This window comes from Talpa occidentalis, unplaced genomic scaffold (assembly GCF_014898055.3).
Source record: "Talpa occidentalis isolate TD23 unplaced genomic scaffold, MPIMG_talOcc4v2.1 talOcc4.2, whole genome shotgun sequence".
NCBI lineage: Eukaryota > Metazoa > Chordata > Mammalia > Eulipotyphla > Talpidae > Talpa > Talpa occidentalis.
Window position 1 is genome coordinate 143,337,987 of NW_023602073.1, and position 70,090 is coordinate 143,408,076.

The following is a 70,090-nucleotide window of genomic DNA, read 5'->3' on the forward strand; positions in this document are numbered from 1 at the left end:
AGCTCTGTCCCAGGGCATCCCTGTGTGCAGGTGTTCAGCAATCCATTGTTGCAAAACAACTTCATGTGAGAGAGGGGTGCATTTCTCCAATTCTAGCAAAAAGGCCACAAGGGCTAGAGTTAGCCCCTCTGGGGAGAGGGGGAGGGACTGAGTAGACATCTGGAAGTACAGCTTCAGAGGGGAGAACAGTGGAGTGTCAGAGTGTCAAGGCATAGGGGAGTGGTGAAGACGTGATAAAATATGTAGCAGATCAAGTGGACCGCATCTTCTGTGGGGCTCCTTTGGGGTACTGGTCAATTTATAGATGAGTATCTTTGGGGTCTGGTGATGACCCTCTTTCAAGTCATGAAACATCGAAGTCTTACGCATGGCTCTTCCTAGAGTCGTTTTTCCCAGAAGCTGAGGGTGGGATTGGCCTACAACACGCAACACACCAGTGAGTTTCTCTGGAACATCCTATGCCTGTGACCACAGCACACTGCAGTCCTTTAAGAGAAATGCCGTTCAATGCAGGATGTTCCTAAGCCAAGTGGTGGGGCTCTCCAGTCTGGAGTCAAGATGGACTTGTTGCTGAAAATGAAATGGAATCCTTCCTGTGCACAAGATGATCAGCAGCATGACCCCTCAAGGTCACTCCCATTTTCATAACCATAACTCCGTGAAAAACCACCAAATAAGGATAAATATATAGCAGGGCTCGAAATAGTAAATCTAATTCTACTGTAAGTTGGTCTATTTTGGGTCCGTAACTACACCAATTCAGAATGTGCTCTGGGGCCTGCATTTTTCTTCCTAATTGATTGGAATGAAGTAGATTATTCAAGACTATGTTGGCTTCCCACCCCCAACAAATAGCTCTTTCTTTTCTCTCTTAGAATGTCAAGACTAGCTCTAAGTGTGACATGGGAAAGTGAGATGTTATTTTTGGCTTAAGTAGAATTAAATCTTCGACCTCAAAGTGAAATCTAGTCTCGGATTCAGCCCAGCTATGGAGTGGAGACCATTTTTTGTTCTGACCGTGAGCTGCAAGTGGAAGGAACAGCATTGCTCTCCAGCCTCTGACTGGGTCGGCCTCATTTCTCCAAACTTAGCTAGACTTACAGCGTTTGGGACAGTAGAAAGAATCCTAGCAGTCACTAGTGGATATTTCTCAGACAACAGGCGGGCACACAGGTGTTCAACAATAGGCCCGGGGCCTTGGGGAGACTCACGCTGGCATGTCGGCCTCTAGATGCTTAGAAGCCCCTGGAGCACAGAAACCTGTTGTGTTTGTTTTGTCAAACTTATTTGATCACAAAGTTTCTTCCCCAGGATAACAGTGAGCAGCTTCTGGAAATGGCACACCAGGAAACACGCTTGGAAGACCTGAGGGAGTTTCGCCTCCCTCCTCTCACTGCAGAGGGAACCGAAGCCATGTTAAGAGGTGCAGGGACTGTCACCCCACATTCCTGGCAGGGTGGACGAGGCCATGTCTCCCACACAAGCAGTCGGGTTCTCTCTTTCACCTTGAAAGCGGCATCATGAGCAGCCATGCCCCCAGCACACTGTCTGGAGTTGGAGGGTGTATTTATTTATAGTGCGCTCGGCAGTGAGGCCATCAGATGCCTCGAATGGGTCCTGCACTGTTGACCTAAATAAAGCGCTATCTGCTAAATGGCATGTAATTTTCTCTATAGTAAAATATTTTATCATGCTATATATAATCATATTCTAAAAGGTTATTACTTTTATAGGCAGGAGTAAATCAAAGGGGTCAAAACTTTTAGTAAAACATGTTACTCAGATGGAAGTGTACTGCTCAGGCAGAGGCAACTGCAGGTGTTTTTCTTAAATGCTGAGCGCAATGGCTGGTGAGCTAAAACGATGGAAAATGGCTCAAAGGGCACTTGTATATTTTTTTCCCTCAAAACTAGCTAGTTGGAGCCTGCTGGCACTCTGCAGAAGCTATGTCTGACTTAGTCTCTGAATTCCAAATGTTCTTTGAATCTCTACACACACTTGGCACTTCTCTAACCATGCGATTGCTTCACAGACTCCAACCCTGGATACTTTGGAATCTGCCTCAAGACTTTTTTTCTGCCCTAATACACTGGAGGGAGGAGACCCACTCCTAGCAGCGGGATCTATTTCATTGATTTCTAGCTTTGGAATATTAAACTTCAAATATCCTGTTTCCAAAGCCAACTCTGGCCCATGTAGCAACTTTTTGTGAACCAGAAAATGTGCCTACCTCATGGGCAGCAGCAGTGCCACACCAGGGTTCAGGGCCTGATGAGCAGACACCAGCACAAACACACACACACACACACACACACACACACACACACACACACACACACACACACACACACTAGCTGCAACCATTTGGATGTGTGAATGAGCCCAACATGCTCATCTTTGGGATGTGGGGGACCTGGAGTCCCTGGAGAAAACTCCTACAGACATGGGGGTACATGCCAACCCCACACAGCAGCCCCAGCTGGTAGCGGTTGTTTTTTCTCATCAATGTTATAATGAAACATTAAACAGAAGGATGTTATTTGAGAACCTGCTGTAAAATAATAGTTGATATTCAGAGGAGTGGCCTAATGTGCTACAGATTTCATAAGCAAGAAATGAAAATATTGCTTTAGCCCTTGCTTTGCTTATTAGGACACAAAGCAAAAGAAGGATAGCTGGAAAAGATCTCATTTACAAAAATTGAAACAAAAAAAAAATCCTTTTGTGACATACTCAAAAAATTAAGAGTTATGAGACTATAAGCTCTACTGAACCAAGGTCTGTGGCTTTATTTCACCACAGAAAGGTTGTAAGGTCCTAATAGGTGCTCAGTGAACACTTGCTGAATGGATGAAACTAAAATCAGTCTAAACATAGTGTTTGATCAAGAAGGGTTTCATTATGTAGCCACTCTCTTATCATATATGTGATAGAACCTGTTTTTAAGTCATTTTTGTAATTTATAATTTTTAGCACATCAGAATAGGAAAAGATAAAATAAGCACAATACACATAATAAGCATTAACGACCCAAGTGGTTGATGTCACAGATCTTAATAGTAAATGTGAGGGAAGCGTAAAACTCTGGCAGAACAAGAATGTATAGATGGGAATTTATTTTATCGCTGGCAATGTTAAAACATTTTTCTATGACTGGGTGCACATAGGCTAAAAATAATGTGGCAGGCTACTTTACATTGGCAGGCTACTTGACAATTTATTGTATAAAATGCTCGAACATATGTGACCATATTTGATCCTTCCGTGGAGTTAGAGGAACACAGTGAAAGGAAGCTGTATGCATCCTCTCTTATAAGAAAATATCTAGTGGTTTATGAAATACAACAGCCTTCAAAAAGCTGTCTGATCTAACAGTAACAGTAACAATTAACAGTAACAATTCAACCCTCGCTGGAAAGAGATAAGAAAGACTCTCTACATTAAAGAAAAATGGGTAGGAAGGAACTTATCATGCAACCTTCATTTACTATGATGAAGACAGGCTTATATTAGTCAACCTGGGACAGTTATGGAACACATTTCTAGAGATAAGTGATGAGGCACCGGAAGTGGGTAATGAGACTCAACTTTGGTAGTCTCGCTTCAGCTCGCTCAAGAGGAATTATTACCACACTCACCATTTATATTACACTCTATTGATTGTAGCGCACTTCAAAGGAGCTATAACTCTGGGAATCCAGAGCAGACATTGGGAAGAATTCAAGCAGCTCTGATAGCAGCCCACTGGCAGGACACAAATACCTGTGGGCTGTCAGCCATCCCGGAGTCTGTCCTAAGGAATGAGTCTCTCGCTTTTTCTTCTTTGCTCACTTCCCAGGAGTCTTGTCGCTGAGTATCCTGCTGAAGACTTTGGTGACTTATTCTGGAAACCTACATAATATTTCTATTTCAACATAGAAACCCACCTTTTAAAGAAGGTGAGACATTTTGAAAGTATGTTTCTAGTTTTTCTTCCCTTTTTTTCTTTTCACAAAAATAATACAAATCCCTCATTTAAAAATTTTCAAATGTGATAGACATCTGTAGAAAAGGTTGCTTTGATCAACATTTTGCTTACTAAGCAGGAAGTAGAAAAAATACAGTTAACGGTTTTTACCTCCTCCTCCTTACAAGGCGATCTATGTCAATAATTCACTATAAAATCGGCAGATCATTTTCTCTACACACATTCTTAAGTAAGCAATAACTTTTAAAGACTTCTGCACCAAATTTTTGATAACTATCTTCAACAGTGAGAAGAATGTGAGAAGAATGGCCAATCGGTGACCCTTAACAGATTTTAAAAAGAATCCAACCTTCTATTTCCAACAGGGGGAAACTGATGCTCGGAAGACATATTTTTAAAATAGATGGGGTGAAAGCCTGTCAGTGTTTGGAACTAGCTAGAGCTAGGGCTACCCACATTCTGGGAACTGTAATACTAACAGGTTTCTAACTGTCAAAATGTGAAACAGAATCTACAGGAGCCAAAAGGTTTGAAATAAGTATGTAGTCGATGCATCACTGGTATGAACTTTCAGCTGACTAAAACAAATACCAAAATAGCAACAGTCTGTCTCAGATGAACTTCTTTCCCAGCAGCCTCTTTTGCTTCCAAGACATTTCTATTACATTTTCCTAAAAGGGAATGGTGCTTCCATCAGAACGCCAGTCCTGATCACTTTGCACAGAGCACCAAACTTCTGCTACTTTCTGGCCACTGGTTTCCATGCTTGCGAATGCTCCCTCTTACTGCTTCAGAATCAATGCTCTTGTCCGGAGACTGTGCTCCAAATGATTGCAACTCCTCTGTTGGGGCCTGGTCTCATGCATTACCATGGAAGCCAGTCTACATGTGATTTGGGGGTTCCCTGGCCACCGGCGAGGGTCCCACAAAAAAAATAGGTTTTTTCTTTAAGTATTCTACCTTGAGATACCTTGAATGGGGTTCTCTTTTCAGGGCCAGGGAGCCCCATCCTCACACAGTGCAGGTTTCTCGGACCCTGGAATCATTGTCGCCCAAGTTCTGGGACAGAGCAAAGGCCACAGAGGAATGAGGTTGTAATCCCCAAAATTCCCCTCCCCTCTCCCAACCAGTTCACCTGGCCCAAGAAGCTCTCCGTTCTCTTAGGTCCTCCTATTGTGAGTCTCTATCATGGATCTTCAAAACGCAAATTGCTCATCTAAGGCAAAGGCCACTCTCTGATTTGCTTTAAGTGTCTCTTCTGGCCTCTGTTTACTAGCGAGGTGACCTCACATGTGGGAGCGAGGAAAGCTGTCCTTTACTGTGGGAATTTAGAAAGAAGGTAGAGGATTGTGAGCCTCATCCTTAGCAATAAAAGCAGACAGGAGTCCACAGGATTTGTAGTTAGATCTCAAAAGGAAAACAGACTCTAGAGTGTTGGATATGGTGACTTGCCTAGTTTACTCTTTTGTTCCTTATTGAAAATAATAATATAATCCTTCAAATAAAAAAGTTCTGTGTTTATCTGGGTGGGGAGGGTTGCAAAGTCAGGGAGAGTTAAGGAATCGCACTTTTTCTCTCTAAGCGGTCTTGGATAGCAGACTTTGTTTTTAAAGTTTTTTTAAATTATATTCCCCATACAATTGCACCCCCCTTATTTTGACCCCAATCCCTCTTCTCCCCACCAGCCCCCATAGTGTGTCTCTGGTTTATAGTTGCTTGTTGATTTTGATTTTTTCTTTATTATAGTTATTCTTTTTCCTGGTCCCTTGTTTAGGTTTTCTAGATTCCTGCTATGAGTGAGACCATGCAGATAGTGGACTTCTAAGTGTCCTAGAGGATAGTGTGGATTTTGAGAGGAGTCCACTGTAAGAGTAAATGGAACCAGCTGCATCAGGGAACCTGGGAGACATGCACATTCTCAGGCCCAGCACAAGCCCCATGGAATCAAAAGCATCCTCCGGGGTAAGTCCAGTGAACAAGGCCAAGCATGAGAACCACTGGGCAATGGTGAGGGTTTAAACTGAGCTGCTTGAGATCCTGGGTCTGCCACAAGGCAGTCGTGGGAGTTGAGCAAGTTAGTCTGAGTTAGAGAAGATTACATGAGACCATGTATTTGAAACACTTAGCACAATGCCAGACATAAGAAAGCACTCAATAAATGTTAGCAGCTATTCTCAAAAAGAAGGAAAAGAGCTAAGTCCTAATGACATTCAACAAGTTAGTACAGCGTTTGCCCTTTCAAAGGACCTTATAGTCTTGGGCCTTTTACTTCCAGAGGATCCAAAGTGTAGGTCAATTCTGTGTGATTATCCACTCAGAAATTTGAACAGAGCAGCAGTTCTTAACCTGGTTGAGTTCTTAACCTTAACGAGCTATTGCTAAGTACCATGGAACTTGTAAACTGCCCTGCCTGGACATTCAGAGCCGTAATACTCAGTGATAGGCCCTGGACATCTATATCTTTCAAAATCTCCATAGGCAATGCTGCAAAACAACCCCTGGAAATGAAGGGGTAAGAACTAGAGCTAACGCATATGGAATGTGTATATTGCCAAGCACTATGCTAACCTCTTTATTGACATTGTTGTGCTTAATTCTCACCGCTACCCTATGAGGTAGATTCTATCCGTTTATTTTACAGAAAAGGAAACAGCTAGGGAGAGCCTAAATAATCCAAGCCCACTCTGAGGTCTAGGATCTCCACCTGGGTTTGAAATATTAATTGCATCTAACATATGTATTCATTTATGCATTTATCCAACATTTATTTATTTATTTATTTATTTTCTGAAGATTGATTTATTTATGCATACAAGAGCTGGGGTACAGGCCAGAGGTGTAGGGGGTGAGAGGATTCACCAGAGACAGAGTGGGGAGCAGAACAGGCAGATTGACTGAAATACACTGCTGAGGGGAGCAGTGGGCGAGTCAGGAGAGGTCTGCCGTGCCATGTGGGTAGCTCCCTGGCCGGCGGGGTGTGCAACTCGCACTGCGGAAGCTGGGGACAGCTTCATCGGTTGCATCTTAACCGCTTGCGCCACCAGGGAGGCCCCAACATTTATTTATTACGCATGGTCAGATAATACACTGAGAATCAGGGGCCTGAGGAAGAAGTGCAGCTCTCCGTCCTCATCCTTCGGAAGTCCGCAGCTTATTTTTCCTTCTTCAGAAAGAACAAACGGCAGAAGCCTTGCCTCGGGGTAAACGCTGACATGCGTCGGAGTCCACTGGCTGAAAAGCTGCTCTGCGACCACCAGCCTCCTCCTGTTCACCCGGTTTGCGAACTCGCCTCCCAGCCTGCGAAGACCAGGCGGAGCGCGGGCGCCAGCGCCCCCCGCAGGGGCCGCCCCGGGCCGCGCGCCCCCCCAGGCCGCGCCCCGCGCCCCCGCGCGCCGCCCCCGCTGCCCCGAGGCTCGGGGCCCGGCAGGAGGCGTCGCCGCGAGGGGGCTGCTCCCCTCCCGGGGTAAACCCTTTCACCCACAGGCACGGCTTTGGAGGCGCCCGGGGACGGCCAGGGACGACTCCGGGGTCGGCCTGTGGGGCCCGCGCTGCGATCCCGGGCCGCGGCTCCGGCGCCATCTGCGACGCCTCGGCGCCCCCTAGAGTCGAGGCTGACATCGTTTCGGATAAACAAAGCATTCAAGCGCAGCGATCAGCACCTCGGAGCAGAGAAAGGGCGCTCTGGGGGAGACAGTCTCCGAGGGCCGCGCCCCGGGGTGCGGCCGCGCCCGTCCCTGCGCGGCGGGCGGGGAGGAGACGGCGGCCGAGCGCCGGACCGATGATGCGGTGGCACAGCGGGCGGGGGCAGCGGAACCTTTCTGCTCTGCCTTGCTGTTGCTGCCACCCGGGCCCACTTGGCGCTGGACGCAGTGGAGCAGGTTTATAAAGATGGAGACGGCGGGCCCTGGCGCGGGGGAGCGGGCGCCGGGGCTGGAGCGCCCGGCGCCCGCCGAAGACCCCCTGTTCCTGGTCAAAGGTGCGGTGTGCTGAGCCGCGGCGGCCTGTCCGGGCGAGCCGGGCCGGGACCCTGCTTAGCCTCCTCCCCAAGCCCGCCCTTGACGACCCGAGCCGGGCGCGCGCGAGTGTGGCCCACGGGCGGGCGGCGGGCGGGGCTCCCCGGGCCTGAGCACCTCCTCGCCCCGTCCCGCCCGCGGTGCCCCGCGGGCCCTCCCGTCTCTGAAGCCCACGATCTCCTTTTTCCCGCCCGGGGGAAACTTCGCGCCTCCGAACGAGGGGATCGGGACGGGACACGGGTCCTCGCCCCGCCACTCGGGAGGCGCCTCTGCGCGACCTCGGAACCGTCGGGCCTGAGGCCGCGCAGGCTTCACAGCGTTACCCTTTGCCCTTGGCAAGAACTGCTAAAAATAATATAAGTGATTTTAGATGTAATTTGAATCGTGCGTGTCTGAAACTAGTCTACCTCTTTTTAATTTAAGGTTTTTGTTTTCTTCTCTTCAATCTCTCCCACCGTCCATGCGCTACCACCTCCCCCCCCCCCCCGAACTCTCGGCAGGTGGACTTTTCCTCGGTACCGTCGCTGCAGCGGGCATGCTGGCCGGATTTGGCACAACATTATCACTGGCTAAAAAGAAAAGCCCTGAATGGTTCAATAAGGTTTGTGACACCAAGTGTATACACAGCGTTGTTGTGGTTTACAAATGAATGGCAGCTGCTTAACATGGGAGAAGTGAAGCAACTGTTGAAGCCTTTTCATAGTAGTAAACCTGTACAAGCCTCATGCACATTAATGAGCAGCCTAAAAGAAGTACAGTAGTCCTCTCTTATCTGAGATTTTACTTGCAGTATTACCTGCAAGATTATTGTTAATCTCTTGTGCCTAATTTATAAATTGAACTTTATCATTGGTATGTATTTATAAGAAAAAATAGTACTAAATGAGAGAGAGAGAGTGCGACCTTGGGAGAGCTTGCCCCCATTAGTTTCATCCACTGAGGACTTGGGGCATATTCTCCTTTGGGGGAGGGGGAATGGAAGGGGACTACTGTAATTAATTACTTGCTTTCTTACACGTTAGCAGAACAAGACTAAAAGCTTGTCCAGTACACTTCTTACGCTCAGCGTGACTTCAAATCTAAATGTAGGTGATTCACTGGCAGTTGTAAAGAGCACCAATATTTTGTGTACTATTGGGAAACAGAAAAATGATACCTGTTAAACTCACTGATTGCAGGAGGCATTTTATCTCAGAGGTGTTAAAATGTTGAAGTCCCGGTGTGTCTTTGCATCCTAGTATCTCTGAAAAACAGGTCAGCTCCTTGAAAGCAGAGACCAGGTATGCTTGTACACACCCTAGAAAAGTGCCTGCCACATTGAATAAGAATAAATTTTGGTTAAATGTAAACTATTTAAGGCAGAAAATTCTTATTTCATGAGCATGAATGAGTAGGCTCTCTGCTTTAGTCACAGCTTCCTCGTGTTCCCAATTGATGGAAAATAGTCTTCACATTTACCTGTCCTCCCCACCCCATTTGGATTATTTAGCCATTAATTTAACAGAGGCTACCCTCAGTATGTTTTCTGTGTCACGCACTGTGCTAGCTAGGTGCAAAAGATCCAAAAAAGAATAGAACATATCTATCCCGCAGGAAGTTAGTGTCCAATGTGGAAGAGAAATATTAAATATTCATACAAATAGCTGTATAATTACAGTTTGTTTACTTTGGGAAAATAGTGTTCTATGAAAAATCAGAAACCTGTCAAATTCCCATTCCATTTATATTTATCTTTAATGATCTAATACTCATACTCAAGCATTATGAGTACTGGAATGGCAATAGATCACATTCGAAGTGCATCTGGAACCCCTTGGAATACTTAGGGCTTATATGGAATGTCCCAGGTCACTGTAGTAAGCCTGGTGGTCATTTTCCCCCTCTGTTATTTCAGGGTAGAAGTAGATGTTGTGGCAGAAATAAGTAAAATCTGGCTGATAGTCATGCTTTAACATGAAATATTTGAGCCCCAGTTACCGTGTCAACTTTTGGACCACAGATCTTTCTGAGAATCTGTTGAATGGCAGGGATTTTGTCTTGCAAAAAAGGCACATACCTAACTTTTCCATTCTGTCTTATGTTAGAAAATCAGACCACACATGCCTTGTATAGTGTTGGAGGGTGCTTTTTAAGGCATGGTGAAGGCAGGGTCACCACACTATACTGGCAGGCAGGACATTTCTTCATTGTGTAGCTTAAAAAAAAGCCATCATGCATAAGAAGGTTGAAGCAGTGAGATCATACCAACCTGAGAGACCCCACTGCTGATGTGTTCAGCTTTTATAGCCTGAAACCTTGAGCAAGTCTCTCTACATTAGTGTCCTCATAAGTAAAATGGGGGATAAATTCATAGGAGTAACATGCTTAGCATTTAGTAAGGGAGCATTAATAAAATCACTAACAGTGATACAGTATTTGGAAATACTGACTCCCGGGGAGATTGCAGTCCTGCAGTCTTACCTAAAAATAAGACTGGTGGCCACTTAGCAGTGAAGTAAGGAAACACTTGGCTTTGGTCCTCCTGATCAGACCATATAATTCATCACTGTAACTAGTCTGAATGCTGCTTGTGCAGCTTTATGCATTCAGCATCGATCTGAACAAGGAGCTCGCCATCTATAAGATATCAACATTCTTAAAAACATTACTTTGCCCCCTTTATACTTGTGAGACCCTTATTATTTGTTGTTTGCTTTTTTCAAAAAAAAGATTTATTTATTTATGCATACAAGAGCTGGGATACAGGCCAGAGGTGTGGGGGGTGAGAGGATTCACCAGAGACAGAGTGGGGAACAGAACAGGCGGATCTACTGCAATACACTGCTGAGGGGAGTAGCAGGCGAGTCAGGAGAGGTCTGCTGCGCCATGTGGGTAACTCCCTGGCCAGCCAGGGGATCAAACTCGTGCTGCATTGGCTGTGGACAGCTTCACAGGTTGTGTCTTAACCCCTTACGCCACCAGGGAGGCCCCAGTTGTTTGCTGTTGTTTGCTTTTTATGATGAGCTCCTCCTAACCTGAATGAGTAGACCCTAACCTGTCATCTAGTAAGCATTTGACCAGTGTTCGGGAGGAGTATCTTTAGTTTCCATTTCAGGGTTATATTTTTCAACGAAAATATGCTGCAGCTAACATTTTAAGTTTCCAAATAATAGACCCGGAAGAGATTAAAAATCTGGATCACTGTCCTTCCCAGTGTCTTTGTCTTTTTATTTTATTTTTTTAAAGATGTATTTATTTATATAAGCACTGGGGTACAGGCCAGAGGTGCGGGAGGGTGAGAGGATTCACCAGAGATAGCACAGGGAGCAGAACAGGCAGAAGGACCAAGGTACGCTGCTGAGGGGAGCAGCGGGTGAGACAGGAGAGGTCTGTTGAGCCATGTGGGAATCTTCCTGGCTGGCCTGGAATCAAACCGGTGCTGCAGAGGCTGCGTACAGTTTCACAGCGCTGCACTCAATCCGCTGCGCCACCGGAGAGGCCCTATCTTTGTTTTTTTAAAGCCCCTTCACCGTCCCCACCCATGTTTCCGTGATGGGGCGGTCACTCCTTTATGAAGGATACATTTCATTTTTAATTCTCTAGTCAGGTTCATATGCTGATAGTCAGAATGTTGTTCAATCATTATAAATGTTGATTGTTACCTTAATACTGTGCCTTGAAACGTGGATGGAGGGTCACTGTTCATCTGTTAGTTTCTCAGTAGCTGCCATAAGCTGACTTTCTTTGTGCCATTTTCATATATATTTCAAAGTCCTCACGATGACCTGTATGTGAGAAACCTGTCCTCACCTGTCCAAGTGCAAAGAGACTGGCAGAACAGCCAGAAGCAAGACTTGATTCAACATTCTTGCAAGAGTGGGCGCCAAAGCATAAGATAACCAGGCATCCCAAAACAAATTTCCATTTAGTTTTTATACCTACTATGTAAGTCCCTCCCCCTTGTTTTGTTTCACTGACTGTGGGGTTAACATTCTCCCCCGACATTGCCTAAATCCCTTTCCCCAGTTGGTAATACATTTAACCACCCTTTTTGTTTGTTCCTTTTGGGACCATCTGGCCTGTTTTGTTATCTCAGTGAACCTTAGCTTGATTTTAATATTTTCTTTCACTCATATTTCCAGGCTGCCATATTGGCAGTTCTCTGCTAGAGGGGTGGGAGCCCGTACTTTTCTATTGAACCAGCAGATAGAAGCTGACCAAGCAGCATTCTGTCACTGTATCATTCATCTTTTCTCAAATTTAGATTTCACTCGCCTCTTCTAGGAAGCCCTCTGTATTAAAACTCCCCTTCCTGCAACAGTCAGCAGCAGATCTAGTGGCCCCTTGCTCTGGTCCCAGGTCTGAGTAGACTCTGCCACCACAATTCCTGTTTGGATTATAACTCACTTGTAGGTCTGTCTGCCTCCCCTTCAGCACCCTCTCCCCCTTGCATCTTTGGTCAGGTGGAAGTTGCTCTGTTTACCTGTCTCTTGAGTCCCCAGCACAGCTTCTGTCACAGTGCCTTACATATTTGTCAGAGAAGGTGTGACCCAAGCATGAGTCATGCACACACTTGCAGCTGTGCACCTGCAAGCAGCAGGCTGGTTTCTGAGCTTGGGTAGCACTGACATCCCAAAGTCACGGGGCTCACAGTCACTTGTTTCAGACTGCCCAAATATTTTTTCTTACTCAGCTGATGATTTCTACCTGAACCTTTTTGTCTTCCTTGCAGGGAAGTATGGCCACAGCAGCCTTGCCGGAGAGTGGGTCTTCCCTTGCCCTGCGAGCCCTGGGTTGGGGCTCACTGTATGCCTGGTGTGGGGTTGGTGTGATCAGCTTTGCCATCTGGAAGGCTCTGGGAGTTCACAGTGTAAGTAAATTCAGTCCTGCAATTGATGTCTAGAATGTTCTACTTTTTGTAATCTAAATCTTCCTGCTTTTCAAATTAGCATATTTTATTTTCACCATCAGAAAGTGATGACAGAGAATGTGACTGGATTTATACTAATAACTAGGCTGCTTGTCATTACTGGTAAATCATATAATTTAAATAGGTGAAGGTGGTGAAACCTCAAATATAATTAACCACTAATTGATAGCAAATATTCATTCTCTATAAATTGGCTCTATAGCTGCCTGTTCAATAAAATTATTTAATTAGGAACAACTTTCTCTGCAGTTTAACATGAATGTATATATATATATATATATATATATATATAAACATCCTTGTAAAATACTTAAAGCATTTTGAAATTATTATTTAAATGATTAATGTGTTTATACATTATTGGGAAAAATCCTAAAAGCGTGTGTGTGTCCCTGAGCTACAAAGCAATACATTTGGAATGATTAGCTTTTATTTAAAAAAACTACTGTAGGAAGCTCTATGGGTCAGGCTTTTCCTATAGAGTTGGTGGTGGTTTAGATAAGGTGGCAGCAGTGGAGTTGATGAAAAGAGGTTCTGAACATATTTTTTAAGGTGGAGTCGACAAGGATTTGTCAGGGATTGGATGTGAAGGGTAAGAGAAAATGTCAGGAATCTCCAAGGCTTTGGCCTGAGTGACTGGAAAATGGTTGGAGGGGGTCCGTTAGGGACTGGAGAAGTCTCATATACAGTTGCAAAGTCAAGAAAATGGAGGGAGATGCAGAGCTGTGGAATTCAGGGGAGGCCTGTGAGGTGAGGATGTAAATTTGAGGCTCCTCACCAGTCTGTGGATCAGATTTAAAGCCAAGAGGCCAGGGTAGCTCACCAAGGCAGTGACTAGAGAGAGAAAAGGGAAGAGGTCCAAGTAGAGAGTGCTCAGGCACTGCCAAGGGTTAGAGGTTAGAGGAGAAAATAGCCAAGATTTCCCTACAAAGAGGCAGGGAGAAGCCAGAGAATGGTGACTTGGATGCCGGGTGAAAAAAAATGTGTCAAGGAGGTGTGCGCTGGTGATGGTCACATGAGATGAGAACTGACAGATGGCTGAGTCGCACCATGGTGGCCCTCAGTGGGGAAGGGCTGGTGGAGGGGACCCTACAGGAGTGCGGCAGTGAGCGTGGGGCGGTGTACACAGCCAAGTCTTGAGTTTTTCTGTAAACTGAAAAGACGTGGGGTCATGGCTGTAAGGGGGAGTGGGGTCAAGAGGATTTTTTAAGTAGGGAGAGCTAGCAGCTCGCGTGTATGCTTACGGGAGTGATAGGGGGCGCTGGTCTGCTACTGCGTTTCATTCATCACTAAAGAGAGGCACATGTACCTTCCACTCAGTCTACTGACAGACAAGCATGATGCTCTTCTCGTCAGACTCACCTTTATTTTAGAAACAACTGCTGGCTGATCGTTATTTATGATGACATTATTACTTGGAAATGTTAGGAAATCTTTGATTTTTTTTTTTGATGATTTTTATTGTTAACCTCAATTTTACTTTGACATATATAAAATCTCTTCTTCTATTTTAGGCACTGAACCAAACATTTTAGACAACAGATTGTTTAATCTTCACAATAACTGGAGGCAGGTATTAATAGCCTCTTTTTTTTTTTTTTTTAATGAGGAAATTTGGACTAAGGTTAAGTCACTTGCCCCAAGATCACAGTTTGTAATTGGTAAAGTCAAGATTTCAACCCAAGTCTGATTATCTTCAGAGTCTAGATTTTTTTCCAACTTTTCCTCCTGTAGCTAAGATGGGAAATGAAGGAGTAAGTGGAAGAGGCTAGGGTGAGTGAGAGAAGGTGGTAGATTTGGTTTTGACTGTGATGTGATCCCATAGATTTGACCTTTCTTTCTGGGTATCGCAGGTGGGCCTCATCTCCCCACTCCATGATTGTTGTGTCTGGTACAGGGCCAGCCATTCTTTCTCTCTTTAATGTACGGTGGTGGAGAGTGATGGGTACTTTGGTGGTGGGCATGGAGCAGTAACATACACCTGAAGAGGCGCAAGCCTCTTCTCTGTACTCCTAAGTTGTATGTAGTGTTGTAAACCAATATCTCAATTAAAAAAAATACAATTAAGGGCCTCCCCGGTGGCGCAGCGGTTGAGCGTTGGGTTGCGAAGCTGCCCGCGGCCTCTGCGGCGCCGGTTCGATCCCCGGCTGCTCCCCTGCCACCAGAGGAGGGTCCCACATGGCGCACAGACCTCTCCTGCCGCCCGCTGCTCCCCTCAGCAGTGTACTTTGGTCCTTCTGCCTGCTCTGCTCCCCGCTCTGGCTCTGGTGAATTCTCTCACCCTCCCGTGCTTCTGACTGTACCCAGTGCATGTATAAACAAAACAAACAAACAAACAAATAAATAAAAACATGCCTCTATTAAAAAAAATACAATTAAAAATAAATTAGTTAAAATACAAATGGGGGATGTGGGAGTAATAGCCATTCTTCTCGCCTACAGGAGAAACCTTTTAACCTGTCATCTGCAACAGAAAAGTTATTAGGGAATAATGTAAGTGCAGAACAAGGCTCATGCCTATGTATGATATAAGTTATTTGAAAGCAAGTAAAAGAAACTGGGAGAAAATATGTCTGGCAGAAATATGTGAATGAATTATGGGTATCTGAGTCAATTTTTTACTTAAATATGTATTCCTTCAACAACATTACTATCGCTAGATTTTACTTTTATTAATTTGTGCTATTTCTAGGAGTTCACAAAACTTCCTTAGCTACATATGAAGTCTACTCGGGGTGGCATGAAATACTTCATAATAAAGCTACTAAGCTTTCAGTTTCTATAAAAATGATGATCTGTAGCACATTACATTGACTGCATGGTACTAACAGGTGATGTTTCCAGAGGTTAGCAGTTAGTCACAGCTGAGTGGTGAAGTTTTCAGGTATTTGAAAGTATGAATACTCTGTGATGTGGAATGGGCATAATGAAATAAACCAAATTGTCATAGAACAACAAAATTAGATTCATTTAAATGAAATGATATCCTTGAGCATTTGGGGTTTTTTGGACCATTTCTAGAACACGGTTTCTTGAATGTGAACTTCTCATTTTATGCCACCCTGCAGAAGATTATTGCCTACATAGAACATCTGGGGGAGAAAAAGCTATTTTTCTAATTGGCACTGTTGAATATAAGGAATCTTAGAATCTTTTTATATTTCATCTTCATTTATTTAACTAAAAAGAGAATGCAAAATACACCCTCTCCCTCCCTACTGCTCATTAGGCATATCAGTTTGATGTCCACATTTGAGACGTCTCGCAGAGAAATGGCCCTCTCTCACATTTTCAGGGGCACATCTTTTCGAAAGCAGCCGTACTTCTTTCTGTATTCATTCAGAAGGCATTCGTGGGCCTACCCAAGCAGGACTCTATTGCCATGGAAAGGCTTAGGTTCAAAGCCTTATGTGTCGACCTTTTCAGCAAATTCATGTTATATGACTCTGCCCCGAGGCTTGTGGAAAGCAATGTGGTGTATTTTTAGCTCTGCATTTAGAGATCTGCAGCTCAGAGAGATTTGATGATAACTGAAGTTGTCCTGAGTCCAGTAATTAACTCGTATTACACTTTACTGCCTTTTCTTGGGAAATGTCATCTTTATCATTAGGGAAACATCAGAAAATGTTAAGTAGAAATATCCCAGGACTGTGCACTCAGTGAATAATTGAGATAGCCATTCTAATAAATACAGGGAAATCAAAATTAATTCCAGTGTCAAATTGTTGGGAACTACTTTGTATTGTATGAAATCTCCCATAAACCCAGTTCACAAACATAGGCGCCATCTAGCGGCTGAGCTGGAGCACTTGGCTTCCCTCCTTTAATTCACAGCTACATCTGCTGGCCTCAAAGGGAACTTGAGGCTAATGCTTACAGCCAAACTCTTTTTAGAAGTAGTTGGGATTACTCTTGGCTCAGTCATAATTATTATGGAATTTCGTTTCACATAGACTATTATAATACATCTAATATAAATATAAAATTGTATTTTATTTAGTGCCAAATCATTTAATTAGCATCTGAAAAGAAGAAATAGAGTGGAAGCTTCTTGTCAATGGACTGAAGCCAATGGAATCTACCCGCTTCTGCCCTCAGCCAGAATTTGGGATGGCACCCTCACCTTTCTATAGAACTCAGTGCCCCATGTTCCACCCTGCTGATCTGCCTGTGGGCCAGCAGACACGGCCTGATCGCTCAGTGTGGCTTCATCCGTTACTCTGAATCATGGTATTTTGTCATCTGACTGTGACTGAGGCAGCATTCATTTCATTACTATAACTTAATTGTGAAGCATGGACCTTGACTAGGTTTGTGGGCCCCTAATGCAGCTGTGCAAAGGGTCGTGTTCAGGGCAGGTAAGTGCCCGCGGTGGCAGTGTGGACAGAGGAAGCGGAAATGGTGCCTCTCAGCTGCCCATAGGGATCTCCAGGATAACCACCGCTAGTTCCCTAGTCATTGCTGACATGATACTGATGAGCAATGACTGGTTCACTTTTTTGTCTTTCATTATTTATAGTATATAAACTCTGTAAATACAGGCACATAGGTATAGGTATGGAAAGATTTCTAAGAGGTTGAGCATATTTATGGTTATCTTGTCCTTTTTTTCTCCCCTTAGAAGTAAAAATATTAGGTGTATAAATGTTTCCTGATTAGTATAGACGCTTTGCACCTTCCCATGCCTGTGGGTCTCTGCGCTATGTTTGTCTGAGGTGAGGGCACCATCTCCGAGCACCGGACGGGAGCGCCCATGGCGAGTGTTGCCCATGGCTTGTGTGTAAACGTGTTCATGAACCCGGTGTGGTCAGAATTTACAGACAATTTACAGCCGTTGCCCTCAACAGCAGCTAAAACCCAAGAGTAGTGAAAACATTCTCAGCTCCTGTGAAATACTTTAAGTTGCCCAGGGAGTCAGAAATCAACTTATAAATGGAGGTTTTTCATTGGTTTAGTTTCTTTTTTTTTTTTTTTGGCCCTTTTACTCTGGGATGTGAGGTGTTGCTTATATTTACATAGATTGACATTTGTTTTCAAAGAAAAATGTGTGTAACCTGTCTTTAACAAAGATGTCTCTGGTTCTGTTTTTATGTAAAAATATTGTTAAAACTTAGAAAAGTACAAAAAGAAATAAAAGTCACCAGAAATCCCTGGATCTGTAGTCACTGCCATAGAGAGCCCAGCAGGCCTGAGTTCACATAAAACTGCCTGACTCTGCTCCTCTGGCGCCTTTTGCCGAAGGGTCTTGAATGTCGCTGCACGTGGGTCTGGTGCATCCCCACTGCTCTGAGGAGGCCGCTGGTGTCATTTACTTGATCTGCCTCCTCCCAATGGCACTCGGACCGCCACTTTCCACCGTCAAGCACCATACGGAGTGCGTGCTCTGCAGGCACACGTCTTTTTGTAATTTTATTGGTCAAGAAATTTGTTCTAAAGACAGAAGATGTTATTATTGCATCAAAGGGCACCTTAAAAATGTTCTTGGTATCGGTTGCTGAACAGCCCTCCAGGAAAGGTCATACAGTTTAGGAGATACAGTGCCCAGCACGCTCGCCGCTGGGGACTTCTGGTGCCCTGACCCTCTGCCAGCCTGGAAGGCAGAGAACAGGCTGCCTCCCCTGTCGCTGTGTCCCTGCTGCAGCCAAGGCCTTTGTGGAAATAGCTTATAGTTGGGGTCATGGCGTGTCACCCGCTGATACGGGTTGCTGCTTTCTCAAACGTCCAGGCTTCTTTTTCTTCAAAACAAAACTAGAACATTTTAGAGATTTGTTTTTTTTTAATTGCCATTGGACATTCCTATTCTAGGAAAGATCCTTTATGAGAAGTAATGTCCCACTCTAGGACCATGTGGGATGTGCTCTGATAACATTTATTTTCTCAGGCTCTTTCTTGTAGCTGCTGCTAGGCCTATATTTTAATGTTAATATTTAGGCTCACTTCTTAATTACCTTGTGACCAGCTTGAGGGCTTTTGCTAGTTATAGTCAAATCTTCACTTTTTGTCAGTGTCAGCTTTGCTGACGTCCGGCAGGCCTTGTGTTAAGTGCGGCTATTCCCGCCCTGGTTTACCTCCTTGGCCCAGATGAAGCCGTGTTAGAGAGCGAAGGCTGCACCCCACGTGTAAAATGAAACCATGGAACAGCTTGGAAGTGTTTAACTTGTTAGTTATCTAAAAAGGAAATAGACTTCATGCTGTATTCTTTTCACTGGTGTAGATCAAAGATAAAAACAAATCTTGAGTGTCCTGGCAAATTGTTGAATGGTAGCCACTTCTGAGCTATCTGCAGGGGATGTCTGTGGAGCGGCTGAAACGTATTCCTTCTATGTCCTGGGCTAATCTAATTTCGGTGCTTCCAAAGATCTCTACCCGCTTCTGCCCTCAGGATGCAAGCTTCAATTTCTCGCTCCTGCATGGCAGTGGGCCCAGCCTGGCCCCCCTTTCCTGAAAGTACCACTAGAACGCCCAGGCCCAGAGTCGATGATCTGGCTGGGATAATTCCATCTGTCAAGCTCATGTGCCTTCAAAGGCCTATGCATTGAGGAATATTTTCCTAGAATCATTTTTAAATTAATTGGAAGTGGCACTGTGCATCAGAGATGCTCAGGTCTGAGGTGGCAAGAACGTCTCTGTCACTCTTCTGCCCATCGCACCAAGGCTTCTGGGTGGTGAGAGGCACCCATGTAGATGTGGAGGAGCAGCGTGGTGACAGAGATGCAAATCACAGGGTCTTGCCCAGTTTAGAAGGAAAGATAATGACCAGTGTACTTTTTTTTAAAGGGAGGGGGTGTCAGCTGTTCTGGCAGATTGCCAGGACACCTCTTTAAAATCCCACCAGTTTCCTTTTAGAAGTAAAATAAAGCCCCATGCGTTTTATAAAGTGGGACTGTGCAACAATTACTAGGAAAGCTCAGCGCTGCCAGAAAAGCCTTCATGTTCCCAGGTCTGACACAAATCAGCCTTCATCACCTCAGAAGGGCTCCCAGCCTCGCTGCGCTGGAGGAGCCCCAGTCCTGCTTTCACAGGGGGGTTCTTTGGCTTTGTTCTTATTTCTTAAACAGAGCATAGAAAATTGGGCTCAGATGAGCCGATCTCTCTAAATAAGCATGTGGGAGATGAGCTGAGAGTAAGCTTTCTCCTTCAGCTTTGTTTCAGAAGGTACCATGAAAGCTAAAACTCTGCAAGCATACACATGTTGATATATTTAGATATTTTTCATTTACCAGTATATCCAAAAATAAAGTGAGCTCTTAAACTGGATTTTCCTGACTGAAATGTTTCTAACAGTTCTAAGAAGAAATCTTTTTTTGAAAATGTGTGATGTATCTTCCCACAATGTAAATTGTGCTGAACATAATCTCACTTTTTCTTGATGACTGAGATCTATCAGTTATTGTTTGCTTCGTGTGCTAACAGATTCTGGGCTTGTAGAGTTCTTTATTCTTTTTGCAATTTTTTTTTTTTTAAAGATTTATTTATTTACACAAGCACTGGGTACAGTCAGAAGCGCGGGAGGGTGAGAGAATTCACCAGAGCCAGAGGGGAGAGCAGAGCAGGCAGACTGATGAAGCATACTGCTGAGGGAAGCAGCGGGCAGCAGGAGAGTTCTGCGCACCATGTGGGACCCTCGCCCGGTGGCCGGGGATTGAACCGGCGCTGCAAAGGCTGCGGGCAGCTTCGCAGCCCAGCGCTCAACCGCTGCGCCACCGGGAAGGCCCTCTTTTTGCAGTTTTTCTCGATTCTAATTTGGCTCTTTTCCTTTCCCACTCTCCCATCCTTCCCAAGTGCTGTGGCTTCATTTCCCACATAGTTCTGCTCCTTCCTCTGCCCTTAGTCTTGCATTTTCCCCTTCACAGAAGCCATCCACCTGGGTGGCTTCACCCACCTGCAGGCCACTGCCAGGTATGCATCTCCAGCCCACCCCAGCTGCTGGCTCACCTGGTGGTTGGCACAGATGTCTGGCACCTCAGCATCCTGTTCTTACCTGCACCATCGTTCACCCCCGCCTCACCCCCTGCACTCACAGTGAGCAGCGCCCACAAAGCTGCCTAAGAGAAAAGCAGCTTCTTTTCATCACCACACTCTCCTTCACTGTGTGTCTAAACAACCTCCAAATCTCGCTACTCTCTGACCCCCCACAGCTCTTACGGTTGGGAGCACCGGCCTGCCCCAAGATGAATCTGCCCTCCCTGCCTCGCCCACTCCTCCTTCCACCGTCCCACTCCTGCCCACTCCTGCTTCTCCCCGTCCTGCTGCAAATACGCACTCACCCACCTTCGTGTCATCATGGGTGACATGCTGCTACCAGAGGCACCCTCCTCGCCCCCATCTGTGCATTCACTCCCACCCCTGGTGTCTGCCAAGGACCTGGTGCCCTGATTGTTGTGGCCTTTGCTGACACCGGTCTCCTGTGCTGCCCGCTATAGAGACCTCGCCTTTAACGCCCCTACACATTCTCCGCAGCCCCCCTCCCCAGCTACCAGCCCATCTGCTTCCCTTCATGGAAAGCTTTCCGCAAAGTGTTGCCCACACATACTGTCCTTCTAGCTCACTGACTCGCCTCAGTCCAGCTTCAGAATTTCCCAGCATCCCCTGAAACTGCTGGTGTCAAGGTCCCAGTGCCCTCGTTGCTGTCAGGCCAGGACGCAGCGCTGTTCTTCTGTTACCTGACACAGCTGCCTCCACCCCCCCCGCCCCCCCCCCCCCCCCGCCCTGCTCCCCACCCCAGCAGCACTGCCTTCAGCATCTGAGTCACCTGCTCCCTGACTGGCCATTTGGACCATTTCCTTTGCTGACTCCTCCCCTGCAGGCCTGTCAGGATTGGGGCTTCCAGTGCTTCCTGTGCCCCTCTCCTGTTCTCGTCTGTCCTCCATCCCTCATGCTGTCATCCAGCCGGTGGCATTTCTAAAAGGCCTTTACAGTTGGATGATGGCTGAACACAGCTGCAGCCTGGCCTGGAGTCGCCCCACAGCTATGGGGTGCATCTGTGTGTGCCAGGCACATTCTAACTGGAACTCGGGTTCCTCCCGCCTTCTCTTCCATTTCAGTGAATGCCCTTGCATCCCCCAGTTGTTGGGCTGACTGTCACCTTTCCCTTCATTTCCCTCCGTTCCCTTTGTCAAATTGTTATAGGACAGGGAGAGGGGCAGCCCAAACCCCGCAAACCTGCCTATTCTAAACGGGTTCTGCCATCCGCCGCATCAACACAAAACATAGGAGACTTTAATGGGAAGGAACTTTAATAAAACTAGGAAACAATACAGGTAAGGCAAAGAGTCTAGTTTCTAAATGAAGCACCCAAAGTTACCCGTCCCCTCGTGGGTAAAAGTCCATCCAAATGGGATTGGCGCAGAGCAAGGCCCCAAAGCCTGCCACAAGTCTAAAGCATCTTCCAGTGGGGACCCACAGAAAAGGGTCAGAAACTACCAGACAAGCCCGGAAGGAAAAGAGCAAAATCAACATCAAAATAAAAGCTGCCATGGTCACCTCCCCACGGGTCTCACCCACATCTGTGTCACCCCGTCCACGACCAAAAGACAAGCGCAGTTTCTTCACGTGTCTCTAGGCTCCATGTGCCTCCTCCAGGTCTCCTGGCTCCATCCTGCTTCCTTCCTTCCTCAGTCTCTTCTTCTGCTTCTCCTCTTCCTGCTCAGCTCCACCCTCCCTTGGGTGGGGCAGGGAACCTCCCCCTTTCCTGGGACCACCCTGTTACAAAATCCCAGCTTCTTCACCCCGCCCCAGCTCCCTGCATGGCAGGCCTCGCCTACTGAAGTTGTTTCCCGTCTGGTTTCCCAGCTTCTCCTTTACTTCTGGAATGTTTTCTCCACACGGCAGCTGGAGGTATTTTTTAAAATGTAAGTCAGATTATATCATTCCTTCATTTAAAACTTTCAGTGGCTCTGGGTGGAGACATTTGACAGGATGTACCCCACCTGCCTCTCTGACCCCATTTTGAACCCCCACTGGGGCCCTGCCAGACTTCTTGTTCCCCTTTGCCTGCTTCGGGCCTCTCTGCTGCTGGGTCCCCAGGCTGCCAGTGCTCATGCTGTTGCCAGCCGGTTTTCTCCCACATTTCTTTCACCTCCTCAGAGAAGCCCAGGCCATTCTGCCTAAAATAAAGTGGCCTCTTCACTCCCACCACTCCCTTCCTCTGACACAGCATCCTGTTTTCCTTTCCCAGCAGCGCTGGTGCTTCTGCACATTCTGCAAAGTGAAATTACATTGGCCACATTCTTGTTTTGTCTGTCATCACCAAAAGGATGTAAATTCTGAGTAGAGGCCTCCTTTATCGTTCATTGTCGCCTTTGCACCTGTAACAGTGCCTAACAGAGGAGGTAAGGAGTTAACTCAATCTGTTGGATAAAAGCTAATCTCACAGCTCCTGCCATTTCAATGGCTTCCTCTTCCCTTGAGAATAAAGTCCAAGTTTCTTGAAATGGTTTCTGAGTCCCTGTGTGGTCTGACTACCCCTGTGTGGTCTGACCACTTCCCCACCCCCGCTTATTCTTTAATTCATTGGTCCCCACCCTTCCCCCAGAAGGATATTTGGGGTGTCTGGATACTTTGTTATCCTAACTGCAGGGGGCCTAATGGCTTCTAGTGGACAAATGCCAGGGCTGCTGCTGAACTACAGTGGTCCGGGCAACGCCCCTCCCCCAGGAAATGGTCTGGGCTGGAATGTCAGTAGTGGTGAGGCTGAGACTTGTGATTCTCCAAGCCTTTGTCCCACTCTGAGTCGTAGCCATGCTGAAAGGACACTTTCTTCCCAGCCTACCCACCTTGGATCTACTAATCCCCACCCTGAAAGATCCTTCCGCTTCCTGCTGTCCCCAGCTGCTGGCTCTGTGCCCTGCCTACACAGAGTTTTAGGCAAATTGATGCTTAGCCTTTTCCAGCATGGAGGTAATCCATTTTGGCAGTTGTGAATTTATAAAGGTAAATTTCTACCTCAAATTAAATGCTGTTAAATGTAATGTCTGTACAAACATTTCTTCATATCTTTTTAGATGACCAAAGCATTGTTAACTGAAGATTATGTGTTATTTTTGTCACTTAAGTACAGAGAATAAACAGCATGAATTACTAAAACAGCACCCTTGAAGTCAGAGCCTGTGACCATAGTTAAACTTTCTCAGTTCTTACATATGATTAGAGATGTCTAAACACAAATTAATAAATTCTAATTGCTTTGTCCTTCACAGCTTGTGCCACATTTAAATATTTCCCTTTTTCCCCTTTATAATGACTAAGACAAGTATCTTCTCTTTCACATTGCATGTAAATTCTATGTAAAATGATACTTTACAGAATGAAAATGAGATTTCAGCAGCTTAATAGAAGGGTGTGCCAATTACTTTTACAATATTTGAATATGATAAACATGAGTTGATGCCAAATGTGAGTTGCTTTTTTTTTATTTATTTTATTTATTTATTTATTTTTTTTTTAAAATAGAGGCATGTTTTATTTATTTATTTGTTTGTTTGTTTGTTTTGTTTATACATGCACTGGGTACAGTCAGAAGCGCGGGAGGGTGTGAGAATTCACCAGAGCCAGAGCGGGGAGCAGAGCAGGCAGAAGGACCGAAGTACACTGCTGAGGGGAGCAGCGGGCGGCAGGAGAGGTCTGCGCGCCATGTGGGACCCTCCTCTGGTGGCCGGGGAGCAGCCGGGGATTGAACTGGCGCCGCAGAGGCCGCGGGCAGCTTCGCAACCCAGCGCTCAACCACTGCACCACCGGGGAGGCCCTGAGTTGCTTTTTTGATTGACATTCTGCCTATGTGCTCAGGAGATAAACTCTGTGGCCCTGCTTTTGTCCTCCCCCAAGCTCCCCAGTATTGCTGACAAAGATAAGCATTTTGAGGTGCTGGAATTTGTAAAGACCCTCACATAAAGATTGCAAAATTATATAGATTTTAATAGTTATGGGCAATAAAATCACAACTCATTAGTTTGTTTTAAAACTAAAATTTGCATTTTAGGATTTTCATGTGACAAAGATTTCTTAAAATATTTGTGCCTATAACTATTCTTTTTGCATGCTGGTGAGTTTGTAGTCTATTTCAGAGCAACTTAAAATATATATTAACACTGCTTTTTTTCTGGCAAATGAAGGGTTTCATGCACTAATTATTTTTTAAAGTTTTCCAAAGAACAAGACATTTTAACTTTAAAGGATAGAAATATTCTCTGCCATTGCATATTTCTTTTACTGTGTTTCTAGCACTTTAGAATTTTTTTTTGTATGTTCTATCTTGCGAAAGATAGGTATTGGTTTTAAAAATAGTTAAATCTTTTTGTTTATCCATACCTTTAGCTTTATCTGAAATTTATTCAACCTACCTAAGAAACCCCCAAATGGGCACCTGCACATTTCACTTAACCCCTTTTCAGAACTCCAACACCCAGGTGGATTTTCCAGTCCTGCCTTTATTTCACTCTTTGGTGAAATAAGTAAGCCACTAGTCCTGCTTAACTCAGTTCTACAGCTATTTACTTATTCTTTTCTACCACAAACATTTACTGAATCCCTACTCATGCACCAACAAGCTCTGTTCTAGAGGACAGGACTAAATAAAAGGTAATTCCTTTGGGAATCACAAGTTCATAAGTATTTATGAATACTTATGTAATAATAAATGTAATACTTAGGTGTAATAAATCCTGTAGTGGAGAGAGAAACAAAGAATATTGGTGGCATAAGATTTTAAAATGTCAGTTCTGCTTCCGGGTTATAGAAGATTTAGGAGAAGATGAATATTTGAATTGGACTCATATATAGAGAAGGGAGAGGTGGTGGGGAGAGCCCAGGTGGAAGGTCTAAATTATTTAGTTGTAACCCTTTTTGGTCCAGAGACTTGCTGGTCATCTTTATTCCCTGTTTCCTCTTAAGTACTGTGATGAAGTATCATGGCAGAATCCTGCCATCAGCAATAATATTATGCTGCATTTTTAATAGATAACAGAGGTTTTCCATTCAAAAAGAATGAGTCACCTAAGGTAGAAAGTAGTTAGGGGGCTATCCAGTTCTATTTGACTTTCCACATCCCTGAGCGGACCTAAATCTGTTCCAGAGGTCATGTACATCTCTTCACCTTTCTTTCCTTTGTATCTTGAGACTTACTGTAAATAAAAAGCTGCTTTGTGTGAGTTATTTTTATTTTGGAGAGTGTTCTTTTTTCCCTCAAAATTGATTTAGTTGTGGCTAAGGGGAAAAACCTGAAGAGGCAGCTATCATAGAGATTGTATTTCTGAAGAGGTTCAAACTCTAGAAAGAAAATTACTATAGCAAGAAGCCATCTAGCTAAGAGTCTTTATGTCCTTGAATGTCATCCTGAAGAACACTTATCTTCGAAAATGACTTGACTGGTCAGAGGACTCATTATAGGAACAGGCATCAGGTGGGAACTTACATCAGGTCAGCCATTTCAAGTTATGACTGGGACGGAAGAAATGATAGCAATCAAAGATGGATCTTTTTAAAGGATCCCTCTGAAATGTTGACCACCATCAAATAGATGATCTTTTTTTTAATTTCTAGTTTTTCATTTGACAAATCTGGCCCTGGTGTGGAGCGATGTCGTGCATATGGTCCCTTTACCATTTTGTGTCATGGACTTGTGGCTCTGGGCCATCTAAACAGGTGTCTCGTCCTTGCTAGCAAGCCTGCGTGTCACACTGACATGGGATTGCAGGAGCTCCGCTAATTGCCATGCTTTTCCCACTCATCAACTCCTTTCATTATAGTTCCTTTCTGGTACTGCATTTCAGTGGCAGAAAGAATAAGAACAACTTTCAAGTCCTGAATGTAAAATAATTCATTTTAACAAAAATCGGCATTCTGAAATTGAAATCTTTTTTTGCTGATTGAGGGGGCTGCATGTACTGAGCCCCATTAGGGGAGAGCATTTTGTTCTCCTAGAACATGAGGAGGGCTGTGTGCAATCCTTATATAGTTAGACTTAAAGTGGGGACAGAGTGCCACATTTTTACTTGGACTTTTGTAGTAATTGTCGTTACTGGCTATATGTTTCTTAAGATGTAAGTTGACATCGCCTCCAAAATTTGAAGCTCCTAAGTCTGACCAGAAAAATGCAGTGCACTGTCGATGCTGTGCCGTCCTAGCTAGTATTTTATATTCCTGCTTTAATCAACAATCTAACGTGTGCGTTGGTTAATACGTGCCATCTTAGGGCGGTGTTAGCTGTAGCTCCATTTTAATAGACGGCTCTATCAGCCTTAGTTGGGGAGTCATTTTCAGCCAGGACTTGTCGCCAGCCTGCTTTGGCCTCTCTTCCAAGCACACAGCGCCACCCGCTGCCCCACGTCGTCCTGATGGCCCACTGGCGTGGGGCACAGCAGTGACTGACATACAGGCCATGGGGTTCTCTCCAAGTAGAAGTTTCTTTAGCTGGATCCAACAAAACAGGAGTCCCATTTCTGCCGCAACAGGGAAGTAGAGCTTAAGTCCATTGGGAGACAAAGCCAGAGCATCTCATTCTTCCTGCCATGGCTACCTTCAGGCCATGGTGCCTTACTTTCATTTATTTGTAATGGATGCATTTTTATTTGGCACACATATCTGTGGCAGCAGAAAGGGCCGCAAGGCAGGATCTCTGTGCTCGAGCAGATGGGGCGGGGGGGTGGGGGTTGTAAAGGAGGAATCCTGAAGCCCTCGGTGGCTTTTCAGGGTTTTATTCCGTGTAGCAGGTACATGGCAGGCAGGGGGCCGGGAGGCTGGCAGGCCTCCTAGCCCCCAGCGAGTCCTCACTCTCAGCACACTGGCATGTTCTCCTGGTCTCTGCTTCACTTTCGCTGTTCCTTGTTCTCCTTCTGATGCTCTTTTGCTCTTCCACGCCACCCTTATAAACCCAGTCTCAGCCCAGGTGTACCCACCTATGCAGGCCCACACCCCACTCCAGGTGCCCGCCCTCAGGCGTGCATTCAGGACCGCAGGGGTCCATCATCAGTCCTAATGGTAGGAGGGCAGAAAAACCTGACAGTTATTTCAGTTATTTACCCTACAATATCAAAATAGATGACTCGGGGCTCTGCACTGGCCTAGTGTGTACGTTAAAAACTGACGAGATTCATGTGTGTAAAACAGCGCCAGAAGTCCTGTGCCACTGTAGGGGAAGGAAGGACACAGTGCAGATTTTCTATAATCCAGCAGACTGGGTAAAGGAGGAGTCAGAATCCTGGAGCCCTCAGTGGCTTTTGCAGGCTTTTTATTGGGATTACCAGGTACACAGCAGGCAGGGGTGCTGGGGGGCCTGCAGGCTGGCAGTCCTCCCAGCCCCCAGCAACTCTCCAGTCTATCTGGGCTCTCCGGCCTTCTCTCGTGTTCTCTTTGCTCTCCTGTTTCTGTTCATTCTTGGCTTCTGTTGGCGTCCCTGTGGCGCCACCCTTATAAACTCAGTCTCTTAGCTCAGGTGTACCCACTCCAGGTGCCCGCCATCAGGCATGCACCCAGGACCACAGGGTTCCCTCATCTATCCTAAAGGCGGGAGGGCGGAAAAGCCTGATACTTTTTCCTTACCTACAGTCCACCCCCTCAGGGTTTTCTGCCATACAATCTACACAAGTCACATACATTTCTCTTGGCAATAGAACACTGCAGCCATGGCCCACAAAAACAAATCATATACATCACAATAGAACAACAAAATACATAAAATACAACGGAACACAAGTAATTCCAGGCAGAGCACCAACCTAGTGGCAAAAGACCATTATTGGCACCAGCAGATGAACCACCACATCTGCTGCCAAAGGCACTGCTCATACGAGGGAGGGGAACCACTCACGGCATCCTGTCACACACCAGGAGCTGTCAAGCTTCCTGGCCATCTCTGGCTGTAGTCTCAGCTACAAGCCACACACCGCATCCACCTCCAGGATGCATTCACTCTGGGATTGGCGATTCTATTCTACTGTTGGGGGTAATCGCCAACCCTCAGGGTTTCTGTCTGTGGTCGCTCCAACACTCAGCTTTCATAGCCACCAATGCGACTCGCAGACCCCTGCACTCAGGCCAACCCACTGCACAAGCACATGGGTCAGGGATCCAAACTCTACATCCAGCCTCTCTTGGTCCCCTCTTTGGCTTGGGCTTCAACCTAAGCCACATTCCCCACCCGTCCCCCAAGGATGGGTTCCTCAGCTCCTCACTCTCACTTAAGATTTTTTTTGGCTTCTACCTTGTCAGCACTGGTGAGCTCTTGAATCATGGTCCTCTTTCTTTCCGAAACGATTCTGCTGCCTCGGTGGTCTTGGGCTGGACCTGTTGAGTGTCTCCTGCAGGTGAGGTCTCGTCCCTCAGCTCCCAGACCCTGTCCATCTCCCGTGCCACCATGCGTCGTTAACAGGCAAGCACAGTCTGTTACTCCTTAGTCCCTCCAGGTCTTCGGAGGGCTCCATACCCATCTGCATGGATCATCTTGCCGACTTACGCCAATTGTAGGGGCAGGAGTGGACACGGTGCAGGTTTTCTATGATCCAGCAGACCAGACCGGGTAAAGGAGGAGAGAGTCCTGGAGCCCTCAGTGGCTTTTGCAGGCTTTTTTATTGGGATTTACCAGGTACACAGCAGGCAGGGGTGCTGGGGGGCCGGCAGGCTGGCAGGCCTCCCAGCCCCCAGCAGGTCTTCACTCTATCTGGGCTCTTCGGCCTTCTCTCGTGTTCTCTCTGCTTCTCTGCTCTCCTGCTTCCGTTGGTTCTCGGCTTCTGCTGGCGTCCAGTGACGCCGCCCTTATAAACTCAGTCTCTTAGCTCAGGTGTACCCACTCCAGGTGCCGCCATCAGGCATGCACTCAGGACCACAGGGTTCCCTCATCTATCCTAAAGGTGGGAGGGCGGAAAAGCCTGATATTTTTTCCTTACCCTACAGCCACAGACGCCCCTTTACTCCTTGGGGGAGCATAGGGCCGTAGTTGCTGCAGCACGTGCGCCGGGCCCGCCGCGCAGCCGCAGTAGCGGGAAGCGCCCTCCCGCCCGCGCAGCCGCACTCGGCCCGTGGGCGCCGGCCTCGGGCAACGGTTTCGCGCAGCCGCCGAAGCCGCCTCAGCGGGGCGGGTGCTGGCGCAGGCGCAGTAGCCAGCTGGGCGGCAACGGGCGGCCAACGGTCAACGGCCGTCCACGCGCCGACCGGCTGGGGGCGGCCGCTGTGCACGGCCGCTTCTCCGGAGCTGCCGCCGCGCCCTCCGGTCCCTTCAGCCCCGAGCGAGCCGCCATGAGCGGCTCCGTGCGAGCCCTGCGGGCCGGCGTCGTCCTCCGGCGGGGGCTGGCGGCCCGGGGCCCCCCGCCGGCCGGCCCCGCGCCCGCGTCGGCCCCGGGCACCGAGCGCTGCGGGCTGCTGCGGAGCCTCGCCCGCGAGGAGGGCGCCCCGCGCAGCAAGATCTCCATCGTGGGCGCCGGCTCGGTGGGCATGGCCTGCGCCGTGAGCATCCTGCTGCGCGGCCTGGGCGACGAGCTGGCGCTGGTGGACGTGAACGAGAGCAGGCTGGCGGGCGAGGCCATGGACCTGCAGCACGGCGCCTGCTTCGCCGGGATGCCCGCCGTCGTGGCCGGCAGGGACTACCGCGTCACCGCCGACTCCAGCCTCGTGGTCATCACGGCGGGCGCCCGCCAGGAGCCGGGGGAGACGCGCCTCGACCTGGCGCAGCGCAACGTGGCCATCTTCAAGGCGATGGTGCCCAGCATCGTCCAGCACAGCCCGCTGTGCAAGATCCTCGTCGTCTCCAACCCGGTGGACATCCTGTCCTACCTCGCCTGGAAGCTCAGCCACTTCCCCCCGGGCCACGTCGTGGGCAGCGGCTGCAACCTGGACACCGCGCGCTTCCGCTTCCTCATGGGGCAGCGGCTGGGCCTGCACCCCGAGAGCTGCCACGGCTGGATCCTGGGGGAGCACGGCGACTCGAGCGTGCCCGTGTGGAGCGGGGTGCACATCGCCGGGGTCCCCCTGCGGGACCTGAACGCGCTCGTGGGCACGGAGCAGGACCCCGAGCACTGGGGCCGCGTGCACAAGGAGGTGGTGGCCAGCGCCTACGACATCCTGAAGCGCAAGGGCTACACCTCGTGGGCCATCGGCCTGTCGGTGGCCGACCTGGCGGAGAGCATCCTGCGCAACCTGCGGCGCGTGCACCCGGTGTCCACGCGGGTCAAGGGCCTCTACGGCATCAACAAGGACGTGTTCCTCAGCGTGCCCTGCGTGCTGGGCCGGGCCGGCGTCTCCGACCTCGTCATGGTCAAGCTCGCGCCCGCCGAGGAGGACGCGCTGAAGAGGAGCGCGGACACGCTCTGGAAGATCCAGGAGTCGCTCAAGCTCTGAGCGCGCTTAGCGCTTGGAAGTCACTGGAGAGGAGGGTAGTTAGGGGATTGCACCTGTCGTTTTAAGTTCCAAAAGAAGTAAAGGGATAGAGGGACCCCAGTTTATTTAGCCCCCAGATGCTGAGTGAGATATATATATATATATTTTTTTTTACAATTCTTCAGTGACTGAGGACACTTTTGGGGGACCGTGGCCCTTGCCTGTGCCAGGTGGGGGTGTCAGCTGTCCGCTGGCTGCCCAGTGTTGGAGATGCTTACCCTTGGCACCAAGTACATCTTACTTCTTTCATCGTAGCTGACGTTTACTTGTGTTCGTTTATAAGCCGTTCTTTAGAAGGTAACTTCCTCTACAGTGTGAAAATAAACATATCAGCAGAAGTGCTTTCTGGGGCTGCCTTCATTCCCTTGTGACAACCTGTCAGCTGAGCCCCTTTAAAAAGACATGAAAGTGTGTGTGTGTGTGCGTGTGTGTGTCCGTGTCCATCCACCCTCGTGTCCGCTCATAGACGTGCCATGAAGCAGGATCAGTAGATTAACATGAAAATAATAGGGACCGCATTGGTAAGTTATAAAGTGTGCAATACATAAAAAATATAAAGCTTTTAAAAAGAGGCCTGATAGGTGGCAGTTACTGTTGTTTACTGGGCAGAGAAAGAACATCCCTCAATGCTGCAGCTACTGAAAAGAAAGCCTGGCTGAGTAAAATCATGTTAGAAATGCCTCAGGCCTGACCTGTTAGCACATTCCAACAAAAAGGGTGTTAGAAGTTGCTGTTACTGGACTGGCCAGCAGCAGAGTGGGCCTGGGCGTGGGCCCTAGGGCACCCCAGGTTCATCCCTTTTGCTTCACATTTCACAGCGTTTGCTTTTGAGTTGTGCCCTCTTTCCATCACCATAATTGGTCATTTAAATGAGTACCTCAGAGACTGCATCACAAAGTTACGCGTCCTAAATCAACTGACTTTACTACCGATTTTGCGCATTTGATAGAGCGCGGGTTTAGGAGAAAGTGAAGATGCTTGTCTGACCTTTACCGAAATGAATGTACGAATGAATCATTTAGAAAATGAGAAATTGAGATTTTAAAATTCACGTTTGCCTTCCTAATGCAACTGAATATTAGGTAATATGCTACATTCATAATATCTCAGGATGTGTGGGTGCCCACAGCCCAATCACCAGAATGTTACCCGCATCTACTCGGCTAAATTCAACTGGTTGAATTTTATCAAGTGGACAAAGGATAGTGATCCCGCCCCCCCGAAATGAGCTTAATTTCACTCTTGCTGATCAGAGCTTCCATACCATTTCATCAAAGACATGTAGGCGTGTTCCCCAGGAATTAATGTCTTGTAATGGGTTTATTATCTGATGTGCTGAGCTCCTTGAAAGTGAGGCAAGTAGTGATTCGCTTGTTCCGGGGGGTTCTAAGAGCTTTTTCAGTTCACCCACCACTGAGTTTCTCTTCCTCTTTGTCCAGCCATTGAGTTTTTAAGTCAGCCATGTTTCTGCCAAATTTAATATAATACTCTGCCCATCAGAGCAGGGCATCAGAGCATGCCGTCTATTTTGTAATTGTCTTCACCTATGCCAGGTTTGGCTGGGTTATACTGTAGAAAAAAACGAATCCCCAAATATATGTTTTAAAATAAGGTTTATTTCTCATAAAATCCACTGTTGCAGTAAGGGTTTACATGACGAGGAAGCATGCTCCACAAGCAGGCTCCGCACCCCAGGGACTTTGAGCTCTAGGCACTGCCAGAGCAACACAGGTCTCCATGATTGCTGTGAATGGGGAGAATTAAAAACACCTGCGATTAAATAATTCCCTCTGGAAGTGACCCACGGTTTTTTTTTTGTTCACACTTAACTAAACCAGAAGGACATCGCTGGCTACCTAATTTCTAGAGGGTGGGGAAGTATAACCCAGAAGTAGATGAGGACTGGTTATTGGTGAACATTGGTAGTACTATCTGCTGCGCCATGTCACATAAAATGGTCACCATTGTAAGAGATATATGGGTGTGTGTGTGTATGCTTTATTATTTTTTTTAAGATTATTTATACAAGCACTGGGTACAGTCAGAAGCGCGGGAGGGTGAGAGAATTCACCAGAGCCAGAGGGGAGAGCAGAGCAGGCAGACTGATGAAGCACACTGCTGAGGGAAGCAGCGGGCAGCAGGAGAGGTCTGCGTGCCATGTAGGACCCTCGCCCGGTGGCCGGGGATCGAACTGGTGCTGCAGAGGCTGCGGGCAGCTTCGCAACCCAGCGCTCAACCGCTGCGCCACCAGGGAGGCCCTGTGTGTGGATGCTTTAATATGGTGTTTAGTGAAAGCTGATACATGAGTGGAGGTTACAGAGGGTATCAGGTCTTTCCTGGTCACAGAAACAGAATGACTGAAGAAAGATCTCTGGGCTTCAGTCAGGTTTTTGCACTTATAAACTATCACCATGGATGGGTTACCCTCTCTGGCCTCTGGTTTCTTTTGAAGTGGTGCTCCTCATTCTGCCACACAGAATTGTGAAGACTAAATAATAGCCTAGTGCTTCGTATAGTGCCTGGCACATAGGTGATCTTATGTGGCAGGCATTATTCCTGTCCAGGTGACGTAGTGTGTGTGCGTGTAGAGACCATTTCCAGGTTGTTCGTAATTACTACTGGCACTGTAATGACATACCCAAAGGCTTTCTCATCACTTGATCCTAGAAAGCTTTTGTCATTCTAAACCTAGCCTGGAGACTGGCAGCCCTCCCACACCTGCGTGTGAGAGGTTGAAGTGACATGAGCTAGTCAGTGGCAGACATTTCAAACTTGGGGCTTTTAATTCCAATAACGTCCCTTGGCAATTAATGCTGCAAGTATTTCCTGAAATTAATTAAACCGAGGATTTTCCATACGTTCCCAGCCCACCATATATTACACTCAAAGTTTCATGCAGTTCTCTTTTCTGCCAAGTAAAGTTCTTTTCCTGCCTGGTCAAGGTGCAGTAGTATTGGCGCTTCATTCCCGGCCTACGCTGGCCCTTCAGCAAGCCACTGAAGTGGGAATGAGAGTAACATTCATCACTAGAGACCATCGTCTCAAGTGTGTTCCAGTGTCTAAAAATCAATCGCATCCTGCCTTCAGGACGCCGGCGTCAGTGACAGATGACGTGGAATACATCTTCCAGACGCGCTAGCTGACACCCGCTGCTGTAGGCCTTGGTGCTTTCTGATATAACAGCCTGGCACTGCTGGGCACAGTCCCTGGCACTTAGGGGTGAGTTTCTTGCAGCAGTGGCCGGCCAATCCAGGGAGTGACTTCATCACTTAGTTTTCATGGAGAGCAGCCCTGGCTTTGTGGGGTGCACGGTGGCCCTGCTCTCCAAGTCGCAGAAAAATTCTCCCTGGCAAAGGGAGAGGAGGGCTGCAGGGAAAAGACCCCTGAGTCTAGAAACGCTTGAGAGTGCAGCTGAGGGGCTAGAGGGAGACTTCCATTCCCAGCAGGTCCTGCTTCCATCAAGCTTCTAAGGTGCAAGGAGAGAGGGTGGCTCTGCGGCAAGAGTTTTGGTGGTTCTTGTGGAATTCAAATAAGTTCAGTGAAGTACGAACCCCTAAAGCGTTTTCCAAGCTCACTTTTTTTTTTTTTTGTGAGACCTTCGCCGGCAGCCGGGGAACGAACTGGCACTGCAGAGGCTGCAGGCAGCCTCGCAGCCCAGCACTCAACCGCTGCGCCACCAGGGGAGGCCCCAAGCTCACTTTTAAGTGGGAAAATGTTCTCTTAAGTGTCTAGAGCGTCAGTGACGAGCCTGACCCTTCCCCAGGTGCACGGCAAAAGCGGCGGTCGGTGCAAAAACTAAAGGTTGCCACTATGCGTACGAGTCTTTCAACTCACACCTCCACTGTTTCTAACTTAAATGTAGACTCTGGGCTTCCATTTCCACTGCTGTAAAATCCACGAAGGGGCTGGTGATGCTCTGTTCCCCACTTGCCTCTCTTCCTCTGCTTCGCTCTGTCGCCTCTTCCTAGGTGGCTACTTTCCAGCTGTGATTCCTTCCAGTGCTTCCGTTACTCACGACCTGGGAACAAACCAATAATACACTTGGCCGGGAGAGGGAAGGGAAAAAGCAGCCGGGAGGAGGAAACGGGAACAGGCATGCAGAGGCAGCTCTCCTCCCCGGCTTCCTCCGCGAGTTCCAGCCTCTCCCGTCTCCGCAGCCGACCATGTCCCATGTCACCCAGAAGGTTCATGTCCTGGCTGGCTGACACCCCACTTGAAAACTCTGCCGTTCTGCTTGCTTGTGACAGATGGTCAACCAGAAAGGGAAAGGGGAAGAATCAGGCCACACATTTCAAACCCAGGCCAGAGTAGTCCATCTTGTCAGCCCAGGGCACCAAACCCAGGTTCCTCACGAGGCACCATTGGTGTTTTGGGCAAAGCAGTTCTTTGCGTGGACCATCCGCGCCCTCGCATGCAAATAGCCGTCCCTTGTGATTGTGACAAGCAGAAACCCTTCCGCTTCCGGGCCCTTCAGATGCAGCCCTGCCTGCCTGTGTTTGAGAACCTCTCATAAGGTGTGAGAGGTTTGTCACAGGGCAGACTGGGAGCTGCATGGAAGAGGGGCTGGGACTCACACCCTGCGACGTGTCTCTTCTAGACTGGTGTCTCAGACCCAAACGCTGAGGTGGTTGGCACATAACGGACAACCCAAGCGTCTTCCAGGGTCAGGATATTTCAATCAGGATGACGTTTAACTCTGAAGTGATACTTTTGACAAACATGCCATAAGCTCTGTTCTGGGAACAGCACGCATAGCAGATGACACTGATGACAAGAGCTGATGTATGTTGAGCACTTGCCACACGCGAGGTGCTGTGCTCGTGAACGCCCTCAGTCCTGTAAGTGGGTAGTTCCCGCCATTCTCACACATGGGAACTGCCACTGAGTGTGAGCAGCTTTCCCAGGCGCTGGAGCTCCAGAGAGGTCTGTCTGACACCAGAGTCTGTCCTACTAACAGCAGTGTGGCCACGGCTTGACTCAACGTCTGGGAATTTGTGAGTCCCCAGGGAGATACACCTCCCAGACTTGGAAGCAAGGTAAGGCTTCAACTTCAAACTGAGATAGCATCAGCATAAATTTTTCAGAATGACCACTCTGAAAATGACTTGCGTGTTGGCAATTTGTTCAGGGCGCTCCACCCACCTGATGGAGGACATCTGTCCCCTTGGGAAGCCACCTGGGATAGGACTGATGAGAAAACTAGCACGGCAGGAGCGCTTCTGAAGTAGGGTCTCCGCCACAGGCCGCAGGATTAGAAGAAGGAACGAGAGAGCGTGTGGTCTAATGAAAGGCTATCCAACTGCCCCGCTTCAGCGCCCCACTTCTTGGGCCCCCGAAGTGGAGGCAGGTGCTCCAGATTGACAGTAGAGTGAGATCTTCCAAATCCTGCTCCCACTCCCTGACTCCAAATCAGCCTCTTCTGGTAAAACCTTGACATAGATTTACCAAACCTTCGGGCACATAAAAGCATTCCAGTTTATCTGCTCTTCACTGACTTGTTCTTCATTAATAACCCCTGAGTTTCCTCTTGCCGCTCCTCCCCCAGCTCTAAAATTCCTCAGGGGGTATTCGGGCCTGAGAAATCCCATGCTCAGCTGCATCCTTCTATGTGAACGTCAACAGAGTATGCTGTCTACTGGGGAATAAAATATGGCGGAGGATTGAGAATCTAGAGCCTGTTGCCTTTCAGATTCAGAATGGAATTGCACGTCAAGACCGCGCAGCTCTCTGTCTGTGGAAGAGAAAAAGTGCGTCCCATTCCTCTCAGGTCGCCAGAACGCACCCTGGCCTTTGAGTGGTCTTCCTTGAAGTACCGTCCGGTCAGCCCCGGGGCCGTCTCTAATAGCTTTGTCCTGTCTTTGAACATTCGATGACGGATTTTTTTCTTCTTTCAGATGAAAGACTTTCGAAATAAGATGCAGTCAATATTTCCAGCAATTCCCAAGAACTCCGACTCGGCTGTTGAGTGGGAAGAAGTATTGAAATCCAAATGAGAGGGCGCGGTGCGTGAACGGCCCTCACGGACAGCCGTGGCTGCGGGACGCCCCCAGAGCAAAGGGACTGCTTGATTTCTCCTCGGGGACCCTGCAGACTGCTGACTGAGCACTCGGGGCCGAGGCCTCAGTGCCCTCTGGAGGGGGAGGGAAAGGGGTTCCACCCCTCTCTGCTTTAAAATGCATGTGAGCACGTGTACACGTGTACATGCGTGTACAAAGTTGGGGGGAGGGTGAAGTTTTCCCAAAGTTAGGAAAACTATTTAGAAATAATTACACTTCTCTATGCAAAGGAGATCCCAGTGATTATAAAGTTGATTATGATGATAAAGTTTATGATTATAAAGTTGAAACCAAGTTTTATATCTGAAACCAGTGACGAGGGTAACTTGAAGGCAGAGTCAGCCTGAGATACTAGTTATGGTTTCATGGGAATAAAAGCCCTTGTTGGAGAAGTCAGGCCGGCATCTGCTCGGGGATCAACAGGGGTGGTTTTGTCGCAGTTGTCATTGTGAAAATAGCTCAATTATCACCTATTTGAACAGAAAGTTCCCTGAGTATTGAATCTCAATAGTGAGTTGTAGGGGCAGGATGACACAGGGCAGGTTTCCTAGGATCCCAGCAGACCAGACCACGTAAAGGAGGGGTCCTGGAGTCCTCGGTGGCTTTTTAGGCTTTTATTGGGATTTATCAGGTAGATGGCAGGCAGGAGGCTGGCAGGCCTCCCGGCCCCCAGCAAGTCTTCACTCTTTCTGGGCTCTCCGGCCTTCTCTCTCGTTCTCTCTGCTTCTCTGCTCTCCCATTGGTTCTTCTGCTGGCGTTCCCGTGACACCGCCCTTATAAGCCTAGTCTTAGCCCAGGTGTGCCCACTTACGCATGCCCACACCCTCCTCCAGGTGCCCGCCATCAGGCATGCATTCAGGACCACAGGGATCCATCATCAATCCTAATGGCGGGAGGGCAGAAAAGCCTGATGCTTTTTCACTTACCCTACATAAGTATTTAGCAGCACCTCCCTGAGGAACCTGCTACAGGTAAATCCTGACACATGCACGCAGCCCTTTCCTGCCTCCGTGATACCTTACAGAAAACTGAATAATGTCGACATGCAATTATTTTTACGGGAGATTAAAATTTTTGGAAAGAGAGAAATATTTTAATATGTTAATATGCCCAGAAGAATAACCTCTGGTTATTTTAATATCAGTTGTGCAATTTCTTTATAATTGCTTAGCCTCTAATTAGCAATCAAGTTTAATATAATGCATTTGAAAATTTATGTGTTATAATGAAACCTTTTAGTTCTAAAGAAACTTTTAAAATGAAATGTCAAGTGCCTAATGTAACATCTTTCTCTGGACTATGTTACCCTTTGAAAATTGCTGTATTGTTAATTAAACAGGTGTAATCAGTGTCTAGGATCCATATGTAACCTGTTCAAAATCCAAGACTAAAAGGAAAGGCTTGCATGTAGAGCAGCAAAAACTCTTCACCCAGCTTTCATTTTTAACGAAATCTCCACTAAGAAAATATTTCTAACCTTTGAAGGAAGTGAAGGCAAGACAGGAGCCAAATTGAACAGATTTCTGTCCTTATTATTCTGAGTCTAATTATTCTATGTTCCCCTTGATAGCGGAATGGGAACCACTGAAAACTGTTTAAAACCAGAATGTAGAGTTTGATTATCCCAGACAAGTTAGAAATTCTCATTTTCTCTGATCCCCTAGAGATCTTTTAAAAATCAATAGGTATTCTATATCTAAAACAAATAAAAGGGGAAATCATGATTGGTTTAATAGGTTCCTGCTGGTAAGCTGCAAGTGCAGCAAGGCCTCCCTCAGGGCCCAGGAGCTGGTGACGCCCGCCCCCCATCCCAGGGTGGTGAGGGGGGGGGCCTGGCTCGAGGAAGTCTGCAGGGAGGCAGTCTGGTCCTTACCTGTGTGGCATGGCCTCTGCTTGCAAAACCCTTTCCCTGAGGGGCGGCCCAGTGACTCCCTGCAGGGTGTGCAGAGGGCAGGCTGATGGGGACAGGTTCTCCAGAACAGGCACCCAGCACAGGCTCCAGCCGCCTTTTGAAAGCAAATACAATGCAACAATGAGGAAAATTTAAAGGAAAACAAGCAATATGACATCAGTGGTATATATTTTTTTTTTTTTTTTACAGTCACAACTCAGATATCAGAAGATTTAGTCATTTGTCTACTCCTTTTATACCAGGGGCATATTGTTAAATTGGTTAATGGAAAGGAAAAATGTTTAACAGATAATGTTATTCTTTATGTGAAGTACCATCTGTGTATTGAATTCTGAAGGTTCCTGGATATGGAAGAGAGGAAATGTTATGGAATTTCAAGTTTGCCTTCTTTGCCGTCTTTATCTCGGGTAGAGTGTGACAAACATAATCACATTTATCTCCTGGAGCATAAAGAGTTTTAATCACCCTATTAACCAGGATGACATTTTTCACAGACTTAAAAAGGAATAGAACAGACATTATCTCCCCATAAGCAATCCATTTCATGGAGGCTGAGCACTAGAAATTTTTTAAAGGATGGATAATACAATTTCCATTTCGTGGGTAAGCCAACATTACGGCGGCTTGCGGTGAGAATGTTCCTTGCACAGGCTGAGCGTTCAACTTCGCATTTAGCATCTCAGAGGCCCCAAAGAGCTAGTAGAGAAAGCAATATTGAGGGAACGTGGTGCGCAGGGAGGGGCGCCGCTCAAGCCTTGGGATTCATTCCAGGAAAAAAAATATGTATTCTGCTAAGTTATTGCTGCCTTGTAAAAATGTATCCACGGGATGCTGTTATTTTCAGTGGAGAAATTGGGGTTTCTGAATAACCTGGCAATGAAAAATAGGGCATGGGAAACTGCCTCCAAGATGCCCAATGCCTGACTGGATGAGAAGCAGGTGAGCGGGAGTCCAGCCCTGCAGAACCGAGCTCCGGGTGAGCGCCCCCTACAGGGCACTGACGGGGCTGCGCTCTCCACCTGCTCAGTGGAAGGGGGCACCTATCCCCTCGCCTGGCACCGATCCCCTCGCCTGGCACCTTCAGCTTCGTTGCATGGATAACATGGGACTCAACTTGCAAATTAATCATTGCAACCTAAGGGGGAGATATGTAAGAAATCGGGCCGGGGGTGAGGAGCAGGGGGACAAAAGTGATTGAAATCCACCAAATTGAGCTATTTCACTTGGGACCAAGTTTAATCTCTCCTAGGTTTGGGTTCATGGAGAATGTTGTATACTTTTCAGCTCCTTTTTATGTACCTTCCTTAAAAAGTGAAAGGATTAAGCACGAATGAACATCAGGGAAGAATACAATTTTTTTTCTCCAAATACATTCTTAAATGTCTCGTGAAAGGTAATATAAGACACACTTTTACAAACTTTTATCATGTTCCAGTGAGATGTTTTCCTTTCTGCCAAGAGGCAGAATGGTTTGTATTTGAGTTTCCGTATTGGTGTCATCAGGATTCATTATCAAAGGCTGTGATTTCGGGAGGGGAGAAGAGGGAAGTAGGAGGCTCTTGCAAGCACTGATGTTCTTCTGTAATAGTGATGTTTGAGGCAAATGACTCTGTTTTGGAGAAAATTTAAAAAGCAGTTTCCATGAAGTACATAAAATTTCTACTTTTCTGCCCAAGTGTTAGCTGAGGGATCCCAGGCCTTGATGGATCGTTCTGTCATTAGCTGGGTTGGGCCTCTGCCTCATTGTCGTTTCATGAGGTGTAATCACTTACTAAAAAGGAAAACAGAATGGCCAGAGAGTGTGTAAATATTCTTAATGACAGAGGATAATGGTGATTTTTTTTTTTAAATTATAGTGTGTGTTTGTTTTCTTATTGAGGTAGCATTGGCTTGAGGTAACTGTATATGATTTAGGGGTACAGGCCCACACCTCTTCAGATGGATGTTACAACTCCACACCTACCACCAATACCCCTAGAACCCCCCACCTTAGTCCATCAGGCCCCTCCCTGTTTTGCGCCCCACCCTCCACGCTTCCCCTCTGGTCACTTCAATTCTATCAGATTTCTAGGATTTATTTTGTCTTAGATTTATCAGGTCCTTTGTTTCTTTATGTCTACATAGGAGTGAAGTCATTCAGTGTTTGTCTTTCTCCTTCTGACTTTTTTTGCTTAGCGCTGTCCCCTCTATTTCCATGCATTGTTACTGCAAATGGCAAGGTTTCATCTTTTTTATAGCTGAGTAGTACTCCACTGCACATTGACCACATCCTAATCCACTGTGTCCTTGGGCATGTAAGTGGCTTCCATAGATTTTTTCTTGTCTACGGGGCTGCAGTGGTCACAGGAGTGCAGATGTCCCACATCTGCAATGGACTCACCTAGGAAGCTGAATCCCACAAACTGGGGAACTTGGCACATCTGTAGAACTCTATCTGCTTCTGAATCCACTGCACAATTTCATCCTCACACTGCCCCTGACCTCCAGGCTTGGAGCGGGATTCCAGATCTGCAAGTGGACAGACATCACTCCATGGGACATGGGTGGGTGGCATCTGGGACACAGGCTCTCCAGACATGCGGGGCCGCGTATCTGGATGGAGCAAGGGACAGAACTGAGTCGAAAAGAAAACTTGGACATGACTCCTTACGCAGTTGTGCCAAACTCTGCTGACCTGGGTGATAGGAATGTGTTTGTTTTTATTTTGTTGCTCTGGTTGTCTTCACCAGGGCCTGCCGAGGGACAGAGTGCCTCTGTCTCCTGCTCTGAGCAAAACCTCACGGTGGGCATCCTAATCTGGAAACCTCGGCGGTCACCCACGGCCACCATGGTCACCTGTATCCCCCACCTCCCTTCAGTTCTCAGGGGCCACAGCTATATAAAGATTCCTCAGTCAGGAGCGAGGTCACAAAGCTAAGAAAATTCTAGTAAATCTCATGCAAGACTAAAATAAGACCTGTTGTCAAAAGATAAGAATGATTGAGGGAACCTTTTGCTCTGGGCTTGCTCATGGCCAGCCATGGTTCTCTTTTCAGAGATTTATATTACAAATGATTGCAGTAAAATATCTGGAAATAGCACAAAATCAAGCCTCCTGATTAGGGCGGCGGGGAGGAGGCTTTTCCCTCTGGTGAGAGGACTCACCAGAGACAGAGCGGGGAACAACACAGGCAGATTGACCGAAGTACACTGCTGAGGGGAGCGGCGGGCGAGGCAGGAGAGGTCTGCTGCGCCATGTGGGTAGCTCCATGGCCAGCCGGGGATCGAACTTGTGCTGTAGAGGCTGAGGATCGCTTCATAGTGTGGTGCTTAACCCCTTGTGCCACCAGGGAGGCCCCTAAAAATTAAGACTTAATTTAAAGCAAGCTGCTAATGCATTCACCAGCTCTGACCTACTGAGCAAGAAGAAACAGATACAGTGAAAATCTATACATGCAAATATTAGTCAGGATGACAATCCCTGTGTTTCTCACCCCACTTTAGAAGCCTCACCCTCTTCACTGTGGTATTGGCAAGACCATCTCGAAATCAGCCCGGCCCTCAGCTCTGGGGGCAGGGTGGGCGGACAGCTTTTTTCTGTAGCCCAGAAATCTAAAGTTCTGCTGGAGGGAGGGAGGGATCAGGGCAGGCACACAGGAACACGCCAGGCTGGGGTCGCCCCGGCACAAGGGTTCCCTGAGGAAATTAGGCCCCCCACCTCCCTGGGAAGCTAATGTCCCCGAAAGAAGCCCAGTAATTCTCCCTAATCTGCTCCGTGCGTACCTTGGATGCAGGCTTCAGCATCCTGGCTCTCTTCCTCAGAGTCACTCGATCATTCCGAGCCGGGCGCCCTCACACATCAGTTACCTAGCGCGGCGACCCCCGGCCGGCCGCTTTCCCTGGGTTGTGTCTGCCAGGCTGCAGCGGGGGCTCTTGGGGAAGCTCGGGCTGGCAGGTTAATATCACCCCTTCCAGCGCTCACGCAGATGTCACAGTCCGTGCCCGGACCCCAGAACTCCAATGAGCGGGAGCTCGCACGTGCCAGGCCGGGCGCCGCGGGGCCCTGAGCTGTCGAGACGGGCACATGGATTGTATTCTCTGTGTCTCCAGACCTCCCAGGCACCACTCAGGGTGGCTGCTGGCAGCCCCGGGGCGGGGGCCGCCGCTCCGGTGGGTAGCAACGCCAGCCGTGCGAGCGGACCGGGCGGGCAGGAGGCAGAGGGCACCTCCAAGACGGCGGCTGCCCGTGAGGGCGACGGGTCCACGCCGGGCCCAGAGGAGCCCCAGCAGGTGTGTGCTCAGGGCCCGGGAGTGCCCGGCCACACGGAAAACACTCCAGGAACCTCCCAGGGGACTTCAATGGCCCCCCAGCCAGCTCCAGGACATCCCCCGCGAGGCAGCGGCAGGCCGGTCCTGATGGGGAGCCCGTGACCCCCGAGCTGACCCGCCCCTTGCATGTCCCTGCCTTACCCCAAGGTTGCCGCCACGAGGCTCCCCCGCCAGACTCACCCACCCAGACTTCCTCCAGCCCCGGGGCTCCCCGCTGGCGCCCCCCCTCCAGAAGGCCGGCAGAGGCGAGGGGTCCTGCTCCGAGCACAGGGACATCTGCCCCGTGGGGGGAGCCTCCCCAGCCGCGCAGCCTGCGGACGCCCGAGGCGGGCTCGAGTCCTTGAGTCCGTGATAACGCCTCGTGTTTCTCTGGGTGTTCGAGCCGCCCCCCGCAGACGCCGGGGCCTACATCCTCCAGGGGCCACAGGGCAGGTCACCCCAGGACCGCTGGCTCCCGAAAGGGGACTCCGGGGAACAGCACACTGGCGCTCAGCAGCCTCGCACGCTCCTTCCCGAACAAGGGCCTGCGGACGAGGGCCTCGGCGGGCGAGGGTCCAGCCTGTGCCGTGGCCCCTTCATGCTGCGCTGGCGGCCCCCAGCCTCCTGCCCGGGCTGAAGACACTGGGTTTGCTCTCGGCACCTCTGCTCTGCAGCCGCTTTTCCCCAGGCCCTGGCGTGGCCCGTAGGCTCTGCCCACGCCCTCCCTCGTGAGGAGCGCTTCCTGGCAGTGGGCACGGTCGCTGGGCATCTAGAGGAAGACTCCAGGGCCCCAGGGTGGGGTGAACGGGGCCGGTCAGCTCACCCCAGGGAGGAACAGAGGCCGATGCCCCCATCCCTCAGCCGAGACCCACGGTTCTCTAAACCTCAGCCCTCGTCAGGGTCACCTGGTCCCGCTCCCGCCCCAGCGCCTCCAGTTCCCTACGATGGCAGAGGACAAAGAATTCTCATTTCCAGCAAGTTCCAGGGATGCCACCGCTCAGGGACCACGGGCTGCGGACACGTGGCCCTTGGGACAAAGGGGGTCCCCTGGAAGCATCTTCACTGATAGTCCACAGACCAGCTCCTCAGAGTCCTACGGTGCACGCCGCCCTCACACCCCTGGGTCGTGACGCGCACTGGCCCGAGGCACAGACTGAGGGCGACTGAGACCCTGTGGCCCTCTCAGCCCTGCGCTGCGCCTTCCTCTCTCGCGTCGCCTCCAGCTCACACGGCCTGGCAGAGTCCCAGTTCCCATCCGGGCCGCGGGTGAGGCCGAGCGGGGCGGGCTGGGGTCACACACACAGGACAGAAACAGCAGGGGAAGCACAGGCCCCGGAGACCCCAGGGTCACTCAGAAATGAGTGGCGAGCACCTAGGAGAGCCTGGCCAGCTTGGTCCCCGGCTGTTTACTGCGTAAGTGGGGGTGGAGACAAGATCAGGGAAATGTCAGCTAACCACACGGCAGCTGCATGACGACCCGAGGGGAGGCAGCGTGGTGGGGAGTCCCTCCCTGGCAGGCCACATCTGAGAGCACGACCCGGAAGGGCAGCAGAAGGGCCGGTGGAGCTGGGATGTCCGTGACCTTTTCTGAGCTGTGACTTTATGAAATTGACATTTCCTTTCAATCGTTCGCTTATTCATTGAAAGCTCATTATTAAGTACCTTGAGGTGCTCTATGGGGACATGACAATGATGTGACGGCCCCTCCTGTGTACACTCCCAGTGGACAGAAGAGGAAGAGAGAAGGACATTTGGGGTGTTCTGACCCTGGCGGGTGGCTGGGTGGGCACGGCCAGGGCCTCAGGGCTGTGGTACTACCGCTACCTGCCAGCAGGAGGTGGCAGAGCGCACCCCAGCGCCCGCAGATGGCAGAGCAGGGCCAGGTGGTCCCACCTTCAGCGCCGGAACAGGTGGATGGCACCTGTGAGCTTTTATCCTTTCAAATGAGAGTGAAGGGCAGCGCTGTCCCCAAGTGGATCGCGTCTTCCTCGGATGGTGTTTGAACTGTAGGGTGGAGGGCGGGCATCCACCCTGGGATCCGGGTGTGACTGAGAGAGCCCCCCGCCTGCCCCCAGTGGCAGCACCCAAGAAGGTGCGACTCCAGGGAAGGTGGAGTTAGGTCCCTCTGGGTGCCGGACCATCACAGGCGGTGCCAGCCTGGAAGGGGAGGCTGGAGGAGCGATACCGAGGAGCCATTCAGGGAAGCACAGCCGGACCCAAACAAGAGCAGCCACAGCGGCAGGTGCTGCGCCTGTGCCGGGTCAGGAACTGCTCTGAGGACTTTGCTGTGTTGTGGCACAGGAGAAAATCCACCCCCTTGGATTCACCACAGGATGCTGAGCACATAAGGTCAGGCAGTTTGGTAGGGGAAAGACCAGGCGAAACTGCAGATGTTAGTAAGATCTACGTGGCTGTTCATTCTAGAGTGAGTGGGACAATGTCAGGGTTTAGCTCCTGAGCTAAAGGATGGGGAGTGGGGGATTTGGGGGTTCTCTGCTCTCTGATAAAAGGGTTATTTCTGGAGCTGGCCCTGAACCTGAGTCAGCTACACCGGTAAGATGATGGTGACAGTTTCTCCCAAGGACTTTGGGACCCCATGGACCTCAGTTCCACATACTGGGGTGACACGTACTGGAAAAATCTGCTCTGGATGTCTTGGAAAAGACTTATCTGAATATTTTGGGGCTGCTGATCCTTATAAACATATTCACTCATTTAATCCTCACAACAGCCCAGGAGGTGGAGCAGGAAGCTGAGGAGCTTCTCCCAAGGTCACCGGGTGGGGACTCCAGTCAGGTAAGCTAACCCGCCAAGGCCACATCCGTAAACGCCACTGCTGGGGTTGAATGCCGTGAAGCCCCCAGACTCCATCTACTATGGCTCGGACTACATGGGAATGAGGGCATTTGCAGGGCCAGGGCGAGAGCAGCCTGGGGGCGGGCGTGCTGACCACACAGACTGGACATGGAAGTTGTCATTCAGCCAACAAGTTGGCAAGAGCATGTCTCACCTTCTGCCTCAACAAACACAGCTTCACAGCAGCCTAAGGCCAGGTTCCCAGAATCAGACTCCTTGGAGGCCCCCACGGTGCAGGGAGAGCGGCCCCTGATCCTGGCCCAGACCCGTTTCCTTCCTCGGCCCTCCGTCCCCCTTGCATGGCAAGGGCCAGCCTGTGGACACACACCTAAGATCCAAGGGCCCCCCGCCCCGACAGCCACTCCGGGCCATTCCCTGGGCCCAGAGAATGCACACCTGCAGGGCAGGCCTCTCTGGACGGTGGGGCCAGGGCAGAGCCACAGCCAGGCGGGCCCGTCTGGCAGCCCCAGGCACCCCTCTCCAAGGCCCGGCCCTCTCCAGTGGGGTCTGGGTCCTGCAGGTCCTGGCCGCCTTGCCCCAGGCTGTGAACACTGGACCCTCTGTCCCGTTCCTTGGAGGCCCCTGGGGGTGTCACCAGATGTGCGGTGTCCCCTGAAGGGTGATACACGCTCCCACGAGGCTGAGTCCCAGGCAGGGCTTCCATCTTTGCTTCAGCTGCTGGAAAGCTCGGCCTACGTTCAACCTTGAGGCAGTCATTTTATCACCTTCTCTGCTTCCCCCTCCTTCTGCGTGAGTTTCCAATCTTTGATTCCCATTTTAGCAACCGAGGTGTGCACATGTCTTTTATTGGAAGCTGCCTCTACTCCTTTTTAGAAGCCGACAGGGTATAAATTATAAATAAAACCACATCCGCTGACATCGGCCCACCACCGCTCTTCTGCAGTTCTCTGAAGCCCTGACTTGGCATTTGCGATTGAACAACACAGGCAGCTCGTGCATCGCCCGCCATAAAGGTCTTTCCGCACAGACCCCGGGCTGCTATCGCCCTCGACTCCTCCAGAAACTTTCCAAGGGGCAGCAGGCTGTGAACAGTTACTTGGAGCAGTGACTGTTGGCAACACCTAAGTCCTAACAGATACTGTTTAAATGTGGGGGATTATTCTTAGCCAGCAGGGAACAGCTGAAGAGGGAGGCTGGAATGGAAGGTGGAAATGCTTCCGCCGAGACCAGAACAATCTTGGGGAATCATTCTGTACTGGGAAGACAGCAGGCCCGCCTCCTGCTGTAGGGAGTGTGGAGAGGGAATAAAGGCCTCCCTGGCGGAGCCACCGAGGCTGACGGCAAAGGTGCCTCCCACCCAAGGCTGGGAAATGAAGGTGCCTCCAGCACCTTTGGAGCATGCCTCTATTTGAATTTTAGCCACGAGATTAGCTATGTTACCATTTAGTGCTATCGGTATTGAGCAAAACGAAAGCAAAAGAGTAACAGAAAGGGGAAAGAAAAGGAGGAAGAAGAAGAAAATGGGCATGGGTCATCCTTTTTTATGGCTGTGTAGTATTCCACAGCAAGTATGCACCACATTTTTTGATTCATTCATGCACTGGAGGAGATTTAGGCTGCGTCCCTGTACTGGTTATTGTAAATAACACTGTGGTGAATACTGTAGAATTTATTTTTGTTTTTAATGAGTATGAATTACTCTTCTAACTAGAATGTGATGGAGCTATTTTTTTTTCAATTTGAGGCTAAAAAAATTATACATTGGTTGACCTAAGCCCCCAAGTCCAATTTCTCCCTGAGAACAGGCCCAACCACTTCTCTCCTGAACCACAGCCCTCACCTCCTCCAGGCCTTTCCGCCCGGGCCCTCAGTTTGGGTTAGACAGTCAAAGTCCCTTAAGTGTCTCTGAATCTGGAGTGAGGTCTGAGCTCCCCCCGGGTCCTTCCTGCCCATACATGCCTGGTGTGGGTTGAGACATACCCCTCAGCAGACACGCTTACCCCAATACCTGTGAAGGTGACCTTACTTGGAAACAGGAGCCTTGCAGATGTCATAATTCTCAACTAGAGAAGTGACCTGGGAACACAAGGGAAGATGGCCTGTGATGGTGGAGGCAGAGGCCGGATGATGTGTTCAAGAGCCAAGGTCACCAAGGATTCGCAGGAGCTGCAGAAGCTGGACCAAGGTATGGAGCAGATCCCAGGGGGCCTTCTGAGGGCGGGTCCCCTCTAGCCTCCAGAACCCTGAGACTGCACATTTCTGTGTGTGAGGTCCCTCAGCCCATGGTACCTTGTGACATCAGCCCCATGAAACTCATCCAGCCACCAGCTGACCCAGAGCCAAGCTCTTCCATCGCCACCCTCTTCCAGGAGTCGCCTGAGCAGCCGGTCCCGTCCCTCTGGGCTGCCGATGGCATCGCTTGCTGGCCCCTGGTTCCCCCAAACGCAGCAGCTCCTGGAGCGGTGGGTCCAGACCAGCTGCTCAGCCTCCCCGAGTCCCGGGAACCAGAGCAGGTGGCCCAGCGTCCCCATCGCAGGGACGGTAGGAGCAGAGGTCAGCCTCCCCCTGGAGGCCCCAGGAAAAGATTTCACTAAGCTTTGTGTGGCATGCTGCTGCCAGTCTCTCTGAAATAACCATCCTCGCAAAACTGAAATTCACAAACATTCCGAGAGGCAGATGTCAGGACTGACAGAAGCAGTTTATCTAGCAGGCACGTGGTACAGGGACACGTGTGCATAGCCTGGAGTCAGGGCTCCATCGACAGTCACCGGTTCCTGGAAAGTCTGCAAAACCTTCCCGAGGCGCATTTTACGAGGGACACGAGAGCGGACTCTGGGGCCCGAGTGGACCGGTGCCTGCAGGTGCCCGGGCCAGGTGAGCTCCTGCAACTCTGCAGCCGCCTGGGAAGCCTTGGGCGGCTGAGCCCGGCCTCCTGCCCGGGCTGTGGGGCCACTTCCCTCGGGCGGCGGCGCCTGAGGGACCCGCGTGGCGGGGCCGGACCCGGTTTCCGCGCCTTCCCGCGGGGCCGCCCGGCGGGGGCCGCACTTCGCGCTCCGCCCAGCAGAGGGCGGCCGAGCCCCGGCCCTGGCGCCGCCGAGCTCGCGGGCGCAGACGCGGGCACAGGCCGTGGGGGCACGCGGGGGACGGGCCGTGGGGGCGCGCGGGGGACGGGCCGTGGGGGGCGCGCGGGGGACGGGCCGTGGGGGGCGCGCGGGGGACGGGCCGTGGGGGCGCGCGGGGGACGGGCCGTGGGGGCGCGCGGGGGACGGGCCGTGGGGGCGCGCGGGGGACGGGCCGTGGGGGGGCACGCGGGGGACGGGCCGTGGGGGCGCGCGGGGGACGGGCCGTGGGGGGGCACGCGGGGGACGGGCCGTGGGGGGCACGCGGGGGACGGGCCGTGGGGGGCGCGCGGGGAACGGGCCGTGGGGGGGCACGCGGGGGACGGGCCGTGGGGGGGCACGCGGGGGACGGGCCGCGGGGGGCTGCGGGCCATCGGGGTGGGGCGCCGCGGGGTTCGGCCTCCGGGTGGCCAGGCCCGCTCCAGGTGGAGGGGGTGGCCTCGACGTGGGCCGGAGGCTCCCCGTTCCCCAGACCCACCGCCCCAGCCGCCCTCCACCCCCTGCGCCCGCGCCACTCCGGCCGCCCCTGCCCGCCTTCCCCTCCGAGTCCGGGGGGGGGGGGGGGGGCACATCACGTGGTCACGAGCCAGCAGCTCCTGGGGGAGCTGGCTCCATCCTTCCACCACACCCCGGCCCCCCAGGAGCCCACTGGACCCCCGAGGGCCGCCACCCGTCTTCCAGGCTGACAGACTGCAGGAGGGTCCTTGGAGGGTTTGTGCCCCCCTGGACCAGGCCTCCTGGACTGGACCCCTCAGGCACCCTGAGCCCTGAGCCCCCAAATCTCCTCCACACCCACAGGCACTCCCTGAATTTCTCCTTTGCATGTTTCCCTCTCTCCAGACCCCACCCCAGGCCAGAGTGGGGGCTCCTCTGAATGCCTCTTCCCTCTGCGCCAGGCAGGAAAAGGAGGGAGCAGATCGGGAAATCAGGGAAAGGCGACCGCTGCCGTCCCGCTCCTGGGCTAACCCCCCGAGCGCCTCCTGGCCACCCGGTGCCTCCTGGGCTAACCCCCCGAGCGCCTCCTGGCCACCCGGTGCCCGTGCCCGGGTGCAGGCCTGCGGGCCTCTCCCCTCTCCCCACCCGCCAGCCTGCTTTCCAGAGGCCACGCAGGGCAGGGTGAGCGGCTGCTGGGCAGGGAGAGCCCCCGGAAAGCCGGAGCCCGAGGCGGGTACCCAGGACCCCCTCCCGGGGAAACTCTGGGCCGCAGGGGCGCTGTGGGCACTGCCCGGGTCCCTGTCGGCTCCGCCTGCCGCTCCTGGCGTCTGGCCTGTCCTGCTGGAGACACGACGGCTTTCCCCGTCTGCCTCTGAGCCGAAACAACTCTGTCCTTTCACAGAACATCTCTTCTCTGACTTTATTGCTGTTGTTACCGAAGTGACATTGCATTAGAACACTGCGCAGGGGTGAGGCAGGAAGGCCACAGGGCAGGTTTTCTATGACCCGAGCAGACGGCATGAAGGAGGAGAGAGTCCTGGAGCCCTCAGTGGCTTTTCAGGCTCTTATTGGGATTTACCAGGTACACAGCAGGCAGGGGTGCTGGGGGGCCTGGAGGCTGGCAGGCCTCCCAGCCCCCCGCAAGTCTTCTCTCTACCTGGGCTCTCTGGCCTTCTCTCACAGTCTCTCTGCTTCTCTGCTCTCCTCATGGCTCAGCTTTTGCTTCTGTTCGTTCTTCTGGCGTCCCCATGACGCCGCCCTTATAAGCCCAGTCTTAGCCCAGGTGAACCCCATCTACGCATGCTCACACCCCACTCCAGGTGCCGCCATCAGGCATGCATTCAGGACCACAGGGATCCATCATCTATCCTGATGGCGGGAGGGCAGAAAAGCTGGATATTTTACTTACCCTACAACAGGCTTCGGGGTTGCTTTATAGATCAACATCTGTATGTCCTCCGCTTGTTTATCATGGGGCCAACGCCACCTTCACCACACAGCTGACCCGGTTTATCCGTCCTGCCCTCTGCTAGCCACTCGCCATCTAGAGTCTGCAAGTTTTCGTTTTATTTAGTTCAGATTGTTATTTGCCTCTGCACATGTCACACGTGTGATCTCCTAATGCAAGGAATATAAAACCTTTTAGGCTGACACCTGACATGTTTCTTCCTTTCCACATCTGGGCCTCCAGACCAGTGGTTCTCAAAGAAGGGTTGCGGGCAAGAAGCCCAGAGCTGGCGTAGCAGCCCCTTGGCCACGCCACCCATCATTCACAGCGCCCTGGCAAAAGAGTTGCCAGCCCACTTCCCAGGTGGGGCCCAGAGGCGAGTCCAACCACAGCAGAGTTAGGGAGGCCCCAACCAGGCACACCCCACCCTGCCTGACCTAGGTCAAAGTCAAGACTGATCTAGGAGCGCAGGTCTTGGACTGTCTTCTCAGTAACCAGCCCGCACCTGTGGGTCTGGCAGCTTAGGACTGGCTTCCTGTGAGCTTGCCCTGTAGGGTGGGGGCACCCAGCTTGAGGCCTGCGTTCTCTGGCTACGTCTTCCGCGTCTTCCTCGCTGGTGTTTGGAGAGTTGAAATAAAGTTTAAAATATCGCCATGGGCTGGGGGGTGCGGGGGAGGGCTTGGCCCAAACCTCGTGTGTGTGTGTGTGTGTGTGTGTGTGTGTGTGTGTGTGTGTGTGTGTAGGGGTGGGTGTAGGGGGAGTGGGGGAGTAGGCCCAGGAGCTACTTCCCCCTTCCAGAGGTTTCGGGCAGTCTCCTCGAGGCTGGGATGTGCGCATTAGGCGGACACTGGAAAGCCCTGGAGAGCCCATCAGAGGACCGAGCGGTCAGAAGGGCATCCCCCGCACCGAGAGGCAGGAGGGGCAACACCAGGGAGTGGGTGGGGAGTGTCTACCCCACAGTCCTCCCAGCACATTTTTAAAATAGTTTAAAATTTTTTTATTTTAAAAGACTTTAAAGATTTTCTCAGAGCAGTTTCAGGTTTACGACAAACTTGAGAAATAAGTGCAGAGACTTCCCATAACTCTGTTCCCCCCACGCCACCCCCCTGCACAGCCTCCGGGAGCCCCGACCGCACACACCAGTCGGGCACGTTTTGCTGAGGGGGGACCTGCACTGTCACATCGTCATCACCCAAAGCCCGACCTTCATCTCAGGGTTCATTATGTGCACCAGCACCTTCTCTTGTCAAACTCATCTGTCCTGCCTTTTCTGGAATGAATCTTGCATCTGAGACAAAGGGACCAGCGTTATGAGAGACTGTTCTCCTCTTCCCTTGGGTTGGAAGACAGCAGCTGCCTTTTTGTCTTCTCGTGAGGCGAGCATGTTAAACCAGAGCGTGGATCTTCCGGCACACCCTCCCGAGAAGCCCCAGGCACACGGGGTTATTGGCATTTCCTGGGTGAAGCTGAGAGGCCTCGGCCAGTGCAGGCATCAAGGCCTCAGCAGCTCCCTCAGCTGCCACCTCTTTCCTTAGGGCCTTGCTGTGGGGAAACAGGGGTGGCCACGTGGCTATGAAATGCTGCTCCCAGCCCCCTGGGGCCCCTTCCCTCAGCTCTGGCAGCTCTTTCCCTGCCTGCCTCCACATCCCGCTGCTGTTCTTGAATGGCTCCCTCCCCCTCTGGGGCAGGTTACGTTACTTTTACTGGCCCCTCCCCTCCACATATTTTCTACTTAAGTTCCCCAAATTCACATTCCTGGGCCAATTGTATCGAAACGCCATTGTCTCTTCTCAATCAGTCCTTATCGCTCCATTTTATTTTCACTTCTTCACACTCTAAGCTCTGCTTTGGCACGAATCCTTAACATGGAAGGACTGGTCCATTCTGCAAGGATGGGTGTGTGTGTTTGTGGGTGTATGCGTGCGTGTGGGCGTGGGCAGCCCTGTGCTGCAGCCCCCAGGAACCAGCAGTCCCGAGGACCAGCAGCACCCAGGAACCTGTGGTGGCACAGGGGTTAAAGACAGTGCTATCAAGCTATCGCCAGCCACTGCAGCACGAGTTCGATTCCCGGCCGGCCAGGGAGCTACCCACATGGCGCAGCAGACCTCTCCTGACTCCCTGTTGCTCCCCTCAGCAGTGTATTTCGGTCGGTCTGCCTGTTCTGCTCCTCACTCTGTCTCTGGTGAATCCATTCACCCTCCCACACCTCTGGCCTGCACCCCAGCTCTTGCATGCATGCATAAATAAATAAATGTTAAAAAAAAAAAGAAGAAATGCCAATTACCGAGGGCCTCCCCCAGACCTGCTGGATGGGGCGCAGGGCGGGTCAGCCAGCTGTGTTTTGACGAGCCCCCTAGCCTGCTGAAGTCTGAGAACCACTCGTCTCTGGGCAAGCAGCCCTCTATGCTCTGCTCCTCACCCAGGCGCCTGAGCCGTTGTTACGACAGAAACAGTAAGAGCCTGGACGCTGCCGTAGCGGAGTCAGTAGACTCTCTGCGACTTTATTATTTCTTATTTATTATTATTAGTTTTTTATATTTAAAGAGCAGGTTATTAGGGAAGGGGACAGAAGAGTAAAGGACGCTTGCACAGACACCAGCGGGCAGGAAGAGCTGCCCCGAAAGAGACTGGTTTGCTGGGGGGCCTGCGTGGTTGCAGGCGGGCGGCCTTGAGGAGCTGCCTCCACTGAGGGAGGTGGGTGAAGGGAAGTCCGGGCATGGTGCAGGGCACGGGCAGGCAGGAGGGTGCTGCCCTGCAGGAGAGAGTTGGTGAAAAGAAGCACCTGCATCGTCACAGGTGGGCAGAGGGAGCGCTGCCTTCAACTTTATTATTTATGGTAGTTTCCCTTTTTTGTGGGGCTATATTCCAAGCCCCCCAGTAGATAGCTGAAATCTTGGCTGGTGCCAAACCCTATCTATTTTGTGTTTTTCCTATATATACATCACTATGATAAAATTTAACTTGTAAATGAGACACAGTTCCAGACAGAGAATAGTAACTAGCAATAAAATCAATATTATGACAATACACTGCAGTAGAAGTTGTGTGGAGGTTCTGTCTCTCTCTCTCTCTCTCAAACTGCTTATTGTACATAACACCGTGGTCAACAGTGGGTCCCTGAACCACGAGCAGTGACGCCACCCACAAGGGGGGTTGAGTGTGACTGATGAGACAAGTGTGGCCACACACACACGTGCACACTGCAGTTTCCTTCACGCTCTGGACCTCCTCCTGCTTGGAGAGGCCCCCCCTCACCCCAGCACCCGGCTCTTTCCAGGGACACTAGAGTCACCGGGGAAAGCCTGCGTGGATCTCACTACTTCACATGAAGGTAATGGTTTCAGAAAGACAGTGACTGAGGAATGCAGTGAGTAGCCAAAGGGATAAAACTGCAATGGTGGATCTTAGGCGCCTGAACCAGTGGTCGTGGTGGTGACAGATATGACAGAAAAGGGGCAGGTCAGTTTATCATGGTGGTGGTGGTGCTGGGAGTGAAGCTGCACGTGTTGGTAGTGAAGGTGTTGGTGACGGTGGAGGGGATTTGGAAGTGGAGGCACGGATGGTGGTGGTGGTGGTGGGGAAGCTGTGGGTGGTGATGGTGGGAGTGTTGCTTTCGTACTAGACCCTCAGATCACATTGCTCCTCACCCCGAAGCTCTGCCCTCATGCACCATAGTGTGTGTGCCAGTGTGTCGTGCATGTGTTGTTGTATGTCCCAGGGTAGGCTCCGTGGTGCGTGTCCTGGTGAGTTCCATGCCAGTGTGGCCATGCGTGCCATGGCGAGTCCATCCTTGGGCTCGTGTGAGCCTGTGTCCAGCCACTTTGCCTTTAGTGCCTCCAATATTTACAACCCCCTACTGCTTTTAAAAACTAGGGGTTAAACTATTTGGATCCTCCAAAGTAGAAAGAATAAATGAAATAAATGAAACACCCTCCTGTAGCTAGAGGTGGCTCTGGGAGGGCTTCGCTGCAAGAAAACAGGAAAGCTGATTCCGAGGAGCCAGGAGTGGGGCGGGAAGTCGGCCCGAGGCTGCTAGGGAGCCCTCCTCCACTTCCCGTGGCTGCTTCCAGGCCTGCCTCTCCCCGCAGGGGCTTCCAAACCTGGCCACCACCCCAGGTCCAGCCAGGAAGACGGGACAGCAGCACAGGTCTGGGGGCAGGCCCCCCCAGCCCCCCCAGGCCCAACAAGTGGGGAGGCCAGAACATTCCTCCTGCAGTTGCTGGGGCTTCGGAAGGAAAAGGCAGCTGAAAACAAAATGAAATAAAACAAAACAAAACCGAGCATGCAAGGAAAATGAGGACAGGGAGGGAGCAAGCCGGAGGGGGGGCTCTGGAGAAGACACCGGAAGCCGCACTCCTGACCTGGAAGACGTTGCGGGGCGGGAGGCTGCAGTGAGAACCAGCTCCCTCTGCGCCCAGCAAGGAGGGGCCTCAGAAGCACCCAGGTGGGGGCTGTGGCCCTCAAGCAGCCCCCACCTGGATATTCGCATTCTAAATCTGTTCTTGCCTTGATTTTTGAAGAACAATTCTCCTGGGTTTTAAAAATATATTTTAAATGCTTCACGTTTTGCTTTCTCATATCCGGATACAATTCTTTTCCTAAAACAAGCCAAGGCGTGAATGAGCAAAGAGCCAAGCCCGGGCCCGAGTCTGTGGTGAGCTGACGGAGTGCACTGGGCAGGTGGAGCTGGAAAAATCTTCAAGGGCAGCATTTTTTCCTTGGGAACCTGCTTGGTGGCGTATCTCTCTGGAGACCTTCCTCGAAGTCAGTGGGGCTTTGGCCTGTTTATGTCACGCCTCGGGCCGCCCCGTTGTTGAGTCAGATGGAAAGACCAGCTGCCTGGGCCTCTTCAGCTCTCATAGGAGCTCAGGCAGCTCAGAAGCCTCCCCCACCCCAACAGTTACTCTGAGGGAGACTTTTGTGGGACCCTGGGGCAGATCCATGTCCCCCAAATCTAGTCTGGTCACACTTACCTTGGGAGTAATCACATGCCCACCCTGTCCCCCTCCCCACGGCACCCTGTCCCCTCTCCCCTCTCTGACTTCCTGGCTTCCCCCTATGACACAAACAGAAGCTGCGCTCTGGAGTCCGGGGACTTCATGCCCTGCACATCTCACGCGTGCAGCGCGCCCAGTGACAGAGGACACTGTGTGAACGGGGTGAGCCTGGAGGGTCGTGATGGCCACAGGCGGCTGGATGTGGGCGCTGGGCTATGGCTGGGGATCCTCCCTACTGGCTGGGATGGGGACACAGCCACTCCCCGAGATGAAAAAGCTGGGGTGCTCCTGCGACCAGAGAGCTGGAGTGTGGGAAAGGTGGGAGGCTCTGAGGACAGGTCATAATTTGTGGGGCCTATGGGCCCTCGTTCAAAGGTCACTGAGAGGCAACGCTGGGCCCTGTGTGGTTGCAGACGTGCTTACCCCTGAGGCCAGCCCATGTGAGGGCGGGCTTGAGAGGTCGGCAGGTCAGGCCATGAGGCCTCAGGACAGGGAGAGGCCTCGGTGAGGCTGGACATGGTGTCCGTCTTAGAACCAGTGCCTGGCTGCAGTGGGAAGCCAGGATGATGCTGTGCAGAGCCGGGAAGGTGGGGAGGGTGGGCCTGGGCTCTATTTTAGAGAGAGCAGATGGTTTGGCTGTGGCTGATGAGAAGACAGGTGGTCAGGGGTTCTGCTGGATATTGGGGTGGGAGACACCCATGAGCCGCACCCCGTTGCTGGGTGTGGACTGGGTGCTGTCCCGTAGCAGGGATTTTCTCCTCTCAGAAGTTCCTCCCAGGTCCCCACCAGCCACGGTGCTCGCAGGAAGCCATGCTGCCAGAGGCTAACCCCTGCCCCCACCCCAAGGAAACCCAAACACAAAACGCACAGCAGCCACTGTCCAAGACCAGCATGTCCCAGAGAGCCCAGGCCGCGCGGGCAGCAGGAGTCACAGTCGTAAACGCGGGAGCCAGATGTGTTGACTTTGGCAATGCCTGTGTGTGTCGTCATGAAAATGGTTTATTGAAATTGAAAAACTGGGAGCAGACAGCACTGCAAGGCTACCCTTGCCAAGTGCCGTCCAGGCAGTGTCCGGAAGGGCGAGAGGGCCGTCTCTTGAGTGCCCGGCGTGGTCCAGTCTTGTGAACTTGCCCCGCATCATCTGACCTGGTCCTCCCTGTGGCTCTGGGAAGTGAATAGGGTTATGCCAATGGTCTGGAAGCTGAAAATGGGACTTGAAGCAGCTGAGAGGTTTGTTCAGGATCACACAACCTGAGCCATCTGAGCCACCCGGGAGCGAGCTGATTGGCCCTAGCCTGTCACAAGAATCCTGCTCTTTGCCAGGGATTGGCATAGGCGCGAGCAAGGGACCCAGGCTGGTAATGGGATGCGTGGAAAGCTGAGGGAGGAGGCTCTGGGAAAGACTGTCTTCCTGGTGAGAAGCGGGGAACAGCTCAAGGACGAGATGCTTTAGATCCGCCACCTCTCCTCCTGCTTGCAGACATGCCATGTGAAGGCGAGAAGGTGCCTAGTCTGGGGCAGGCTTCTTAGTTCCATGAGGTCATAAGAAAAAACAAAGACATCTGAAGAGGCAAAGAGGAAGCTGGAAAAGTGTGCGGGTCCTGCACTGTCAAGCTGCTCTTAGGGCTGCCGCCTCCAGGCGTGAGTAAGCAGGCAAGATCTACATGGTCAAATCACTATATTTAAAGGTTATTTTCTGTTGAGCGCCCCCTAACATATGTCCTGGGTTGGTTCTAACTTCAAAGTCCATGATCTTTTTCCTGTTACACCCTGACATTCACATGGGGGTTCAGCTGTCATCCATGCCCATTGGGATAGACCCAGCACTTACAGAAATGATCAGATTTAGGAACTGAAAAAAAAAAAATCAATGTAAAGAAGGAGAGGTGGTCACTTCAACAAGAACAGAAATGTGGCTTCTGGCATGTTCTTGGTATGAATCCTAACATCACGGAACTGCAAGGCTGCAAGACAATCATCCGTCCAGCCCTGTGTTGGAAATGGAGACAACAAGGTTTTGAGAGACTGAGGACTTGTCCGGAGGCCCACGGGAAGCATCAGGCCTGAGCCAAGATCCAGCCCTCCCAGGTGGCTCTCGCTTAAGCTTGTTCCCTTGCTGTCCACACCTGTTCTTTAGTGACTCGTCCCAGACTCTGGTTGGCCCATCACCTCAACCCAACAAGACGTTCTCAACCTTATTCTAGTGACAGGACAAACTTTGATGCCATTAACTGAGGTTTCTTTCATGCCTATTTCTTTTATTGTGTCAAGTTATCAATGAATTCAGCAACACACCTTGCCCAGAGATTGTATGTGTGTGAAGTTCTTGGCTTGGCATTTCATTTTCTTGCCTTTCATCACAGAGACAGCTGCTGTCCTGGAAGCCAGGCTGGATATTTGGAAGTTGAGAGACTAAGCTGTAAATAGCCTCCAGAAATGTGTGCTGTGAACAGTGAGCGGCACAGGAAAGAGATGGAGAGCAGGCAGCCGTGCCCCTTACTAAAGATCACCCAGGCTGGAGAACAAGGGAGCCTGGGTGCTGGCGATGCCCTGAGGAGGGGACTGATGTCCAGGGTGACACATGGCAAGGACAATAGGGACAGCAGAGAGGTTTGAGGAGGAGGGTCTTCTTGGAAGAGCAGGGCTGACAGAAGATCACTGAAGCAGGTTTGTGGAATCTAAGAACAGAAGACTTGGACCCGCTTCCTGTGTGGAGCTCTGGGAGGGCAGCATGTGGTACAGTCTGAACCTGCACCCCTTGGACAGGAAAAACAAAGTCAAGGAGTCTTCCTGGGGGCCAAGGAAGACAGGTCTGGTTGACACCCCTGAGTCTCTGAGTCACAGGGAGATTCCAGAGAGTGGCAACACTTCTTCCCTGAGAGGCATGGGCCTGAGGGATAGTGTGACACCCCAGAGGGCATCCTGAGGGAGGCACACACAGGTATTACAAAGAACCAACAAGCTTGAGCCCATATGAAATGGTGGCCACCTTGGCCAACACCAGTGATGACAGTTCTGGCCAGTGGATCTCATTAAGAATGGATGTCAGCAATGAAATAGGAGGAAGACCTTTCATCTCTACAAAAACCAGTCCAAAGAGGGCAGATGTTTCCCCAAGTTAGCACAGCCTCAGATATATGTTTCTCTACTGCACAACCACCAACTATAATCCCAACCACCAGCTACAATGAGCTCACCTGAAACAGGGTCTCCTGTGCTCACTGTAGCTCTGGGTTGACCAGATGGCTCTGATGATCTTGGCAGGGCTTCACACCTTTCTGGGATGGCTGCCTGCTGGCTGAACCAGGATGGTTTAAGACACACCTGGGGTGAGCCAGCTGTCCCACATGTCTCTCGTTCCCCTGAGTCAAAAGGCTAGAGTGAGCATTTCTTTCTCTTGGCTATGGCAGAAAGAAAGATCAAGTAATCTACTCACAAGTGCTTTCCTAATGGGTTCATTTGTTAATATCCCATTGGTCAAAGCAAGTCACATTGTCAAAGGCAGAATGAGCATGGGTGGGCACTAAAGTGGCAAATACATGCAGGATACAGTGAGGGGCAAAGAATTGGGCGAAGACTTTCAATCTAGCATCCACACAACTACCTCCCCATCAGCCCCAGAAACAAGATGCCATCCAGGGAATGGGGAGAAAATTCTCATTTTAACCTATCTTGAGCACGAAATAGCTGCTAGCTCATGAAATTGTCTGTGTTTACTTGCAATGTTCTAGAGTACGTTTTCTGCCATTAGATAGAAATGGGGTTCAGGATGAAAATGAAATTCAGCTGCAAAAAAAAAAAAGTTAAAATGTTTGTTGATGTGATTTGGTGATTGCAATTGGTTTTCACTACATTCTTTATGCCAAAGATTCATAACCACCAAAACAGTCGCTGTCAGCCCTAAATACTATAGAAGCCAGTTTTGTGACGACTTCCACCAAAACAAATGACATCCAGAGATGACATGGTTTTACTTCCAAAAAGCAAAGAGGGGGGTTGATTAAAAACTCCAATCTGGCTTACCCAGTGGGTTGTGGAAGAAAGTGTCTAGGAGCCCCTGACACACTTCCTGGAATGTTACCTTCCTGATGACAGCCATCTCCATAATTACAACAATGATTGCTTCAAATGTAAAATACTACTTAGCTCCATAGAAGATCTGTCTGGGTCCAGGCAAAAATAACATTCAATTGCTTGTTGTCAAATGAATAGTGTCGTCATTAAACCAGTTCTAGGGTATAATCTGGTGCCTGATGGGTCCTGATTTAGGGCGGGCTGGGACCAACTGACACACAGACATTGCGTGAGTTTCTCTCCCGGTATTTGCAGTGACACATCCCAAGTAAAGGAAGGGCCAGGGCCTGGGTGACTGGGAGTGAAACTCCAGAGGGACTTACCTGCCACAGAAGGGGAGAGGGAGCCCCCTGGTCTGAACACTGTATCTCAAAACCTAAGTGCTAGCATTTGAGGATGTCTCTAAAACATTTCGTCATTCTCCTCTGGTCGGGGCGGGGGATGGGTTCTGTTCATACTTCAAAAAAGTTTTCAGGGAACAGAAAGTTTGTGCCCATTTTATAAGCGAGGGGAAGTTGTGGGCTCAGTGTTTTTTGCCCTGCCATTTCCTTGTTTACACTCCCAGGGATCCTGAGGGCCTCCTGATCCAGGCTCCCCCAGCAAGTGAGATTTCTGAAGGGCAAGGGTTGCCCACCCCATCCCAGCAGATGAGATGGGGTCAAGAGGATGTGGGAAGAACTATGGGCTGACATGGGTAACTGTGGTTTCATCGCAGGTTAATCAGACCTCAATTAGGACACAGACCCTGAGGTCTCTGGGGCTTTGGAGATGCTTTCACCAAGTCCTGACAATCCCAGCCTGAGCTCGAGCTCCAGGGCCAATTCTTTCTGTTTAAAAAACTCTCCTGGAGGGTCTCCCTGGTGCCACAGGCGGTTGAGCGCAGCGCTGTGAAGCTGTCCGCAGCCTCTGCTGCGCCGGTTCGATCCCCGCAGGCCTCGGAGCAACCCACATGGCGGGCAGACCTCTCCTGTCGCGCCCGCTGCTCCCCTCAGCAGTGTACTTTGGACAGTCTGCCTGTTCTGTTCCCCACTCTGTCTCTGGTGAATCCTCTCACCCTCCCACGCATCTGGCCTGTACCCCAGTTCTTGTATAAATAAAATAAATCTTTTAAAAAAAACAACCTTCCTTGAGGGTTACCTGAAACAACATGGCAAGTCTGGGGCAAACATGTTAAAAACTACGGGGTGAAATTTCACCTGCAGAGCAGACCCCGCCCCCCATGAGGTTTCTTTCAACCCAGCATCCCGCAGGGGTGCTTTAGCCAGAGTCACAAAAGGCTCCAGAGCCTGCAGGGGAGCAAGAAGAGGCAGCTGGCTCCAGGCAGCCCGTCTGAGCTCGCAGTGTCCACGGGGAGCTGCTGGAGGCCGCCCCCGGCCCCCCCTGCCGTCCAAAGCGCGTGGCCCTCTGTCCTGGACCTGCCCCTCGTGGTCAGGGGCTGCTGGCAAAGCCACACGCATCACGTTGGCACCAAAGCCCTTGAGTCAGGAAGGCGGCGGGGGTTCAGAAAGCCTTTCCCCCCTTTCGTTGGTTTTGTTTTCAGGCTGGGAAAAAAAAAAGTCTTTGCCAGAAGCCCCATCAGCAGCTGGCCGGGATCTCCCTGGTCACAGCTGGGCCGCACGCCCCGTCCTGGAGCGACGGTGCCATCGCCCTGACCCTGGCACCCCGTTCCTCTGCCTCAACCGAACCAGCTGCCCCGGGCTGTGCCGAAGGGGAAGAGAGGGCGAGGCTGTGGGCGCAGGGCTCGGAGGACAAGAAGGCGATGCTTCTCGGCGGGATACTGCGGGCGCGTTTCGCGAGCCCCCAGAAAAGAAAGACGCGATGCTGGTGATCAGGAGCTTGAAAGCCGAGCCGGCTCCGCCCGTGGGGGCAGCAGCTGCAGCCCTGCGGGTCCGGGGCTGAAGGCAGCTGCACCCCGGCCCGACCGCGGCGCCCAGGCCTGCAGGAGGGGGCAGGGCCTGCGGCCCCCCGGGCGCTTTTCCCAGGCGGAGCAGGTGAAACTCTGCGGGTGGCTAGATGTACACCCCGAGGTCGCGCTGGCCCCCAGGTGCCCCTCACGTGGGCAGGACCTGGCCGAGCAGGCCCGGATGCGCTCTGCAGGTGGCCTCGTGTGCGCGGGCCCTGGGGCCGGGTCCCGGCCGGGCGGTGTCTGCGCCTTCCCCGCGCGCGGGTGTAGACACCGGCCTCGCGCGCACGCGGCGTCCCGTGACTACAGGGAAACAGCTGCAACCTTCTAAAATTAATTGGTTTCCGGATCATTTGCATTTTTTATAGTTTGCCAACAAAAGATGGGGAGCGGGGAGGGAATTTATTAATGTTTGAAGAAATTCTCCAAAAGGGGAAGAAGCAAGTGTCTCGGCGAGGCCCGGGGGCCGTCCCTGGGGCCCCGGCGGCCTCCCCGGGCAGGCGGGCGCGAGGGGCGGGCGCGAGGGGCGGGTGGGCCCGGCTCGGGCAGCGGGCGGCTGCGGCGGGGCCGGGAACCGCGCGGGGCGGACATGATTTTCTTTGGGGTCTGCAAGATGCGCTGGTAACGGCCATTTTCAGAAAACAGCCAAGGCAATTTCAGGATTTGCTGTCACAATAGGCGCACTGAAAATAAAGTCAGCATAAACAGATTAAGAAATGGGCAGCACAACAAGGCATAAAGAACTGGAATGCGGCTCCCGCTCCAGAGGACGAGCCCGCGGCCTGCGGGGAGCCCGGCGCAGGGCGGGGCCTGAGCTGCCGACCCGCGGGTTCCCTGCGCTCCTTTTCCAGGGACAGTCCCCTCCGAATCGAATTCCAGATCCTGTCAGCAGAGGCTCCACCCTAAGCAGGGGCTGCTTCGCGGAGGCCTCCCATGTTCTCGTGGCTGGTAACTCTGAACAAACAGATTGGAAGTTTCCACCCCTGATCTCCTGGTCTCAAACATGAATTTTGGAGAAGGATAAAGATGCGGCGCAGAAGGGGGAGGATTGGAAAGAAATGTTTTTAATTCAGCCATGACATTTGGAGAAAATGAGCCTCTGGAAAGCTGGCTGAGAGGAAAGAAAAAGTAATTGTGTGCTGAAAATACACCGTGTCATCAAAGATCAGTGCCTGCGACTTGGGGAGATGGACCCTTCCATGGAGGGGTTTCTAAGAAGTCCTAAGCGAGTGGTTAATCATGTTGCTGTTTGGGACTTCCCCACCCCCATGTTTTCTTCCTATACCCAAGCTGGATGCCGAGGAGATGCAGGCAGGGAGACTCAGGAGCCCCCAAATTCATCATTGTCTCACTCTTGACTGAGTCTGATGCTAAGTGAGTAGACCAGAGCTACGGACAATGTTTTTATAGAACATCTTGTGGAATTTTCTGGAACATTATATCCTAGCCTAGTTCCCTGATGCTAATAGATATTAGGGTTTTTTTTTTTTTTGCTTTTTTTTTTTTTTTAAAGTATTCTTGGCTTAGGTAAGTTTGGTGGATTTGCATCAGGACTTTTTGGTCTTTTATATGAAAAGGAGCTTTGTGGATCTTACAGAAGTGATAAAGTAAATGGGCTTCATGAGTGATTTTTGCCTTAATATTTCCCCTTAAAATATTTTTTGTGGAACACCTTGGTAGAACTCTCTGGAAATGTTTTGTCCTGGATACAAATGATTCTATCAATTGAGTGTCCAAAAGCCAGCACCTCATTTCATTTTTTTTTTAAAGATTTATTAATTTATACATATAAGAACTGGGGTGCAGGCCAGAGGTGTGGGGGGATAGGATTCACCAGAGACAGAGTGGGGAGCAGAACAGGTGGATCTACTGAAATACACTGCTGAGGGGAGCAGTGGACAAGACAGGAGAGGTCTGTCTGCCGCGCCATGCGGGTAGCTCCCTGGCCGGGGATCCGACTCAGGCTGCAGTGGCTGCTGATAGCTTCATAGTGCTTGTGCCTTAACCCCTTGTGCCACCAAGGAGGCCCCAAGGACCTCATTTCTAAGGAGAGAAAGGTGGGAATGTGGAGGGCCCAGCCCTCTGTGTGTCTGCCTGGCCTCGACCAGTTGTTGTTTTCTTTTTTTTTTTTTAATAGAGGCATGCTTTATTTATTTGTTTGCTGGTTTGTTTGTTTTTGTTTATACAAGCACTGGGTACAGTCAGAAGCGTGGGAGGGCGAGAGAATTCACCAGAGCCAGAGCGGGGAGCAGAGCAGGCAGAAGGACCGAAGGACACTGCTGAGGGGAGCAGCGGGCGGCAGGAGAGGTCTGCGCACCATGTGGGACCCTCCTCCAGTGGCCGGGGAGCAGCCGGGGATCGAACCGGCGTCGCAGAGGCCGCGGGCAGCTTCGCAACCCAGCGCTCAACCGCTGCGCCACCGGGGAGGCCCAGTTGTTGTTTTCTTAAGGAAACATTTTTATTATTATTTTCCAGCTCAGTCCCCATTCAATTATCTGCAGGGCACGTGACTTAAGGAGAACAACGGTGCTGAGGTCTCCGCTTAGAGAAGCAGGAGGGACCACGAGCTGAGTGCAGCCCGTCCCGGTGGCCGGCTCCTCGCTGGTGCCTCTCCATGCCGCCCGAGCATTCTGGCCGACATTCATTAGAGGTCAATAAAAGTTAAATAAATGAAATGGGACTCCGCTGTGGAGACATTTAATCATCTCATTAAGCATACTATTGTGCCCAGGTGCTCTGCCAAGTGCAGAGCTGGTTCTGGCTCCATCTAACCCCTAATGGGTGGAAAATAAGCAGAGTCTTCCCTGTTCCTCTCTGTGCAATGCCCCCAGCCCGCTGCAGGAGAGGCCACCTCAACTGACTTCAGAGGACTTAGGTTTCTGTGGTTTCAGAAGGCAGATGGAATCTTCTAGTCAATCTCTCTCTTTAAGCTCCTGCAGTCTGGAGTTAGGGGAAGGCGAGGCTGGGAGGGGTGGTGTTGGGGTGGGAGGAAATGGGGAACTTCTGGGTCCTCCTGAGACTTTCAGAGTCTCTTAGGTATCTGGACTGTGGTTCAGAGTGGGGAGTGGGACTTTAACATCACAGGATATAAGGGCAAGAAGACAGAGCGGGTTCTCCAATTTAAGCAAACCGGATAAAGGAGAGAGTCCTGGAGCCCTCAGTGGCTTTTGCAGGCTTTTATTGGGATTTACTGGGTACACAGCAGGCAGGGGCGCTGGGGGGGGGGCGGGAGGCTGGCAGGCCTCCCAGCCCCCAGCAAGTCTTCACTCTATCTGGGCTCTCCGGCCTTCTCTGGTGGCCTTGTTCTCTGCTCTCTGCCTCTTTCGTGGTTCTTTCTGCTTCTTAACCCAGTTGAATCCCATCTACATGTGCCCACACCCTACTCCAGGTGCCCGCCATCAGGCATGCATTCAGGACCACAAGGATCCATCATCTATCCTAATGGCAGGAGGGCAGAAAAGCCTGATGCTTTTTCACTTACCCTACACAGGATTCCTGGAAAACTTGGTGTGGGCCCTCCCGCCCCCCCTCTGGATTATCAGTACCAGCAAGCATGGCTCAAGGGACTTCAAGGTGTAGAAGAGCAGCAGGTGCTTGCAGTGGAGGGGACTCAACTGGGAGCAGGGGCCTTGGGGAGCAGGGGGAGGGGCCTGACTGGGTATGATGGGGAGGAGTTTCAGGGGCTGCAGAACAGAAGCCAAGAATTTCAGGACAATAATTCATCCTGAAAACCAACTTCCTCCAGCATGGACCCACACACAGACAGTCAGCTGATATTCAGTAAAGGCACAAAGGCGATTCGATGAGGAAAAGGATCATCTTTTCAATAATGAAGTTGGCACAACGAGACATCATTGCAAATAACCGAACCTCCATTCAAACCTGACACCACATACCCAATGTACTGAGAGTAGATTGTGGACCTTCGTGTGAAGCTGAAAGCTATAAAACTTCTAGAGAAAAACACGGGAAATTTTTGTGACCTTGGGTTAGGCAAAGATTTTTCTTTAGCATGACTTATAAGAGAAAAAAAGTGATAAATTGGCCTTCGTCAAGATTAAAATTTTCTGTTCTTTGAAAGATGATATTAAGAGAATGAAAGACATGCCATAGATTGAGAGAAAATATTTGCAAAATACCCATCTGAGAAAGAATTTCTCCCCCCAAATTAGCTTTTAAAACTCTCAAACCTCAATAAAATAAGAAAATAAACAACACAATTAAAAACTAGACAGCAGATTTGAACAAAATGCCAAAAGAGATACATAGATGACAAATAATAGCTTGAAAGGTGCGCAAAAAATTCATCACTAGGGAAATGCCTGCTAAAGCCACCTGAGCTGCCAGAGTGTACTAGTAGCAAACAACGGTCAATTTGATGTCAGAATGGCTGAGTTATAAGACTAACCATCCCAAGCTTGGGCAGGCATGCAGAGAAAGGGGAGCTCAGGAAATAAGGAGAGTCAGAAATAATTTGGTCATTTTCTAGAAAAAGTGAGTTTGGAAGAGTATCATTATAAAACAATGGTCAATTTGATGTCAGGAACTAAAAACACAGTGTTCTGGCCAGCAATGCCAGAAGAAGGTATTATTCTTATCACCCCCACTTGATAGATAATAAACCAGTACCTGGATCACAAACTGGGTCGATATTACGGAGTCACTGTAAGTGGCCAGGCCCTGACGGGCGTACCACACAGCCTCACGTTCATTTAGCTTCAGTGCCGCAAAGACCTCAAAAGAGGAGACAACAGCATGGCAAGGATGGGTGTAGGGTAAGGTAAAAGGCATCAGGCTTTCCTGCCCTTCCACCATCAGGATAGATGAGGGAGCCCTGTGATCCTGGGTGCATGCCTGATGGCGGGCACCTGAAGTGGGTCCACCTGAGCTAAGAGACTGATTTATAAGGGTGGTGCAGCAGAGTGCCGTGTGTGGTAGTGCGGTGTCGAGGGTGGAGGAGTGGAGTGTACGGAGGCGTGCGGTGACTACAAACCATGGCGAAGAGCATGTGGCTGCTAGAACCGTTCATAAACCTGCTCGGAATGGGTTGGTTGCCTTACAATATGTATAGACTGTATGGCAGAAAACCCTGAGGGGGTGGACTGCAGGGTAAAGAAAATGTCAGGCTTTTCTGCCCTCCCGCCATCAGGATAGATGATGGATCCTTGTCCTGAATGCATGCCTGATGGCGGGCACCTGGAATAGGGTGTGGGCATAGGTAGATGGGATTCAGCTGAGCTAAGACTGTGCTTTTAAGGGCGGCGTCACGGGGATGCCAGCAGCAGCAGCCGAAAGAGAAGCCGAGAAGCAGCAGAACGAACGCCAGAGAGCCCAGATAGAGTGAAGACTTGCTGGGGGCTGGGAGGCTGCCCCCAGCCAGCACCCCTGCCTGCCATATGCCTGGTGAACCCCAATAAAAGACCTGCATAAAACCACTGAGGACTCTGACTCCTCCTTTACCCGGTCTGCATGGGATCAGAAAACCTGCACTGTGTCCTGTCCTGCCCCTTACAATGGGGGAGGCTAGCTTCCCCCCAGGTGCACAGGTGGCCCCTCTGTATCAGTACAGGCTCTGTACAAAATTTGGGGTTAAAACAGAAATCTTGCAAAGTTTGTAATCATAAAGTCTCTCTAGGAGGAGATGTGGGATTCGGCAGCGAATATTTCTCTACGCATAATCTTTCTTTGCAACCCTGAATCAGAAAGGTAAAAACCTAAATGTAGATTCTAGGCACTTCCAGACATGTACAAATGGACATTAGGAAAGTTGTCAGGAAGAGCAGAGAAACTACAAAGTATTATTAAAATTTTGTTCATCCATCAGTGTTGGCCAGGCACTCATGCAGAGGTCGTACACCTGACAATGCCCTTCAGCCTCTGATGGGCCGGCCTTCAGAGAATTCAGCTGGCCTTCAGAGAGTTTAGGTAACTTGCCTGAGGTCACACAGCTAGGAAGGGGCAGAGCCAGGATAGAAACCCAGGTTTGTCGGTTGTCAGCACCTGTCTTGTCCGTTCCACTCACTGTCTCCACTATCAGGTTAGACCCTGGACATGCACACACAAGGTCCTACTCAGCCGAATCTCCGCCTCCGTCCTAATTGTCCGTCTTCCTTTATGCTAATATAAGTTTGCTTTGTAACCCAAAACAGGCAGGGGGTCTGTCCCCCACTGGTTCTGCAGCTCAAACCTCCCAGGCAACAACCACAAATGCACCCTCACCGTCTCCCCTCCCTCCCCCTGCCGCCGGGCGTGTGACCCCAGCCCTAGCTAGAAACCTGAAGCATGGCAAAGGACAACTCCAGCCCCACACCAGGAAAGTGGCCGTGGCCCTGGCCCCGGACCCCTCAAGGCCTAAATGTGGGTTAATAACACCTCCGGAAACCGCTTCGGAATTTCTCCAGTCAGCTCTGAAGGGGAGGCCACGTTTGACAAGCCACGCTGATCCGCGTGAGCAGCGGTCAAGGCCCTGGGCGAGCATAAAGGCTGAAGCACGGCGGCCATTAGCGTTAATTGGATGGGCCTCCTGGCTGAAACAAAAATCACCATATTCCTGATGCAGCTGTAGACGCATTGATCCGTCTTGACCCTGCTGCTCCAGCCCCAGGCCCGGAGAGGACTCCCTGTGTCAGGGCTTGGGAGGCAGGTGTCTCGGGGCGCCCTCACCCCCCACTCATGAGTCCAGCTACAGCAGCACCTTGTTTCATTCAATGTTGTTTCCTTCAAATATTAATGGTACGATGTCCATTCCAGTTGAGGCCACAGTCCGGGTGGGAGGGGCTGTGCTCCCCACATCTGCGTGGGTTTTTTCTCCCAAGTTTCCATTTTCTTCCCACATCCCAGAGGTATACATGAGGTTCGTTCATGTGTCTGTGGTCCAGGCAGAGAGAGTATGGGGGTGTGTGAGATGCAACCTGCAGTGAAAGGTGTCCTGCCCAGGGGGAGACCCGCCTTGACCCCGAGTAGCCAGGAGAGACTCTGCCCCCAACAGCGTTCATACTAGGATAAGTGTGTTGGAAGATGAACGCACAAATACAAATCGCTGTTTAATATTAGAGGTGTGTGTGGTCTTTATTAAGAAGTTTGGTGATGTTTTGGGTGACGAGAAATAGGCTGTGAGTTTATTGATTATTGCTATCAATAATTATCTTAAGATATCTTATTGATATTAACTAGCCAGTGGTCAAATTGATTTCGTATTGCATTGTTTGACTCAAAGTCAGTTTCCAAGAACCTATCAACCCCCTTAAGTGAGTTCTTCTGGGACCAGCGGGGGGTGGGTTGGGGAGTGGGGTGCTGAGAGCCTGGTGGGTACCGGAGCACACAGGGGTGTTGCCAGTGCCCTCCAGCCCTAAGCCTGAAGGCTCTGAAGTATCAGGAAGAGTGTGGACCCCCGAGGATCCAGACCCGGCACTGGGGGTAGCAAGGAGCCCGCATGAAGGGAGCCTTGTGATGCTCGTGCTTCCGGCAGGAATCACTGCTCTGAACTATAGAAACAACAGCAAAGAAGGCCCCAGACTCCTGGACGTCCATTCCAGGCCTGCTCGTACCCCCTGGTGGCCACTGCTGTGGCCTTGGGGAGCTGGGGGTGCTAGTTGTTTTTCATTGTCTTTGTGCTTTTGTTTTTGCAGAAAAGGGAGATTGTCCACGAGCAAAGCAGGTGAGAAAGGTCCCAGGGAACCTTGACACTTTTTCCTCTCATTTAAAATGACACGTTGAGGGAAGAGACACTGTCTGCTTTTATTAGAGAACCGTGACCCTGGTTAAAGGTCATCTCCAAAGAGTCCATGGGGG

At 50.6% G+C, this 70,090-nt stretch overlaps 2 protein-coding genes and 1 long non-coding RNA gene across 7 annotated transcripts; 2 read left to right on the plus strand and 1 right to left on the minus strand.

The window, feature by feature from the left end:
• The first annotated feature begins 7,755 nt into the window (after window positions 1–7,755).
• On the plus strand, window positions 7,756–41,119 carry TMEM242 (transmembrane protein 242). Of its 5 annotated transcripts, none has more exons than XR_005126961.2 (5): window positions 7,756–7,943; window positions 8,481–8,581; window positions 12,692–12,829; window positions 23,070–23,220; window positions 24,404–24,464. XR_005126961.2 is itself a non-coding variant. In XM_054697937.1 (4 exons), exons 1-4 carry the CDS (start codon window positions 7,856–7,858, stop codon window positions 23,160–23,162), a joined length of 420 nt encoding a protein of 139 aa, XP_054553912.1. In that variant the 5' UTR covers window positions 7,756–7,855; the 3' UTR covers window positions 23,163–24,286. The 5 variants fall into 5 exon arrangements, 2 of the variants coding, with proteins under 2 accessions (XP_054553912.1, XP_037376508.1); XR_008552820.1 differs by lacking the exon at window positions 24,404–24,464 and adding an exon at window positions 23,656–24,283; XR_005126960.1 differs by lacking the exon at window positions 24,404–24,464 and adding an exon at window positions 24,194–24,283.
• Window positions 9,085–12,437, minus strand: LOC129146254 (uncharacterized). The gene is made up of 3 exons (XR_008552821.1): window positions 12,367–12,437; window positions 11,622–11,744; window positions 9,085–9,289 (listed from the first exon to the last, which is right to left on the minus strand). It is a non-coding gene; the product is annotated as an uncharacterized LOC129146254 (long non-coding RNA).
• LOC119253157 (L-lactate dehydrogenase A-like 6A) lies at window positions 23,476–31,623 on the plus strand. The gene is made up of 2 exons (XM_037520799.2): window positions 23,476–23,565; window positions 29,774–31,623. The coding sequence occupies exons 1-2, from the start codon at window positions 23,476–23,478 to the stop codon at window positions 31,211–31,213; spliced, it is 1,530 nt and encodes a 509-aa protein (XP_037376696.1). The 3' UTR covers window positions 31,214–31,623.
• Window positions 41,120–70,090: the final 28,971 nt, after the last annotated feature.

What these genes read in the sequence shown, in the direction of transcription:
- LOC119253157 (XM_037520799.2), top strand. Translation starts at nt 23,476, where the DNA reads ATGGCTTCTAGTGGACAAATGCCAGGGCTGCTGCTGAACTACAGTGGT. An exon ending in GAAATGGTCTGGGCTGGAAT is followed by an intron (nt 23,566 to 29,773) that starts GTCAGTAGTGGT and finishes CTTACCCTACAG; the next exon opens with CCACAGACGCCCCTTTACTC.
- TMEM242 (XM_037520611.2), top strand. Translation starts at nt 7,856, where the DNA reads ATGGAGACGGCGGGCCCTGGCGCGGGGGAGCGGGCGCCGGGGCTGGAG. An exon ending in GCCCTGAATGGTTCAATAAG is followed by an intron (nt 8,582 to 12,691) that starts GTTTGTGACACC and finishes TCTTCCTTGCAG; the next exon opens with GGAAGTATGGCCACAGCAGC. An exon ending in AGGCTCTGGGAGTTCACAGT is followed by an intron (nt 12,830 to 37,146) that starts GTAAGTAAATTC and finishes TTCTTCTTTCAG; the next exon opens with ATGAAAGACTTTCGAAATAA.